General features: G+C 44.5%; 3 protein-coding genes across 4 annotated transcripts; 1 reads left to right on the top strand and 2 right to left on the bottom strand.

Annotated features, from left to right (window-relative positions):
• Positions 1–12,403: 12,403 nt before the first annotated feature.
• CCDC105 (coiled-coil domain containing 105) lies at positions 12,404–19,363 on the bottom strand. The gene is made up of 7 exons (XM_041762935.1): positions 18,794–19,363; positions 17,318–17,422; positions 14,233–14,431; positions 13,682–13,848; positions 13,460–13,555; positions 13,258–13,371; positions 12,404–12,668 (listed from the first exon to the last, which is right to left on the bottom strand). Exons 1-7 carry the CDS (start codon positions 19,361–19,363, stop codon positions 12,420–12,422), a joined length of 1,500 nt encoding a protein of 499 aa, XP_041618869.1. The 3' UTR covers positions 12,404–12,419.
• SLC1A6 (solute carrier family 1 member 6) lies at positions 12,559–60,285 on the top strand. 2 transcript variants are annotated; one of them, XM_041762934.1, is made up of 10 exons: positions 12,559–12,588; positions 47,171–47,382; positions 47,572–47,709; positions 49,221–49,425; positions 50,193–50,235; positions 50,727–51,070; positions 56,384–56,617; positions 57,811–58,005; positions 59,018–59,152; positions 59,932–60,285. In XM_041762934.1, exons 2-10 carry the CDS (start codon positions 47,178–47,180, stop codon positions 60,125–60,127), a joined length of 1,695 nt encoding a protein of 564 aa, XP_041618868.1. In that variant the 5' UTR covers positions 12,559–12,588; positions 47,171–47,177; the 3' UTR covers positions 60,128–60,285. The 2 variants fall into 2 exon arrangements, with proteins under 2 accessions (XP_041618868.1, XP_041618867.1); XM_041762933.1 differs by lacking the exon at positions 12,559–12,588 and adding an exon at positions 41,841–41,909.
• Positions 60,286–62,434: 2,149 nt separating this feature from the next.
• Positions 62,435–63,424, bottom strand: LOC121495092 (olfactory receptor 7C2). The gene has a single exon (XM_041762382.1). It carries the CDS (start codon positions 63,422–63,424, stop codon positions 62,435–62,437), a length of 990 nt encoding a protein of 329 aa, XP_041618316.1.
• Between the last annotated feature and the right edge of the window lie 7,673 nt (positions 63,425–71,097).

The raw sequence follows: 71,097 nt of genomic DNA, 5'->3' as shown, positions 1-71,097 counted from the left end.
CCCCCTTCCTTTATTCTCAACTAGCCTGTGGTTCCATTTGAACCGCACATCCTGACCTCTTTGGGGCCCCCTTTGCCTGTGTCAGGACTGCAGCAATGAGATCTTCTGGTGATGAAAGAAGGTGGTATTGCTCAAAGACCTGGCAACTTCTTGTCGTTCCAGTCTCCCTTGAGGGGTAAACAACCCCCAGGCGCCCAACAAGATGAGACTGGCATCTCGTCATGCAGGATTTTGTTGGCCAGAGTCTGGGAAGACTCCCATGTGCTCCAGGCATTCCTTCCCTCCCGAATGTATCAAAGTTTTATGAGTCACTGAGCTTGCAATACAACGGAGAACCCAGGTGTTCGGCTGCCATTTCTCAGGCACTCACTCGGAGCATTTAAAGACTGGGATTTCTGATTCTGACAACAACTTTGAAACTGCACAGAGAAAACTGAGGTTTAGAAAAGTTAAGTAAGTTAAACACAGAAGGCAGCTCTCTTAGGCTCCCAAGGCCTCTTATTTTCTTCCCTTCATGATTCAAGGTTCAGTCAATGAAAAAGAAATCAAAGAAGGACTTGCCTACTCCCCTGAGTCTGGCCTAAGAAGGTCACGTGAGCTCAGCAAGATAAATGAGCTAGCCCAAACTGCTTAGGGTGACTTGAAGCAGGTCTGGCAACAAAAACAGTTCTTTCTTTGACCTTGATTGAGTGAACCCACTGTGAATGGCCAAGTTCTCTGGTCTAGTCCACCTGTGGATATTTACAAGTCTCAGTTGCTCTCATCCCTGCCAATTTGATGTAGATGTGTGTGCGTGTGTGTGCGCAGGTGCACATGTGTAAGGGGGTGCAGGAGAAAGGATGCAAATAAGTGGGCAATCTTCACTTTATAGCAAGCAGATAATTGAGCAGGAGTCACAATAGCATAATGGCAAAAGACACAGGTTTCAGAATCAGTCTGTCTGGGTTGGAGCCCGGCGTAGTGACTTAAATAGTATAATCTCTTGGAGGCTCAGTTTCCATGTCTGTGAAGAAGAGGCAATAACATTCATCTTGCTTGAATGTTGTAAGGAGTTTATATATTCAAGCACTTAAAAAAGTGTCTGTTATTTAGAAAATACCCGATTTTACTTCCTGGATACCTCTTAGATTCACCTCTTTGTCTCCAACATCAGTTCTAGTTGAGATGGCCAATATCCACAACCTAGACAGTGGCTGCAGATACCTAACAGATTTCCACTAGCTGATGTGAGACCTGGACAAGACCCTGACACACCCTGGGACACCTGCCTCTTCACTGCACATGAGGAGATTGGCTCTGGTCAGCCAGTTGATGTTTTGGAAGCTTCATGGTGTGTGCACCGTATGTGTTTTTCATAATGAGGGTGGAGCATAGAAAAGGGGAAGGAGGTGGCCACAAATTGATACTATCAATGGGCTGAGTCACGTTTGCTGGGAAGAGACCTGGTTCACACTGCTGTGGGATGCAATGACTTAATAGCAATTAATGATGGCTATAAGTTGTGCTATTAATGAGGCACAAGATGCAGATAAAAGAATAATTATAATGTATTACTGCTGTGAACAAGCAAAATTGGCAATGGTGGTTACTCTTGCAGTGGAGAGCACAAACAAGTTTTTGCGTTTAGAAATGAGTGAGGAAAGAGATGGGAATGAATGAGTGAGAGAGCATCCCGGCAAGTGTGTGGAAACTTACTGTTGGAAGAGGGATTATGATAGGATTGGCCACACAAAGCCATTTCTCACGGAGCTGAAGTCCTGATGCGGCCAGCTACATGTCAATTGATAAGACATCTTGAATCTCAAGGGAGAATCTATTGGTGAGCTATCAAGGCCTTCTGAGGGCCTTTCTATTGCAAGTGGAAAATGTCTGTGTGAAATAAGGTCTTCCAAATGCTGGCCTTGTGAAGGTCTCCTGATTGTGGACAAGAGCCACTTCTCCTGGGAAGAGGCTTAATGGTGTTACACAGAAAGTGTTTTTTTTTTTTTTTTCTCCCACACCGGGGGCAGGGCATTTTTAGGTAGGACTTCCTTATTTCCTTTTTTCTCTCCCTCCCTTCCTTCTCTCCTTCCTGCTACATTTATTAACTGCCTACTATGTCTCAGGCATGGTGAATATAATGGAGAAAAGTTAGATATGGTCCATACTGTCCTGGACTTTACATTTACTCAGTGGAGACAGTCATTAACAGGTGTCTCCCACTCTCCCAAAGCAGAGCACTCCTCTGAAAGCTTTCTTTTTTTTTTAATTTTTAAAATTTATTTATGATAGTCACACACAGAGAGGAGAGAGAGAGAGAGAGAGAGAGAGAGAGAGAGAGAGAGGCAGAGACATAGGCAGAGGGAGAAGCAGGCTCCATGCACCGGGAGCCCGACGTGGGATTTGATCCCAGGTCTCCAGGATCACGCCCTGGGCCAAAGGCAGGCGCTAAACTGCTGCGCCACCCAGGGATCCCCTCTGAAAGCTTTCTTGAGCTCAAATGCCATAAAATGAAGATGCAATTACTATTAATTCATATAGAAAAGTTTTTGAGCATTCACAGAACCCCAAAAATAACCTCTCTTAAGCTTTTCTGACACCTTACAACAGGTCTCGCTAACGGATGCACAAAATAAATTGAGATAAAGCCCAGATGTTCACAGACACGGTTCAAAGGTCTGGCGGCTTGATGCAGAGATGCTGAGAGCAGTCACCAGGGAAGGAGCTTAGTGGGGATACTCGCACCACTCGGTGCATGTGGTGCCTCTATAACGGCTCCCTGCAAAACAAATGCTGAATGCTTTCATTTTTTGTCTTTTTCTCGTAAAAGCAGAAATCATCTTCAAATTTCTCTTAATTATCAGAAACAGGTACTGATGTAGATCTTTCCTAAAAGTGAGGTGGTATAACGTGAGCTTCTGAAAAGTGGGGGATACCTGTAAAACAATCATACTAATGAATATATGATTCATTAAGATAAGTGTGTGGAAGGAGAGAAGTGTGATTCGAGGAGAACTTGAGACCAGCCAAGACTACTAAGGAATCTGGGAAGGCTTCCCCGATGAAGGGACATGCTTGAGCGGGTGTCTTCTGGATAGAGGTGTGAGGTCAAGTTGGGGGAGTGAGAAAGAATGGCTCAGGTAGAGAGAATCAATGAGAACAAAAGGCACTGGGCTGGCGGAGAAGCCACAGGAGAGGAATGAAGGAGGAATGGTCCAAGATGGGAATGGATCCAGAGGCAGGGCCTGGCCCTGCAGACTCCTATCCTAAAGCATACATTTTCCTTCAAATTAAATGGAAAAAGATTCCCACTCTGACCTTCAGTTCTTGCAAGTGGCAGGACTCAGAGATATATGCAACTCCAAGATTACTCAAAGCAAACCCAGAGAAGCCTTTCCCCAATTCATAAGGCATTAGATCAGGCACTTTGTAAGTATCCTGGAGGGAGGGAACCTCTTTAGAAATCTGTTGATAAAGATTGGGTACTCAGGGTTGCTGATCCTGACAGTACTTGAGCACTCAAGTATGCTGATAGATTGCAGAATTTTCCATCAGTGTTAATGAGATTACTTTTTTTAATTTAAATTTTAGTTAGTTAACATACATTGCAATATTGGTTTCTGGAGTAGAATTCAGTGAATCATCACTTACATACAACACCCAGTGGTCATCATAATAAGTGCCCTCCTAATACCCATCACCCATCTAGCCTACCCCCTGCCCTCTTCCTCTCAAGTAACCCTCAGTTTGTTCCCTATTGTTAAGAGTCTCTTGTGGTTTGTTTCCATCTCTCCTTTTTTTTCTTTCCCTCTTTCCATATGTTCATCTGTTTTCTTTCCTAAATTCCACATATGAATGAGACCATGTGATATTTGTCTTTCTCTGACTGACTTAATTCACTTAGCATAATACCCTCTAGTTCCATCTAGTTGTTGCAACTGGCAGATTTCATTCATTTTTTAAGGCTTTTATTCATTTATTCATGAGAGACACAGAAGCATAGGCAGAGACATATGCAGAGGGGGAAGCAGGTTCCTTGCAGGAAGGCTGATGCAGGACTTGATCCCAGGACTCTGGGATCACAACCTGAGCTAAAGGCAGATGCTCAACCCTTGAGCCACCTAGGCGTCCCAAGATTTCATTCTTTTTGATGGCTGAGTAATATTCCATTGTATTTATGTATCACATCTTCTTTATCCATTCATCAGTTGATGGACATTTGGGCTCTTTCCATAGTTTGGCTATTGTTGATAAGGATGCCCTATACATCAGGGAGCTTATATCCTCTCTAATCTGTATTTTTGTATCCTTTGGATAAGTACCTAGTGGTATGACTGCTGGATCATAGAGTAGAGATCACTATCTTTAACTTTTTGAGGAGCCTCCACACTGTTTTCCAGATTGGCTGCACCAGTATGCATTCCCACCAGCAACGTAAGAGGGGTCCCCTTTATCCACATCCTCTCTGACACCTTTTGTTTCTTGTGTTGTTAATTTTAGCTGCTAATGAGATTCTTCATGGAAGAAAGGGACTTTCCAACAGAGAACATGTGAGGAGAACAATAAGGCATATGTAGAAGAAGAGGGAGGTCCCAGACTAAATTTGTACAAGGGACGAGGCATCTGGACCACATTCAAATCAGAATCTCGTCTGCCACATTGGGTCCCCGGCCCCCTCTCCAGCCTCATCGACCACCATCCTAAAAATATTTTTCAGCTTCCCAGATGTACCATTTTCTAACTCCCTCCTTCCCTCTCTTCCTCCTTTCTCCTCTCTCTCTCTCTCTCCCTCTCTCATAAAATGCCAGATCTTTGTTGGTAAACTTATCCCCAAATCTATTTTTTTTGATATGTAATATGATGTTAGTTCCAGGTTACCACATAGTGGTTTGATATTTTTATATATTACAAAATGATCACTATGATAGATTAAGTTAACCATCTGTCACTACACAGTTATTATTTTCCTATATTTCCTACACTATCTCCTTGGGACTTATTTTATAACTGGAAGTTTGCACCACTTAATCCTCTTTATATATTTCACCTCTCTCCCTCATCCCTCTCCCTACTGCCAATTACCACTTTGTTCTCTGCATTTAGGAGTCTGTTTCTATTTTGTTTTGTTTTTTAGATTCCACATATAAGTGAAATCATACCGTGTTTGTCTTTCTCTGGGTTCATGCATAATATCACAAATAGCAAGACTTCATTCTTTTTTATGGCGAAGTAATATTCCTTTGTGTGTGTATTTATATATATGTTTTATATATATGTTATATATAACATATATGTTTTATTATATTTTATATATATATGTTTTGTTATATTTATATATATGTAAAACATATTTTCTTTATCTGCTCATCTACTGACGGACACTTAGGTTGCTTCCATATCTTGGCCATTGTAAATACTGTTGCAATGAATGTAGGGGCTCATGTATCTTTTTTAATTAGTGTTTTAATTTTCTTCAGATAAATACCCAGAAGTGGAATTGCTGGGTTGTATGGTAATCCCATTTTTATTTTTTGAGGAACCTCCATACTGTTCTCCATAGTGGGTGCACCAGATTATATTCCCATCAACAGTACATGAGGATTCCCCTTTCTTGACATCTTTGCCAACACTTGCTATTTCATATGTTTTCGTTCTTGCCTCAGGACTGTTCATTTTTTTCTGGAACATTCTTTCCCATTCTTCTTTTTAAAACATGACCGATTCTTGTTCATTTTTCAGGTGACAGCTTTAATGTCAGCTTCTTTAGGGCAATCTTTCCTGACCTGCCTTCTCTCTTACAGATAGGGTCTTCCTAGTTTTATGTACACATCACACCTTGTTTTACTTTTTTTTTTTTTTAAAGATAGCAAGGTTGAGTGGTTGGGGAGGGACAGAGGAAGAGGGAGAGAGAGAGAATCTCAAGCAGGCTTCACACTCAGTGTGACATGGGGCTTGATCTCATGACCCTGAGATCATGACCTGAGCCAAAATCAAGAGTCAGCTATCACCCAGGTGCCCTGTTCCACTCCTTTATGACGCTTAAATTACTCAGGTCAAAATTTGTCTTTTTTATGGAGTGCTCACTGTGTGCCAGGCACTCTCCTGAGCACTTTATATCATTTTATTGAATTCTCATAAGCCTGTGAAGTAAGAACTGTTACTATGAACAGTTTTGTATGTTGGAGAAACTGAGGCATGGAGAGGTTAAATAAGTTGGCCAAGGTTTCTCAGTGAATACTTGGCTTACCCAGGGTTTGAACTGATATCTGACTCCAGTGTCTACGTTCTTTACTACTTTTTGCAGTATAAAAGGAAGTGACTTCTTTTCTTTCTTTTTTTTTTTTTAAAGATTTTATTTATTTAGTCATGAGAGAGAGAGAGGCAGAGACACAGGCAGAGGGAGAAGCAGGCTCCATGCAGGGAGCCCAATGTGGGACTTGATCCCAGGACTCCAGGATCACACCCTGGGCCAAAGGCAGGCACTAAACCACTGAGCCACCCAGGGATCCCCAAGGAAGCGACTTCTCAGGGTAAGATGGGTCTGCCATTTCTAGGCCACCTGACACTCAGAGCTTACCCCAGAAAACAGGGATCATTAAGTCTCATGCTAGTTTTCGCCAAATAAAGATATGATGATTTGCAGGGACATGTAAGAGTCGAGGTGGTAAGCAACTTGGGGAGGTGGGAGGAGATAGCTGCTCAGTGGTAGATAGAAAAAAGAGACATAGGGGGCCCTGGACTTCTCATTCTAGCACAAAGTAGGAACCAAAAGGTATTATATATATATTTTAAAAATATATAGTGTGGCTGTTATAACTGGCTTAAGAAATAAAAGTTCATTTTTTTTTCACATAAAAATAGAAATAGATGGTTCAGAGCTGGAACAGAAACTCAGCAGCCAGGGAGCTACACTCTTTTTGTTGCTAGGTTTCCCTCAATATGCAGCTTTCATTTAGTGGACCCAAATGGCTGTTCCAGCTCCCATCATCACATCCTACATTCCAGTTTGCAGAAAAAAGGAAAGGGGGAAGGGGAGAGAATATTCCTTTTCTTTAAGGGAAGGAGGGATAATACATATATCATTTCTACTTACATCTCATTAGCCAAAATATTGTTTACCTTGCTACTCTGTTATACTGGACTTATTTTATCTTTCTTTAAAGATTTTACTTATTAGAGAGAGAGAGAGAGAGAGAGAGAGAGAGAATGCACAAGTAGGGGGAGTGGGAGAGGGAGAAGCATGTTCCCAGCTGAGCAGAGAGCCTGACATGTGACTTGATCCCAGGACCCTGGGATCATGACAGGAACTGAAGGCAGATGCCTAACTGACTGAGCCACCCAGGTGCTCTGGGTTTATGTGTTTTAAAAATCTTATCTATATCATAACAAAAACAGAATTTAGTACCAGGAGATTGCAAAATTTTGTACCAGAACTGCAAATATATGACATTGGCTAAGTGTAGAGATTTTCAATCAGGGATGATTCAGCAATTCTACTCCTTTCCCCCAGGACATTTGGCAAAGTCTGGAAACATTTTAGGTTGTCTTGAGTTGATGGGAGATATTATTGGCATCTACTAAGCCAAGGATGCTGCTACATATCCTATAATACACAGGAAAGCCCTGTAATGCACAGAAGGATCAGGCCCCAAATGTCAACAGTGCCACAAGTGAGAAAATCTGGCTTAGCAGGAAGTGGTAGGACACATGGACACGTGCTGGAAAGTTGGTAGCTCATGTTTTGCTATGTTAAAACTTGATAAGATTGTTGATTACAACATGGGCAGAGCCTGTAGCTCTAGAGGAAATGGTCTAAAAAATTTTGAATTTTGGAGTGTGTTTACTGCTTCCTGCTGTTGTCAGCATAGTCCTGTTAAAACAAGAGACAGACTCAGAATGGTCAGCCAGTGTGTAAACAGAAAAAGGAAAAAATGTGCTGAGTGAAAGAAGTCAGACACAGGAGGTCTCATATTGTATGATATCTTTTACATGAAATGTCCAGAATAGGCAAAGACAGGAAGTAGATTAGTGGTTGTGGTCAGGGGCTGGGGGAGGTGGATGAAGAGTGACTGTTTAATGGGCATGGAGTTTTATCTTGGGGTGGCAAAGTGTTTTGGAGCTAGATAGTGGTGATTGTTGCCAACATTGGGGATGTAAGATAGAAAGCTCTCCTGAAGGAGAGTTTCAAGAAAGAGAGAAAGAGAGAGATGTCATCTAGAATTTTTAAGCATATTAAGTATATTTGGATGAACTTGTGGCTATGGTTATTTATGACAGATGGAACTGACCAGAAATCAATAGACTGAAAGGCTACTCACTTTTTGGAAAAAAAATCTATTATTGAAAAAATTACAAGCATGGCTTCTATCAAAAAGCCTGTGATTGTTCCAACCCCGAAACATCTCTGGCTCTAAGTTGATACTGGCAGGAAGTAAACTTTGAAATCTGCATGCTCCTTCCTCAAGGTTCCATTTCTTATGTCCACCTAAAATATATTTTTAGAGAAAAATGAACAAGGAAGACCTTTGCTGAGAGAAAGTGAGAAATCATGGAGGATTGGACAAAGAAATTTCTCCAAAAGAAAAGAATGAAGTGGGAAAGTGAAACTTTCAATCTATCCTTAGCTTATCCAAATTTCCATCATGGCTAAATACATGCATCATGTCATAGTCCAAAAAACACCTTGCATCCTGAGAAAACCACTCCAAAATTGCACCTTGTCTTTTCCTAAGTTTTTCAGTAGTTTTGCTTAACAATCCTCAAATGGATTAAATTTTGGGCCCTGTGGTAGGCAGCTTCTGACATTACTGGCAAAAGTTTCCACCTCTTGGTATATACTTCCTTGTGTAACCTACTCACCTTCAGTGTAGGCTGGACCAAGTGACATGTTTTAATGAGTAGAATATGATGAAAGTGATGGGATGTCACTTCTGAGATCAGGTTGCGAAAGGACTGTGACTTTTGCTGTCTTTGACTTGTCTCATTTGTCTTATTTTTCACACTATGATGATATGAGTTGCCATGTTGGAGAGGCCCATGTGGCCAAGAGCCTGTGAAGAACTGAATCTGCCATAACTTGGTGAGTAAGTCTGGAAGCAGAGCCTCTCCCAGTAGAGCTTTCAGATGAAACCAGAACCCCAGGTTACATCTTGCCTTCAGCTTTGTGAGAGACCCTATAACAGAAGACTGAGGAATAATGTTATTTCAAGCCACTGAATTTTGGGATAATTTGTTACATAGCAGTAGATAACTAATACAACCATACGTTGCTGACTCCTTAAAAGAAAACAATGTACTCTTGAAATTTTTGCAATGCTGATCCCTACATACAACCACAATTAAGAACCTATTTCAGGATGCCTCGGTGGCTCAGCAGTTGAGCATCTGCCTTCAGCTCAGGGTGTGATTCCAGAGTCCTGGGATCAAGTCCCACATCGGGCTCCCTGCATGGGGTCTGCTTCTCCCTCTGCCTATGTCTCTGCCTCTCTCTCTGTGTCTCTCATGAAAAAAATAAAAGAAACACTATTTCACCCCATCAATTAGAATATTGAACAAAATAACCTTACTTTTGTGGGGTTAGTTTTTAAATATATATCAAATATTGGTTCTGAGAGTTAGTTCTCTGAAGGTGAGACTCTCTTGTATGTTAAAAAAATTCTCAGCTCTCAAATTTATTCCTGAGTTTTTCTTTTTACCATTAAAAACTGAGATAAAATTGACATATAACTCATGTAAGTTTAAGGAATACAGCATATTGATTTGATACATTTGCATTGCAATGTGATTGGCTAACCAACTCACATTGGCTAACCACTGTCACATTACCAAGTTATCATTTCTTCTAGGGGTGGAACAGTGAAGATCTTTTCCCTTAGCAAGTTTGATTTTATAATATAGCTTTGTTGTCTGTCATTACTGTACTGTGTATTAGATCTCCGAGCCTGATTTATCCAAGAATTGTATGTGCCCTTAAACAAAATTCTTAATTTTCTTGAACAAAAGGAACTTACTCTATTCCCAGAGAAAGAATCTTTAATATTCTGCACAGAAGGATTTGTCCTTTGCTAATGACCATGGGCTGCTCCGTGTCAACTGTTTCCCCTCCATTTACTAATGAGGGTCTTAAATCCTCACTCTCCTATTTGAATCCCATCATTGCTTATTTGATGTGTATGGGGGAGATAATTTACTGTTTGGTTTGCTGACTACAAGGCCATGAATCTCTGCATTTGGACCTAATGGAGAAAACTGTGCATCACCCAGAGGTCCTGGAGTATGATGGGACTTTGGGATGTCACCCTACATGGAAAGAAGGATGGATGAAATAACTACTCTCAACATGTTGTATTTCCTTCCATGATCTGCAAGAATTTTTGACTTCACAAACCCAAAGAAGCAGAGAGTAGAATGGCAGTTGCTAGGGGCTGGGAAGACAGGACATGGAAGAGATGTTGATCAAAGGATACAAGCTTTTACTTATGCAAGATGAATAAGTTCTGGATATTTTGTGCACAGTATGGGGACCGTAAATAACAATACTATATACTGGAAATTTTCAAAGAAGGTATATCTTAAGTGTTCTCACCACATACAAAAAAAAAAGAAGAAGAAAATTGGTAACTAAGTGGGGTGATGGATATATTAGATTGATCATGATGATCATTTCATCACACATATGTATATCAAACATTAAGCGGTACTTGTTGAACATTTGAAATACAATTTTTATTTTTCGATCATACCTCAATAAAGCTGTTAAATTTTTTTGACTTTGAAGATGATTCTGAGAAGCACTTAATTTAGTCCACAGTTTCTCAACCTTAACACAGTTGACTATTTTCAGCCAAGTAATTCTTTGTTATAGTAGGGGTTGTTGCCCTGGACACTGCAGGACACTTAGCATCCCCGACCCCTTGCCCTTAGTTGTGACAACCAAAAATGCCTCCAGACATTGCCAAATGTCCCTGGTTGGGGGCAGAATTACTTCTGATTGAAAAATTGTTTTCATCCAACCTCTTTTGGATAAAAACTACTGTTTCAGTTCCTTTTTGTTTTTTTTTTGTTTTTTTTTTTAGTGATGAAATATTTTTTCCTATTTTATTTTTTGTTTCAAGTTTTAATTCTCATGAATTTAAATTCTAGTGTAATATTGGTTTCAGGAGGAGAAATTAATGATTCATCACTTACATACAACACCCAGTGTTCATCATAACAAGTGTAATCCCTGACACGATAATATGATGACACCCACTTTATGGTGTCACCGAGAGGCTTACTCGGTGCCCATGATGTGACCTGGGGCAGTAACTGAAATCTCAGCTTGGAGGCAACAGAGGGGATTATGCAATCGCTGTTGTGGAATACTGGGTGAGCAGAGTGCCAAGCTGGGGCTGTATCAGCAAAAATGAGGGTGGCAGATTGCAATCCAGAGTGTAAGACATTGTATGCAAAAGAAGTATCTGCATCTCTATGCAAGGTTTTGGGGCTTGATGGATCTTTGTCCAAAGATGCAGGGAAAGGGACGATTCCCAGCCCCAGGAAGGAAATGCAAGAGACTCAAAAGTCAACAGGGTGGTGGCAACTCTGTGCCCTAAAGGATATATGGACTGCACCTAAGGGGTTCTTTTTTTGTCGTTGGCTTCAACCAATAGAGAACACTGGTCAATGGAGAGAGCTGGGTAGGGGCATGAATTCCTCCAGCATCCACAGGACAGCACTGCAAGGCTGGCTGCTTTCGATTACCTTGTCCCTTCAGATTTAGGAGTGGCAAAGGTGGCTCTCCACAATTACCAGCACCTTGGTACTGTGCTTTCCATTGAGGATTTTTTCTATCCTGCCTACACCTTTGCAAATACAGTTGATTCTCATTATATTTGTGGTAGTTATGTTCCATAACTCTTGTGTGTGTGTGTTTGTGTAGTGTTAATAATGGCAACCAGTGGGGGGAACCTGCGTTCATTTAAGAGAACTGAGGGGAGCTTCAAGTTTTGCCCAGAGTGTAGACTTTAGAGCAGGGATTAAAATTTTAGCTCTTCTGCCTACTAGCTGTGTAACATTGGGCGGCCACCATTCTACAGGCCTTACACATTATCCTTATGCCAAGCCTTTGAGCTCTGTAATCCTTTCCATTTTATAGGTGAAAGCACTGAGGCTAGAGAGGAACAACGGCTTGCCCAAGGCTACACAGTTGAAACTGGGGAGCTGGCATTTGAATCTCAGAAATCTGGCGCCCAGATCCAGCCTGTTAACTCCCAGGATACAGTGCCCATAACGTGTTGTAGGGTAAGTGACTGATATACAGTAGGAGCCTAATAATGGCAATCATTGTCATTTTTAATTATACTTCTGCTAGAGGATGCTTAAAGGGAGGGTAGGTCAGGCGAGAGGGAGGGCCACTGAGCTGTAAGTGGGCGGGATGGCCGGGGCAGGGGGAGAGGCTGTCATTTCGCTGCAGCATCCGACTCGACGCGCGGAGGCGTGCGCGGATCCCAGTCGTTGACCAGACGCTGCGCCTGCTCGTAGCACACGTGCGGGTGCCGCTGGCGGAGGCGCAGGCGCACCACATTGTAGTCCACTTCATACCCGGTGTTCTTGCAGTTGAGGCTCCCGGTGAGGTTCTTGTGCGTGTCGAGCAGCTCCTTCAGGTTTTTTTCCACGTGCGAGATGTGGCGCTGCAGCTTGTCAGTACCCTGGGGAGGAAGCGGGACGTGCTGGGGGCCGGGCACTGTCTGGGGTGGACTACCGCGCCGGGGCCAGGTGTGCGTGTGAAAGGAGCACACCTTTAAGAAAGGGCAGGCCTCAGAAGGGGAGGGGCACACCCGGGCCATGTGTGCTGGCGGAAGATTCCCCCCCCCCCCAAATCCCTTCCCCAAATCCACTCCCCCTTCCCGGGAAGGAGCACAGGAGAGGGGGGACTCGCAGAGATTGGGGGCAACGTTCTCCGGCCAGAGGCGCTTTGTAGAGAAGCCCGCGACAGGGCGGGGCCGCGGGGCGGGGCGGGAGGCGGACGCACCTGGAGACCGGCAGGGCTGACCTGGGATGTGGGGTGCATCTGCGCAAGGAGTGCTTGGAGGAGCTAGGCTGGATGAGGGCGGTATCAAGATGGAGTGAGGCGTGCACTTTTTTGATAGAGGTGTGGGTATCAGAGGGCCTCCTCCAGGGCGGCGGTGGGAGGACCGGCGGACCTGGGTCAGGTGTGCTTGAGCAAGCGGTGTTACCACGATGAGGCTGTGCCTAGAGACGGCGGGGAGGCGCGGAAGGGGCCAGGTGGGAACATACCTGAGCGAGGCGCGAGGCTTCGGGGAGCTGGGTGCCCACGTGTCTCTGGTACATCCGAACCAGAGGTCTATCCAGTTTCTCTCGAGTCTCCAGGTGACTTTTTGACAGAGGACCCTGGCGGAGTGTGGTATGCGGAGCAGCGAGGCTCAGGCTAGGCGAGCAAGCCCGGCCCCACCCCCGCACACTCTTGTACAAAGCACACCTTGATGAGGCCGCGAGTGATGTACATTTCCTGGTTGAATTTCGTGCACCGATGGATAGTTCCCCTCATGAGTCCTAAGGTCATATTCATTCTTTCCTGGGTGAGTGAGAGCACAGAGGGACCACACTGGCTTCCTGGCTTCTCTGCCCCGCGTCCCCCTCTCTGTCCTCCTCTGCAGTCCACCCTAGCCTCGCGCCGCCAACTAGCAGTCGCCGCGCCCACCTTCAGCTCCAAGGTCTCACGCATCTTCTGCGCCAGCGAGGCGCACACTCGATCGCTTATCAGTTGTTGTTGCTCCTGGATGGCCTCCTCGTTCTTTGCCATTTCTAGCAAGGTGTCCTTGGACTCCATCAGCAGTCGCTTGGCTTCGTACAGCGCCGCGGCGCACTCTGCGGGCAGGGAGGGGCATGCGTGGTGAGCCAAGACCTCCTTTTCCTGATCCTGGCTTTCTGAGTTCCCCTCTCTATCCTCAGGTTGTGTTGGGCCCTGGGCGAGGGGGTTTATGGAAGGATTTGGAGAAAGTCCAGAGGAGGGGCTGCTCATCTGAGATTGACTGAGGGAGTGCTCGCCTGCAGGACTGAGGGAGTGCTCACTTGCAGGAGTGTGCAAGGGGAAGAGCTGATCAAAAACATGGTCTCAGGGGAGATGGGCTCTCAGGGCTCTCACTTGGTCTAGGGGCGCAATTCCCCAGGGAAGGCAGTGGCTGAGAAATAGAGGAGGATTGGGCACCCAAGGGTACCTATGATAGTGGGCTCCTTTCTGTGGGGGCTTACCTGGGGTATAGGTGCCCACAGGGTCCGGGGGTGGCGTTTTCTGGCCCTGAGTGCGGGGGGAAGGAACGCGGGACAGGTTCACCCAGGAGTGGCGGCCAGCCTGCTCCAGAACCTTATCCAGCGGCTGGTTCATTAGGTCCACAGCTTGGAGCCTGTCCTTACAGCAGAAGGCCAGAGTGTCACGACAGGAGGCCAGGGCCTGGAGGCAAGGTAGCAGAGAGAGGCAGAGAAAAAGGCAGAGTGTGAGTGGGGAGGTTCTCCCTTTTCAATTTCAGACTTTCTTGAAGGATTTTTCAGGACTCACCAGATTTAAAGGAATGTGACAGTGACCTGGGGGTGTGGTGGGGTGAGCTCAAGGAAGGTTCAGCACCACGGACAGTGGTGTGCCAGCTCCTAAATTTCCTCCCCCAACCCCATCCACCACCCCATCTGCCTCTTATTTGAGTGTCTTTATACTATGAACTCTGTGAGGGCAAGGCCATTTCTGTCCTCTTCACTACTTTGTTCCAATGCCAAGCAAGGTGCCCAGACACCAGGGCACTGGATTAGTATTTGTCAAATAGATGAGTCAAAAGCACACACAGGTTACCAGCTAACTTTAACCAGTCCCAGGGCTCTATCAAACTCAGCTGCTCTCTCACCTCCATTAGTGCTCTCATTAAAGGAATCTTCATTGCAAGGGTTAAGGATATAGTGAGACCGTCTTTGGCTGGAGCCGACAAAGACTAGGCACATATTACAGGGTAAAGAACTAGGCTTAAGACACTTGAGCTGAATCTATAAGGTAGTTCTCCCATTTCCTGGTATATATCCAAAGAAGATCAGGATTTCAAAGAGATAGTTGCACTTCATGTTCATTTCAACATTATTCACAACAGCCAAGACATGGAAACAATAAAAATGTCTCTAGGCAGATGAGTGTATAAAGAAAATATGATATATATACTATTGTAATATTAATGTGTTAATAATCAAAACATTGGGCAGCCTGGGTGGCTTAGCGGTTTAGTGCCACCTTCAGCCCAGGGGATGATCCTGGAGACCTGGGATCAGGTCCCTGCATGGAGGCTCCCTGCATGGAGCTTGCTTCTCACTCTGCCTGTGTCTCTGCCTCTCTCTCTGTGTCTCTCATGAATAAATAAATAAAAATATCAAAAAAATAATCAAAACATTGATATAGTAATATATTATAATTATATAATAAATAATATATTATAATATAATATGTAATATTTCATACAATATATTGTTAAACAATATCATATATAGAAATTATACATAATATGATTTAATATATAATTATTATATAACATAATATAATTATATTTTATATCATATAGAAGCTATAAAAATTTATAATAATAAATTATATAATTATAATGTAATATATAAAATATAATTACATAAAATATAATATAATTATAATATACTATTATATAAAATAATGTAATTATCATATTATATTATATAAAATATAATTATAATTAATATGTATTAAAAAGATACTTAATGTAAATGTCCATTTATATTATACATGTTATATATTATGTATTATATTACAGCATATAGTATATTTTAGTATATATAGCATACATAATATAGTATATATGCTATAATATATAGCATATTGTTATAGAATATATTAATATGTAATATAACATAATTGTTTATAATCTAATAATAGTAGAATTTATATTTATATTAATTATTATATAATTATATAGTATATATTAATAATATATAATAGTATGTGACATGTAATACATAATGTAATATGTATATAATAAAATATATACAATGGAATATTTAGCCTTAAAAAGGATACCTTGCCATTTGTGACAACATAGATGAACCTCGAGTTTCATTACATATATGCTAAGTGAAATAAGCCAGATGCAGAAAGATCTCACTTGTATGTGGAATCTAAAATAGTCAAATTCAGGGTGCCTGGTTGGCTCAGTGGTTGAGGGTCTGGCTTTGGCTCAGGTCGTGATCCCAGGGTCCTGGAATCAGCGCTCTGCATCAGGCTTCCCACAGGGAGCCTGCTTCTCCCTCTGTGTCTCTGCCTCTCTTTGTGTTTCTCATGAATAAACAAATAAAACCTTTCAAGAAAAAAATAAAATAGTCAAATTCGTAGGGGCAGAGTGTAGAATGGTGGTTGCCAGTGCCTGAGGGGGAGGGAGAAAAGGGGAGATGTTGGTCAAGGGGCACAAAGTTTTTGTTATGCAAAATGATTAAGTTCTGGAGATCTAATGTAGAACAATGTGACTATGGATATCAATACTGTATTTTATAATTGAAATTTGCTAAGAGTTTGGATCTTAAGTGTTCTCACCACACACATCAAGCTAACTATGCGAGGTGATGGATATGTTAATTACCTTGATTATGGTGATTATTTCACAATTTATACATATGTCAAATCATCAAGTTGTGTTAAATATATATGATTTTAAATTGTCAATTATACCTCAATAAAGATGGAAAGCAAAAAGACGCCTGAGCTGAAACCACAGCCCTGCCCCTGGCTAACTCTGTGCTTTGGGTGAGTCTATATCTCTCTGAGCCTCAGTTTCCCCATTTCTAATAAGGGGATCCTTGTATGTATTTCACAGGAATGTTTTAAGAAATTAATTCAGTGGGGGCACCTTGGTGGCTTAGTCAGTTAAGTGTCTGCCTTTGGCTCAGGCCATGATCCCAGGGTCCTGGAATGGAGACCTACATCACATCCGGCTCCCTGCTCAGTGGGGAGCCTGCTTCTCCCCCTCCCTCTGCTGTTCCCCCTGCTTGTGCTCTCTGGCTCTTGCTCTCTGTTAAATAAATAAATAAAATCCTAAAAAAAAAGAAGTTAACTCAGTGACTGCATAGGGTTCAGCAGGGGTGTTCATTGTTATTTTGGGGTTCACTCCATCTGTTAAAGCCTCAGTTTCTCCACTGCACCAAATGGAAATACAGTGAGTGTCAGGGCAGAGTGGGTAGGGGTATGGGTTGAGGGATTACTGTGGCTACAGTCCCAAATGTCAGAGTGGTCTGCTCATCCAGATTCACCTCCAGCCCTCCTCACTTGGCTCTAGGTGTTCCCAACCTTGAGCAGGGCCTCTGATTTTTCCATATCTTTTTCCATCTTCCTCTTCATGCTCTGTAGCTCCTCCTTCTCCCAGGTGAGCATGCTGTCAGCTTTGTCAGGGACCTAGAAAACAAGGAAAGAATCTCTCACACCTTCCAAAGGGGGCTGGAGGGAGATTTCTCCTTCCAGGGTAGTAGAGGGTTTGCCAATTTCATAGACTCTAGGCTTGGAGAATGGAGTTGGGGGTGCTGTCACCCTTTGGGAATCTCACTCTGAGAAGGCTTTATTCTTTCAGAGGCTTTCACTTGGTGGAGGAGGCCTTATCCTTTAGAGAGTGGGGCTGGGGGCTTCTCCATTTTATAGGTAGGAGGCCAATGAGATGGGATGAAGTGACTTGAGGCTGTTCTCATACTCTGGGCCTCGGGGGAGTTCCCCTTCATTCATGATGGTCTTATCCTCCCTCCTTGGCTATATGGGGATGATGAGGGGGTTGCCTTTTTGGGTTCTTACTATCTGGATTTGGGGGCTGGGAGTAAGAATTCCACCTGGTGTATGTATAGTGTGTGTATTGTAGTGTGTGTGTGTGTGTGTGCATGTGTGTGTGTGTGTGTGTGTGATTTCTTCCTAGGGAGGCTAGAATGTTCCTCACTTTTGCAGTTGTGGTCTGCAGTTTCACTTTAGGGGAAGGATCTCACCAGGGCTGAGACTAGGGGTCTTATTCTTTTCTTTGGCTGGGGACCTAGCTCTCAAGTGCAGTGGCTTGGAGTCTGAGGGTCTCAACTTGTTGGCAGGACCTGTTCCTTTCTCCTGAGAGGAGGTCTGGGGAGGGGTTCACACTGTCTGAGACTATGGGGCAGGATTGGGGTTTAGTAAAACATTTTGAGGAGGGATGCCTGGGTGGCTCAGTTGGTTAAGTCCCACTCTTGATTTCAGCTCAGGTCATGATTTCAGGGTCCTGAGATTGAGCCCCGCATGGGGCTTTTCTGCTTGGTGCAGATTCTGCTTATCCCTCTCAGTTCCCCTGCTTGCTCTCTTTTTCTCAAGTAAATAAAATCTTAAAAAAAAAACCCACAAAAATTTTGAGGAGCGTTTCATGTATTGGGACCAGGACATCACCCACTTTCGGGGGAGGGGAGTTGGGTGTGTTTTCACTGGGGCCATTGAGGGTCTCATGCCCATGGACAGGTCTCACTCTCTGGGCCTGGGGGCTGGGTGGGTGATTTCATACCTGGGCTGGGATCTGTGATTACTCTTTGGGAAGAATTTCATCTAGTCTGATTCAGAGTCCCACCTTCTCTCCTTGGCTGGGGGGACTGGAATAGCTTCTCTGGGGCAAGGGGGCTTGAGGATCCTGTCCCCTGGGCTCAGAAGGAGGGAGCATCATCTTGTGCCCTCGCTCTGTGGGGGCTGGGGCCTGGGGTGGAGGTGGGTGGTCTGTCTACCATCGGGAGCTGAGAGGCCTGGGTCTCCGCGAGGGTGGGGGCATGGTCCCACCTTCTCAGACTTGGGCCTGTAGCCCCGAAGCTTGCAGCTCTGCTGGTTAATGAGCAGGCCTTTGCGCACCTCGCTGAGCCTGCGGTCCGTAGCTTCCCGCTGGCGCAGCAGCAGCCGCAGCTGCCCATTGATCTGGTGCTGCGCGCGGCACAGGCGGGCGGCTGCGAGGCGGGCCCCGCGCGCGTGCGCGTGCACCACCTCTGCGGTCTGCAGGGCCCGAGCATCGCGGTGCATGGGCAGCGGCAGGCGGGCGTGCCAGGCGGGGGGCTTCATCTTGCCCTTCCACAGCGTGACGCCCTCGCCCGGCGGCGGCTTCTCCACGGTGCTGCCGCCCTTGAGCATCTCCACGCGGAAGCGCCAGGGCAGGATGTAGGCAGCGCGGCAGAGGTGGCGCGCCACGTGCGGGTCCCTCACGCTGTCCTTGGGTTGCCACATGGTCACTGCCTCCTGCCCGCAGCGGTCGGTCAGGTGGTGCGCCTTCTGCGTCATGGCTTTGGCCGCCTCGCGCCATGCGGGAGCCCCTACGCGCGTGTCCTGGCTGCGCTCCGCTGGGGGTATCCACACGGGCATGGTCCCTGCCGGCTCTCGCGGGGTGGCCCGGGGCCCCCACGAGGAGGGGCAGGGACTCCCGAAGACGCGCCAACTCCTTCCTGGCTTGAGCAGTGAGTGCAAACGGAGCGCCCATCACCATGACGACGGTGGCATCAGCGCAGAGTTCCATGGGTGGGGGAGGGAAAGGCTACAGAGAGGGTGCACCGTGTCAATGCTTTGGGACCTGGCCACGTTGGCTTGGAATTCTGGCTCCTTAAGAAGGCAACCTCATCTAGCACATCTCTCACTATTGCTTTTTTTTTTTTTTTTTTTTAAAAGATTTTATTTATTTATTATGAGAGACACAGAGAGAGGCAGAGAGAGACACAGGCAGAGGGAGGAGCAGGCTCCCTGCGGGGAGCCCGATGCAGGACTCGATCCCAGGACCCCGGGATCATGACCTGAGCGGAAGGCAGATGCTCAACCACTGAGCCACCCAGGCGCCCCTCACTATTGCTTCTTACCCCCAGCAAGACAGTCCTTCTTCCAGCTCTTGGGACAGGCGAAGCTCTTTCCCGCCTCAGAGGCTCGCAGTCGCTGTTCCTTCTGGGTAGCATACTCCCTTCCAGTCCTTTCCATGGCTGGTTCTTCTCCAGTCTTCAGAACCCAGCTTAAATACCACTATGTCAAAGCTCTTTCCTTAGTACTATATCTAACTCCAACTCTTCTTTCCCATTACTCGGGATTTTTTTGTGCAAGACACAGAGACAGAAAAGATGGCCTCACAGTCAGAATCAAACCCCTTGAATATAAAAAATAGTGAAAGGGAATAAAGGGGAAAGGAGAAAAAATGTGTGGGAAATATCAGAAAAGGAGACAGAACATGAAAGACTCCTAACTCTGGGAAACGAACTAGGGGTGGTGGAAGGGGAGGTGGGCAGGGAGTGGGGGTGACTGGGTGACGGGCCCTGAGGGGGCCACTTGATGGGATGAGCACTGGGTGTTATGCTATATGTTGGCAAACTGAACACCAATAATAATAATAAAAATAATCATACCCCTTCCCCCAAAAAGGCATGCAGTGGCTCTTGAGAACATCATGGCTACTATTGCAGAACTCCTGGCTGTGTTGTCTCTCTTGGAGGCTGACACTTTAGCCACCCATGGTATGTGTTCTCTGTGGCATCTGCTTCTTTGCCTTTCTGGTTCCTGGGGTCTTAACCGAGCTGCATCTAATTGGTTGAGTCTGCGACACATGAGCATGCCCTAGCTTCCAAGGGAAGCTGGGAAAGTGAGTCATTTCTGAACTTCCTGTTTCTTTTTTAATATTTTATTTATTTATTAGTGAGAGACACACAGAGAGAGGCAGAGACATAGGCAGAGGGAGAAGCAGGCTCCCTGTGGGGAGCCCAATGCGGGACTTGATCCCAGGACTCCAGAATCACCACCTGACCCAAAGACTGACTCTCAACCACTGAGCCACCAGATGTCCCAGACCTCCCTGTTTCTTTGGCAGGAATGAGAACTTTGTTTTCTACTGAGACTCATCTGATGTGGATTTCCCTCAACATAGGAAGCAGATTAGAGTCTGGGGAAGACAAAAGAGATCTGCCCACCATCCCTCCTCCATGATTGTCCATCACATCACCTTGTTTGTTTCTTTCTAGCAGTGGCATTTTTATGTGAGCATTTGGTGGGCACCTCTAACTCAACAGGTCCTAATCCAAACCTTTGATTAATCTCCCTGATCTTTTCCTCCACTAGTATTGCTTGACTTGATATCATCCCCGCCCACCCCCCAGCTGCTTTTATTAAAAACTTAGAAGCTTCTTTAATCTTTCATGTCTGCATCCAACCCATCAACAAGTTCTGCCAGCCTTACTTTTAAAATGTATCCCAGGAGATCCCTGGGTGGCTCAGCAGTTTAGCGCCTGCCTTTGGCCCAGGGCATGATCCTGGAGTCTCGGGATCGAGTCCCACATCAGGTTCCTTACACGGAGCCTGCTTCTCCCTCTGCTTCTCTCTCTCTCTCTCTCTCTCTCTCTCTCTCTCTCTCTCTCGGTGTCTCTTATGAATATATAAATAAAATCTTAAAAAAAAAGAAAAAATGTATCCCCCAAATATTCATCCTTTTTTCCATTGTTACCACTATTATTTTTTTTTTAAAGATTTTACTTATTTATTTAGAGAGAGACATTGTGAGTGTGGGGAGGGGCAGAGGGAGAGGGAGAGACAGATTCTCAAGAGACACCATGCTGAGTGCAGAGCCAGATGCAGGGCTAGATCTCACAACCCTGAGATCATGACCTGAACTGAAATCAAGAGTTCTGCTGAGCCACCCACGCGCCCCCATGGCCAACATTCATATTCTTGCTCCCATCACCATGTTGCATTCCTATGATCTCTCTGCCTATTCCTGCCCCTCCCCCACTTGCCTCCTTCAGTCCATTCTCCACACCACAGCCAGCACTATGTTTTAAACTAGAGCACATCTTTTTTTTTTTTTTTAACTTAAAACACTTCAGCAAATCCCATTGTATTTAGAATAAAATCCAAACTCTTTACTCACAAGGCTCTGCATGATCTGACTTTTCTTACTTCCCTGAACTAACTTATCTTCTACCTCCCACCCCCAGGCCCACTCAGTATGCTTCAGCTTCCCTGGCTATCTTTGTATTCCTCTAACACATCATGTTAGTTCCTACCCCAGGGCCCTTGCATTTGCTATTATCTTTTGGTCAGATCTCTTTCCCTGAAGATTTTTGCCTGGGTGGCTGCTTGGTGTCTGTCCCTCAAGGAGGCCTTCCTTGACTACTTACACAAAAGTAGCTCTCTTAGTCTTAAAGTTCTTTCATATAGTGTCTTCACAGCACTAATCACTACCTGGAAGTATTTTATCTATTTGTTTACTTTTTAATTTTTGATCTCCCCCCCCCCCCGGCTCCTGGAAGAAACCGTGCTCTTATTTTTTTTAATAATAAATTTATTTTTTATTGGTGTTCAATTTGCCAACATACGGAACAACACCCGGTGCTCATCCCGTCAAGTGCCTGCCACCCAGTCACCCCCACCTCCCGCCCTCCTCCCCTTCCACCACCCCTAGTTCGTTTCCCAGAGTTAGGAGTCTTCCATGTTCTGTCTCCCTTTCTGATATTTTTTACCCATTTCCCTTCCCCTCTCCCTTTTATCTCCCTTCCCCTCTATTCCCTTTCACTATTATTTATATTCCCCAAATGAATGAGACCATATAATGAGACCATATAATGTTTGTCCTTCTCCGATTGACTTATTTCACTCAGCATAATACCCTCCAGTTCCATCCACATGGAAGCAAATGGTGGGTATTTGTCGTTTCTAATGGCTGAGGAATATTCCATTGCATACATAGACCACATCTTCTTTATCCATTCATCTTTCGATGGACACCGAGGCTCCTTCCACAGTTTGGCTATTGTGGACATTGCTGCTAGAAACATCGGGGTGCAGGTGTCCCGGCGTTTCATTGCATCTGTATCTTTGGGGTAAATCCCCAGCAGTGCAATTGCTGGGTCGTAGGGCAGGTCTATTTTTAACTCTTTGAGGAACCTCCACACAGTTTTCCAGAGTGGCTGTACCAGTTCACATTCCCACCAACAGTGCAAAAAGGTTCCCGTTTCTCCGCATCCTCTCCAACATTTGTGGTTTCCTGCCTTGTTAATTTTCCCCATTCTCACTGGTGTGAGGTGGTATCTCATTGTGGTTTTGATATGTATTTCCCTGATGAAACCTTGCTCTTAAATGCCTAGCACAGCTCATGGCATATAGTAGGTTCTCAGTATGCATGTGATGAAGGAATGGATGGTAATCACATGCTGTGATCATGTTATTTGTTTCCTTTAATTTTTTTAAAGATTTATTTATGAGATGGGGGGGGAGAGAGAGAGAGAGAGAGAGAACATGAGTGGGGGGAAGGACAGAAGAAGAAGGAGAGAGATAATCCTCAAGCAGACTCCCAGCTAAGCATAGAGCCTGACATGGGGCTCAATCCCATGACTCCGAGATCATGACCTGAGCCAAAAGCAAGAGTCAGATGAGATGCTTAACCAACTGAGCCATCTAGGCACCCCTCCTTTTTTATTTTTTGAGGTGAAATTCTCATAATAGGATTAATATTGTTAAAGCACACAATTCCGAGGCATTTAGTATATTTACGATGTGGTGTAACCACCAGCTCTATATAGGCCCAAAACATTTTCATCATCCTCACATAAAACCCCATACCCATCAGCAGTCACTCCCCCTACACCCACTCCCTACCCCACTCCTGACAACCACTAGTCTACTTTCTGTCCCCATGGATTTGCTTGTTCTCATATTTCATGTAAATTAATCATACATTGTGATCCTTTGTTCTCTTCCTCTTAGAATAATGATTTCAAAGTTTGTTCATGCTGTATCATGTAGCAGTTTTTCATTCCTTCTTTCTTTTTATGACCAATTTCTCCTATACTTATATACCACAACTTTGTTTATCCATTAATGGACATTTAACTTTTTTAAAAGATTTTATTTATTTGGGCAGCACCGGTGACTCAGTGGTTTAGCGCCGCCTACAGCTCAGGGCGTGATCCTGGAGACCTGGGATCCAGTCCCACATCAGGCTCCCTGCATGGAGCCTGCTTCTCCCTCTGCCTGTGTCTCTGCCTCTCTCTTTCTCTCCTCTCTGTGTATTCTCATGAATAAATAAAGTTAGCATACAATATTTAAAAAAAGATTTAAAAAAAGATTTTATTTATTTATTCATGAGAGAGAGAGAGACAGAGAGACAGAGACATGTATTTATTACATGATATATGAGTATGTGCTTTCTTGTTGAGTGTTTGAGTGGTGCAAGGATGAAGAGGGAATGAGTGACCCTGGCTTTGGAAACCAAAGGATCATTCAGTAATGGGGAGGGATAAGATGGCCCATGGAAGCTTCCCAGGCCAGCCATGCTGGAAACCTACCAGGGTCACCAAGAAGTGATGGAGGCAAGTAATCTTTGGTGATGGAGACGTATTTCCGGGATTTACAAGAATGTGGATTTAGCATAGTCATGGGGCCCAGTGGTATATGGTGCAACAGACCTTCACTAGAGTCAGGATAGTGCTATGGTCAAGATTCTGGAGCTGGATGAGTTGAGTGTACATTATGACTCTGACATAATGTTTGTGTGATCTTGGGCAAGTCTCTGGCTTCTCTCTCCCTCTGTTTCCTCATCTGTGAACTAGGATAATAGGATCATGGCATGGATTAAATGTCTTAATATGAGGAAAGAGCTTAAAATGGTGGCTCACATAGAATAAGCATGATTCAAATGCTTACTTTTCATTTTTACTGCTTGAATGAATGGATCAACTACTCTAACACCAGGAGAGGCAGAAAGGGTTTCCCAAATAACCAGGGAGACCGCTCACTTGGGACAGCATTCTGTGCTTAGTCCATTTAGTGCTTCTATTTTCCCAGCCAGAGGATTATACTGGGTTGCTGCGGCCTGGCGTACAGAACACTGTGCCTGCCAACCTACCCGAGGGACACCTGAGAAGGCTTTTTTGTGCCAGACCAATATGAAGGATTGCTCATTGCTCTAATAGGCATCTGTGGTGAAATTCATTAGGGTTATGAGTGAAGGTGCAGTCAGTTCTGTTCTGGCTTTTTATTGGCTCAATCCATTCACTTCAAGACACTCTCAATGTCTACCACCATTTTCTTTTCTTTTTTTTTTTTTTAATTAACTTTTATTGGTGTTTAATTTACCAACATACAGAAAAACACCCAGTGCTCATCCCGTCAAGTGTCCGCCTCAGTGCCCGTCACCCATTCCCCTCCAACACCCGCCCTCCTCCCCTTCCACCACCCCTAGTTCGTTTCCCCGAGTTAGGAGTCTTTATGTTCTGTCTCCCTTCCTGATATTTCCCAACATTTCTTTTTTTTTTTTTATTTTTTTTTATTTTTTTTTAATTAACTTTTATTGGTGTTTAATTTACCAACATACAGAAAAACACCCAGTGCTCATCCCGTCAAGTGTCCACCTCAGTGCCCGTCACCCATTCCCCTCCAACACCCGCCCTCCTCCCCTTCCACCACCCCTAGTTCGTTTCCCCGAGTTAGGAGTCTTTATGTTCTGTCTCCCTTCCTGATATTTCCCAACATTTCTTTTCCCTTCCTTTATATTCCCTTTCACTATTATTCATATTCCCCAAATGAATGAGAACATACACTGTTTGTCCTTCTCCGATTGACTTATTTCACTCAGCATAATACCCTCCAGTTCCATCCACGTTGAAGCAAATGGTGGGTATTTGTCGTTTCTAATTGCTGAGTAATATTCCATTGTATACATAAACCACATCTTCTTTATCCATTCATCTTTCGATGGACACCGAGGCTCCTTCCACAGTTTGGCTATTGTGGCCATTGCTGATAGAAACATCGGGGTGCAGGTGTCCCGACGTTTCATTGCATCTGAATCTTTGGGGTAAATCCCCAACAGTGCAATTGCTGGGTCGTAGGGTCTACCACCATTTTCTGAACATTGAAATTGGTGCATACTACTGCCCAGTGCTTAATCCACCAACTTCTAATTTTCATCTTCAGACCCAAATTTGACTGTATCAACTTCTAAAACTCACCTCTGGTTCCTGGCTCTGATGGCCTGTTTTAGATACTTTTCTCTAGCCTGACACATATAAGTGTGTGTTTGGGGAATGAGTGAACTGTCTTCTGCACTGTTTTCAAAGCCTAATGGTCATAGCCTGCATTGACATCTGCTAGAAACTGAATGTTTGTGTCCTCCCAAACATTTTATATATTAAATCCTAATGCCCAGTGTGATGGTATTAAGAAGCGGGGCCTTTGAGAGATGGTTAGGTAATGAGGGTGAAACCCTTGTAAATGAAATTAGTGCCTTACAAAAGAGACCCCAGAGAGCTCCCTTGGCTCTTTTTCCATGTAAAGTCATAGTGAGTAGATGGCTGCTTATAAACCAACAAGTCCTCTTGAGATGATGAATCTATTGGCATCTTGATCTCATATGTCCCAGCCTCCAGAACTGTGAGAAATACATTTCTGTTGTTTTTAAGCCACCCTGCCTATGATACTCTGTTATAGCAGCCCTAACACTCTAAGACAGCAGGTGTCTGGAAAAGAACCATAGAAGCGCTGGAATTAGTTTACAGTCTCCAAGAGATTCAACTACGTGTGGTTGGGCAGCAATTATGAGATTCAGAAAATGCCTCAGAAACATTTATATACATGAGCAGAGGGCTAGGAAAAATTTTTCATTACTCTTCAAATACAAATATTCTCTTAAGCTAACAAATAAGCCCGTTTTTACGCCACAAAAGTAACAGATACGCATTGTGTAAAACGTGTAAAATACAGAAAGTCAGAATGAAGAGAACGGGAATCATCTGTAATTTTATCATCCAGAGACATCTATTATGAACATGTTTGATTTTACTCCAGCTATTTCCCTATATTCCTTCCCCCCTATCTATAGTTACGGTTATACACATCTCCCTCCTCCCATCATACCAATGTTCAAATATTTCTAACTCAGCCCAATAGGGAATAATGTTTGTGAAATTAGCTCTCTGGTTTTTGTTATGAAGAAGGCTTTACAGCCTTCTTCCTTTTTGTAGCCATCTCTGCTGGACCACCTGTTCTGCCTAACAAGTACTGCAAAGTGGGGAGCAGAATTTTGCCCTTGGATTTAATAGTGTGAAATTGCAGGATGTATGAAGAAGGAGAGCCTTCTAAAACTTCTAGCTTTTCTTTCTTTTTTTTCCTTTGGTATTACATGGAGATGCCCTTCACTCTCAAATTTTGGCAGGTAATTATCAGAGACTCCTTTTTAGGTTCCCCAATGTCTTTCCTTCTGGGGCACCAGGTTCTACTTTTAGCAGGTGCCCCCCTTTCTCTTGGAGATAATCACATCAGTTGGTCTCTTGTTCCAGGGGGATATGACCTAGAATCAATTTTGTCTTTGAGAAATGAGGCCACTCTCCTGGGGGAGGTGTCAGGAGACAGTGGGAAGCCCCAGGCTGGGAGAGGAGGTTCTTCCCAGTCACCTCCTGCAAAGGTGGTGACCATGCTTGGTGAGGGATAAGGACTGGTCCCTATAACTCTAGTCCCCACCACTCCCCTGAAATGGTTCAGGCAAAAGGTCATCAATGTTATCTTACAATTGACAAATTCTGTAGTTTCTTTTCTGTCCCATTCAACTTGACCTCTAGGTAGCATTTGAAATTATCAACCACCTGGAACTTGAGTCTCCTCTCCTAAAACTCATTCACACCTTTCTCCTTTTGCCTCTAGTCTTGGTCTTTCATGGGCTCGTTGTCTGCCACCCACCCATCAAGTGCAGTATTCTTCAGGTTCTTCTTAATTAGGCGGCCTTGAAGTTGGCCCCCAGTGGTCTGTACCTTTTGGTCTTCATACCTTGTGTAATCTCCTCTCTTTGAGTGTGGGCTAGAGCTAATGATTCACTTCTAACTGCTAGAATATGGCAAAAGTGATAAGATGCCACTTCTGAATTAATTTATAAAGACATCATGGCTTTTGTCTTGCTCACTCTTTCAGCAATGAGGAAGTCCACATGGCAAAGAATTGAGGAAACCTCTGGCTATCAGCCAGCAATGACCTGAAGCCCTCAGTCCAATATTCCATGAGGAACTGAATCCTGCCAACAACCACATGAGTGAGCCTAGAATCACATTCTTTCCTAGTCTAGCCTTGAGAAGACATAGCCGCCCCAGCTGACATCATGTCTGCAGATTGGCTAGAGCTTGAGCTAGTAGGCCCAGCTAAGCCATGCCCTGACCCACAAGAACCCATTTAATAAATATGTGTTGTTTTAAGCTGTTGAGTTTTGGGATAATTTGTTATAGTTAGCAAGAGCTAACTAATATATGAGGTTTCCATCCCCCATTCATTTCTCATTTCTCACCTTCTCCTTAGAAAAGCTCATCCATGCTAGCGGATTCAGGTATTACTGGTTAGGTGAGGACAACTGTGGCTTCAGTCCAATGGGTAGATTCAGTGAGGTGAGCCTTAAGTTTAGAAGAGCACCCAAATTTCTTACCATGATCTCCAAGTTGCTAGTTCCATGCCACTTTGCTTCTGTCTACGTTTCCTTCTCCATTTCCTGCCACTCTGTCCTCGAATCATGAAGGGTCAGCTATGCTAGTGCTCAGACTCCCCTCTTTGGAATGTTCTTCCCTCTCTGAGATGTTCTCCTGCATCTTTTTTTTTTTTTTAAAGATTTATTTATTTATTTATGATAGACATAGAGAGAGAGAGAGAGAGAGAGAGGCAGAGATACAGGAGGAGGCAGAAGCAGGCTCCATGCCGGGAGCCCGACGTGGGATTCGATCCCGGGACTCCAGGATCACGCCCTGGGCCAAAGGCAGGCGCCAAACCTCTGAGCCACCCAGGGATCCCTCTCCTGCGTCTTTATATGGTTTACTCTCTCTTTCATACCTTATGTCTCTGCTCAAATATTATCTCCTAATGGATACCTCTTTGATTATCTGATCTGAAATCATGCCACTTACCAGTTTGTGATTGTTACCACCCTCTCTAGATGTCAGCTTTTTGATGAGGATCTCCTCTGTCTTAGTCATCACTGAATCCACAGTACCTAGGCCAGTTCTTGGCACAGAGCAGGCCCTTAATACCTATTTGTTGAATGACTGAATGACAGTGGCCTTGCCACACTTGGACATAATCCATGTGTAGAGCAACAGAAAAGACTTTGAACTGCTTCTGCTATGGACATTCCTGTTCTGGCCACTCATCCCATCCTCCAAACACCCTTTTCATTTATGGAGGAGTCCAAATTAGGGGGGAGGCCAGACTGCTGAAGGGTCTTATCTATTGTCATAGTTTGAATTGTCCCCTGCTCCACAAAAGATATGTTGAAGTCCTGACTTCTGGCACCTGTGAATGTGAACTTGGCAATAGGGTTTTGCGGTTGTAATGAGTTAAGTTACCATGAGGCTATGCTGGAACAAGATGGGTCCTTGATCCAATGACTGGCATCTTTATAAAAGGCTGTGTAAAGACACAGAGAGACACTAGGCCATGTAAAGAAGGAGGCAGAGACTGGTGTGATGCATCTACAAGCTGAGGAACACCAAGGATTGTTGGTAACTCCTAGAAAGTGGAAGAGGCAAAGAAGGATCCTCTCCTGGGGCCTTTGGGGGAAACATAGCATTGCCAACACCAACACCTTGTTTTCTGGGCTCTGGGAGAGTAAGAGAATATTGCTGTTGTTTTAAGCCCCCCAGTTTGTGATAATTTGTTAAAGCATTCTAGGAAACTAAGATAATGGTGTCTGCCCCTTTAGTCTGGGGTCTCCTGCATACTCCTGGTCTATCTCTCCTGTTCCCTGTCACTTGGGCATATTGCAGACACCTTTTCAGTGCTCAAAGTGCAGAACCACAGCCATTTCCTCTCCTGGCTATCTGAGCTCACCTTCTAATTGCCAGATTTCCCATCATAATCCTCTCTGGAGCTTTCATCTCTTGCTGGAGCTTTATTTTATTTTATTTATTTTATTTTTAAAAAGATTTTATTTATTTATTCATGAGAGAGGGAGAGAGAGAGAGAGAGGCAGAGACACAGTCAAAGGGAGAAGCAGGCTCCACGCAGGGAGCCTGACGTGGGACCCGATCCCGGGACCCCAGGATCACGCCCTGGGCTAAAGGCAGGTGCCAAACTGCCGAGCCACCCAGGGATCCCTGGAGCCTTCTTTATTTTTATTTTTTTAAGATTTTTTATTTATTCATTCATGATAGACAGAGAGAGAGAGAGAGAGAGAGAGAGAGAGAGAGAGAGATACAGAGACACAGGCAGAGGGAGAAGCAGGCTCCATGCAGGGAGCCTGACGTGGGACTCGATCCCGGGTCTCCGGGGTCACGCCATGGGCCAAGGCAGGTGCCAAACCGCTGAGCCACCTGGGCTGCCCTGGAGCCTTCTTTAAATGGAGCCTTCCAGATTTCCCAAAGCAGGGAGTCCATTGATACGGTCCACAAAGATCTGCCTCCTGCAGTGCAGAGGAGGTTGGAAAATAGATAGTGGACTCAGGGGTCCACTAGAAAATCTCTTTTCTAATGGGCTGATTTTTTAAATAATAAATTTATTTTTTATTGGTGTTCAATTTGCCAACATACAGAATAACACCCAGTGCTCATCCTGTCAAGTGCCCCCCTCAGTGCCCGCCACCCAGTCACCCCCACCCCCTGCCCTCCTCCCCTTCCACCACCCGTAGTTCGTTTCCCAGAGTTCGGAGTCTTCCATGTTCTGTCTCCCTTTCTGATATTTCCTACCCATTTCTTCTCCCTTCCCCTCTATTCCCTTTCACTATTATTTATATTCCCCAAATGAATGAGACCATATAATGTTTGTCCTTCTCTGATTGACTTACTTCACTCAGCATAATACCCTCCAGTTCCATCCACATTGAAGCAAATGGTGGGTATTTGTCGTTTCTAATGGCTGAGTAATATTCCATAGTATACATAAACCACATCTTCTTCACTTAATGGGCTGATTGATTTGACAACTGAGCACCTGCTCTGCGTCAGGCACTGGGCTGAGAAGAGGGAGACAAGACAAAGCCCCTTCTCTTATGGAGCTTCTTGTCCAGTGGTGGAGACAGAACATGAAGAACTAAACTACCAAGATCATGGCAGATAGAGGTGATTGCTTAAGGCATGTGACGAATAATAATAATACTGTGATCATCATGATAAACTGCCAAAATGACGTGATTCTAATTCTTTTTATTGTGGCAAAACATACGTGGCATAAACTTTATTATTGTAACCATTTTTAAAATGTATAGTTTAGGGGCATTAGGTACATTCACATTGTTGTGCAACACTCACCGCCATCCTTCTGCAGAACTTTTCCATCTTGCAAAGCTGGAACTTTGTCCCTGCTAAACGTTAACTCCATTCCTCCCTCCCCTCCACCCCCAGTCTCTGACAACCACCATTCTATTGTCTGTCTCTATGAATTTGATTACTCTAAATACTTCATAGAAGTGGATTCACACAGCACTTGTGCTTTTGTGACTGGTTTATTTCACTTAGCAAAATGTCCTCAAGGTTCACTCATGTCGCAGCATATCAGCAGAATTCTAATTTTGAACTAGGAAAAGTATCCCCGCCTGGAAACGAATCCACCAACATTTTAATGGTAATTAGTAATAGGATTAGGATTCTACATTTTCTGCATTTGAAATTTTTTCTACAAGGGACGCGAATTACCTTGATCATAAAAGAGAGTCTTTAAAATGTCTGCTTTCTGGTCTTTCTCTCTTTCATGTCAATGGTGCTGCTTTTCAATGTTTCCCCAGCTTTTCCATGTTCCACCAAGGATACTTCTGCTACTACTATTTCCATAGCCTGCTTATTTATGTTTTATTTTCTTGAGTTGAGATGGCTGATTTTATTAATTTGTTTTTTATTGAGATAGAATTGACACACACAGTAGTTCCCCCTTGGCCTTGGTTCTGCTTTTGATGGTTTCAGTTACCCTCAGTCAGCTGAGTTCTGGAAGCAGATGACCCTCCTCCTGACGTATTGTCAGAAATGCCTAATGATATATCACAATGCCCCAGTCATTCCCTTCACTTCATCTCGTCATGTAGGCATTTTATCATCTCGCATCATCACAAGAAGAACACTAAGATATTTTGAAAGGGGGAGGAGAAAGAGTAAGCACGTTCACACAAATATTGCAGTATATTGTTATAGTTGTTCTATTTCAGTATTATTGTTAATCTCCTACTGTGCCTAAATTATAAATTAAACTTTATCACAGAGGTGTATGCAAAGGAAAAGAATAACCATACTATATATAAGGTTGTGTGCTATTTGGGATTCAGGCATACGGGGGGGAGTCTTGGAACTTCCCCCACAGATAAGGGGGGGCTACTACAACATTGTGTAAGTTTAAAATGTACAGTATGTTGGTTTGATACATTTATATATTGCAATATGTTTGCTACCATAGCATTAGCTAACACCTCTCTCTTATCACATACTTATCATTTCTTTTTTTGTGGTGGGAACAATTAAGATCTAGGCTCAGCAACTTGGAAGCTTATGATACAGTATTGTCATCCGTAATCCCTATGCCATGCATTACATATCCTGGACTTATTTATCTATGCCTATGTATTTTGCTACTGCTTTTTCTAAATGCCTTTCTAGTAGAGAGTCTCAGCAGGAAGCAGATGCACACTCAAACTGGGTAGTGTGGTGACAGTTTGGTGAAGAGGTGGTGGGGAGGGGGTGAGGAAACCATACGGGATGGTGCAGGAGCCTGGAGCTAGTGGTGCCTGGGCAGAAGCAGAGAGGGAAGAGGGAGTATTTAGTGCCAGGACTGGGAGAGGGTCGCAGTCTACGGTCTAGGGGCACAGTGAATTTGTGAGGAGGAACCTGAGGGAAAAATACCCTGACCTCAAGTTCCTGCATCCCTCTTACTTCCTGCAAAAGTCTCCCTTTGCCTGAACCCAGGGAGTGAGGGAGCCTGTTGGCATGATCCATGACAATCAGAGTCCTAGGACACAGAAGAAGGGGAGGACAGAGAGTCTCAGGAAGCCATATGAAAGTTATGCAGTGCTGTTTCTCAATCAGACAGAGCTCTGAGGGCAGGGCCATGCTTCCCCACTCAGTATAATGCTGGGCACAAAACAGATGTCCTTAAATGCTGAATAAATATTCATGAACTGGAAAGAGACTAATTTTTTTTTAAAGATTTTATTTATTTATTTGAGAGACAGAGTGAGTGAGAGAGAACACAGGGGCAGGGGCAGAGGCAGAAGGAGAAACAGACTCCTCGCTGGGCAAGGAGCCCAACAGGATGCGGGGATGGGGTGGGGGGTTCGATCCCAGGATCCTGGGATCATGACCTAAGCCGAAGGCAGACACTTAACCAATTGAGCCACCCAGACACCCTGAAGCTAGTTTTTAAAATTGTAAACTATACATAATGTAAACTTTTTTTTTAATAATGTAAAATTTTACCATTGCAACCATTTTATCAGCTTGATGGAGATATCATTGACATATAACATTGTGTAAGTTTAAGGTGCATGATGCACTGATTTGATACATTTATATATTGCAAAAGGATTATCACCACAGCCCTTGCAACCGCTTTGAGGTCACAACTTGATGGTTTTAAGTTCATTCACCATGTTGACAACTACTACCATCATCTAGCTCCAGAACATTTCCATCACCCCCAAAAGAAAACTTTACACGTTAGCAGAGGCTCTCCATTCCCCATGCCAGCCAGTACTGCCCGGCCCCATCGCCCCACAATTACCTATTCTGAATATCTCATATAAATATAAATGCAGACTGAATTGGGAGGTAGGAAGGAAACTAATCCCCTCATCTCTTTCTTCTTCTTCCCTACCCTGAAATTCTGCTTATGGTTTCAGGCACTTGCATATCAGGCCACTCTGGTAGTAGGAAGGGTGGGTTTCAGAGAAGGAGGACCTGACCTTCCTCTCCCTTTTCCTAGGCTCCCTATGGGGCCCCAGGAATGATGGGGAAGCTTAGCTGATAATGAGACCCCCTCTCCCTTAATGACTCTGGGGGCTGCGGGGATGCCGCAGGCTAGCTCTGCCCTAATTAATTAATAGGGAGCGCTTCCCACAGAGGAATTAGCCTCAATTCTTACATCTCAGGCTCCTCTTGGCTCATGCCCTGTACAGGCCCCACTCCACAGCAGGGACAGTCTGGGGATGCTCCACCAGCTGGCTTACCCTCCTCATGCTAGATCTGGAACCACTGGTCAGAGGGGTCTACGGAGGGGGCTCAAACCCTGGCCCCACCACTTATTAACCATGTGGACTGCAACTCAACCTCTTTGAGACCCTTTTACATGTTTAAAAGAGAACCAACAGCCTTTCCTTTATTAAGAGATTGAGAGAGAGAGTCCTGGGGCCAGGAATAGGGTGAGGAGAGTGAGGCATTTACTGGAGGCATGAAGCATAAGGGAGGGCCCAAACACTCTGCAATTAAGAGAAATAATACCAGAATATTCTTATTGGAATATTGTTGGTATGGTAACTTTGAGAGGTGATGAATATGTTTATTGCCTTGATGATGGTGATGGTTTCATGGGTGTATATTTATTCCCAAACTCATCAAGTTGTATACATTAAAGACATTTAGCTTTAGAGGTGCCTGGGTGGTGCAGTCAGTTAGGCATCCAACTCTTGGTTTCCACTTGGATTGTGATCTTGGGGTTGTGGGATGAAGCCCCGCATCAGGCTCTGCACTCAGCATGGAGCCTGCTTGGGATTTTCTCCCCATCTTGCTTGTTCTCTCTCTCTCTTTCTTTCTTGGATAATCTTTTAAAAAAATCTTTTAAAAAAAAGACATTCAGCTTTTTACTTGTCAATTATATTTCAATAAAATGGTTTAAAAAGGAAATGAAGGGGATCCCTGGGTGGCGCAGCGGTTTGGTGCCTGCCTTTGGCCCAGGGCGCGATCCTGGAGACCCGGGATCGAATCCCACGTCAGGCTCCCAGTGCATGGAGCCTGCTTCTCCTCTGCCTGTGTCTCTGCCTCTCTCTCTCTCTCTCTGTATGACTATCATAAATAAATAATAATAAAAAAAATTAAAAAAAAAAGGAAATGAAAAAGGCATTGAGATAGTGACTCTAATTACCTACTTTCAAAACAGTGAAATATATCAGTTTTTTTCCCCTTTATTGGTTATTCTTTGGAGATATAATTATATTACATTTTCCCAATTCAGAGATAATAAAGGTATTCTCCTATAAAAAGAATAAATCATATTTTAATGTGAATAATTCAGCCCGTCCCCCTCAAAAAATTAGTGCAAAAATCCATAGTGAGCAACGTATAAAAAAAAGCATCAGTAAGAGTGTTGAGCCAAGCCATATGGGAGCCTGAGCAAGAGAAAAAAATCAGGAATTCTGATCCTGTCTTTATTTGGAAAGTTGATATTTTCTTCATTGTGAATTTTGCATTCACTTTGGTTTTTAAAAAAATTTGGGTTGAAATGTTCCTTATCTGAAATACTGAGTTTTGGGCACCACTTTTCTTTTTATTAAGGTGGAATTCATACCACATAAAATTAACCATCTCAAAGAGTACAATTCAGTGGCCCTTAGCACATTCACAATGTGGTGCAACCATCATCTCTATCCTATCTAGTTCGAGAACGTTTTCATCACCCCAAAAGACATCAGTACCCAGCATCAGTCACCCCCCAGTCCCCCACTCCCTCCAGCATCATTAGCTTATGCTCCACCGGTGCAAGAGCAATGGTGAGTAACAGTTGCTATCACCTCAGCATGAATGAAGTTAGCTGCACCAAACTGTACTGAGTCCTTATACCCTTCACCACCACCAAAAAGAAGAAAAGCCAATTTTATTTTAGTATGTCTTTGATGAAGCAATAGCAACTACATTTATTTTATTAAACCTCAACTCTTGAGTGCATGTCTTTATTTTTTCTGATTTTAATGGAGTGTTTTTTAAAACTTTATTATTTATGTATGTATGTATTTATTTATATTTCTTAGAGATTTATTTATTTTAAAAAGAGAGAGACAGTTGGTGGGGGGTGGGTAGGGGCCAAGGGAGAAAGAGTCTGAAGCAGACTCCATGCTCAGCATGGAGCCCAAGGTGGGGGGCTTGATCTCACGATCCCAAGATCATGACCATGAAATCACGCTGAGCAGAAATCCAGTCTGACGCTCAACCGATTGTGCCACCCAGGTGCCCCACGACTTTTGTTTTAAGGAATAGTTTTAGCTTCATAGTCAAATGGAGCAGAAGGTTCAGAGGTTTCTCATATGCTCCTTGTCCTGGCACATGCACAGCCTCCCCATCATCAACATCCATCCCCCACCAGAGCAGTGCATTCGCCATAACTGATGAACCCACATGAACACATCATTATCACTCGGAGTCCACAGTTTACATTAGGGGTCACCCGTGGTGTTGTACATTTTATGGGTTTGGACAGATGTAGAATGACATGTATCCACCATTATAGTCTCAGACAGAGTAGTTTCACTGCTCTCTCCTTCACTTACTCTTCTCTCTCTTTCCCCTAACCAAACACTGATCTTCTCACTGACTCTGCAGTCTTGCTTTTTCCACAGTGTCATAGCTGGAATTACACAGTATGCAGCTTTTTCAGATTGGCTTCTCTTACTTAGTAATATGCTTTTAAGTTTCCTCTCTGCCTTTTCATGACTTGAGAGCTCATTTCTTTTAAGTGTTGAATAGTATATCATTGTCTAGATGTCCTACAGTTTATCCATTTGCCTACCAAAGGACATTTTGGTTGTTCCCGAGTTTTGGCAATTATGAATAAAGCTGCTATACCCATCTATATGCAAGTTTTTGTGTAGATAGAAGCTTTCAACTGCTTTGGGTAAATATCATGGGTCATTTCTGGATTATACAATAAGAGGATGTTTAGTTTTGTAAGAAACTGCCAAACTGTTTACTAAATGGCTGTATCAGATGATGTCTTTTTAATATTCTGGGGGATAAAATGGAAAGTGTGCATAAAGCATTTTTGCTGCATGCTGAACTACTATGGTAGCTGTCTCCAGGAAAAAAACGCCTGCATTGTTGTTTGATTTGCAAGCTGAACCAGCCACTTTTTAAATGGGATACCATTTTTGGATATGCAAACCTCAGTTCTGAAATGGATATTATTTGACAGACACTCTTCACGCGAGTGAAAGAGAGGGGCCTGTCACTTCAAGAAAAACAACTGACAGTATTTTCTTTTTTACCAGTGATAATATTTGAATTTTTAGGTGAAAACTAGAATTTTGAAAAATCTGTATTTACCACAGTGATCTTAACAGCTTCCCAATGTTTAAAGGCTTTTCTCAGAAGATTGGGGGTCATACTAACAACTGTGACTTTTGGGTAATGAATAATGAAATGTGTTCATATTTGGAAGATCTGTGTAATTCAGTGAACTAATATTTTTCAAATGACTAGTGCATGATGTTTCAAAATCATGCACTGGTAAAAGATGCACTCAATGGATTTTAATGTTAGTAGAATACAAAAGATTCACTGGCAGTCTCAGATCCCACACTGCTACTATTCTTTAAGAAATTAAGACATACCAAGGGGCTCCTGAGTAGCACTGCTGGTTAAGCCTCGGACTCTTGGTTTCTGCTCAGGTCGTGGTCTCAGGGTCATGAGATTGAGCTCTGCATTGGGCTCTGCATTCTTTGCAGACTCTGCTTAAGATTCTCTTTCCCTCTCCCCCTGTCCCTCCCCACCTCCCCCTCTCTCTCAAATACATAAATAAATCGTAAAAAAAAAAAAAAAAGAAACTAAAACATACTGAGTTTTGGTATAATCTCAAAGAATAGCCACAAGTATCTGAAAAGCTGATTAAAATATTCTCCTTTTTCCAATTACCTGTCCATGTGAGGTTGAGTTTTCTTCATACGGGCTTTAACCAAAAACAACACATCATGAGTGATTCAGTGCAGAAGGTACACTTGATTCTTATTATGCAAGGTAGTTTTGTTCTCTCAAGTTGTCTTAAGTACGGAATACTGAGCCACTGCCCTTAGGGAGAAATACAGAGTTAGGTTCCTGCAAGCCTCTGGCCACAACATTTTTTTTTACAAGCAATCATTCACCAACCAATACTTTACTCTGTTTTATGTGTGTTTCTGTTTAAAGATACCTTATTTAATAAATTATTAAATATATTATTATTTATTATATTTAATAGATACTGTTGGCTTGTTAACATTGAATTCACAAACAGCAGCACTGTAATTATTGCCTTAGTGAAGCTCATCTAGCACATGAATTTTCTCAGTGAGGCACATGGCAGCCTTCTTATGCTAACCAACCTTAGCAGTACTCAGTGCTATGCCTGAGGCCATTTTAAACATCAAAAGAGCACAGAGATGTGAAGAGCACACACATGTGAAAAATATGGCACTAAATAGACCAGGAAAATGACATCTTTTACAGCATGGTATATGAAACAGGAAGGCAGAGCACAGCCTTGTTCAGCGTCAGCTGGGAAAGTGCATGCCAGCTAGTTCAGATTTCATATCACTCAGCATGTCTGCTAATGGCCACAAAGTGCCAAAGGTATTGATTTTGGAATCATACATAAGTTTAAGTTGAGTGGGTGAACTTGTAAATATGGAATCCTCACATAATAAGGATTGACTGTATAAGAACCCCGATTTCTTTCTATTAAGTGAGACACGAAAGCAATTTGCAAAAGTGTAAAACGTTGTTTTTCTCATAATTTTTTCTTTTGGAAAATATAGCTATTTTTCATAGAACATGCTATTTATATTAACATATAATGAGCTTATTTTTAGGTTACGATGAGTAAATAAATATATTTTTTATTTTTAAGATTTTATTTATTTATTCATGAGAGACACACACAGAGAGAGAGAGAGAGGCAGAGACACAGGCAGAGGGAGAAGCAGGCTCCATGCAGGGAGCCCGATGTGGGACTTGAACCTGGGTCTCCAGGATCACATCCTGGGTCAAAGGCAGGCGCTAAACCGCTGAGCCACCCAGGGATCCCGAGTAAGTAAATATTTTAAAAGCTTTCCCAGTCTTAACTTCTAACACAGTAAATAAAGATGGATAAGTATAATCCACAGATGAAAACTTTTCAGTGTCCCATGATCTTTTAAATCAACAGACACAATGTCTTTGAACAGTTTTGGATTTACAGAAAAATTGAAAAGATAGTACAGAGACTTCCCATATCCACTGCCCCCCCCCCTGCCATTAATTTCCCTTGTCTTCCATCGTATGATATGTTTGTTTCAGTTAAGGAGCCAATATTGATACATTATTACTAAAGACCACAGTCTATGGATATGCCCTCAGTTTTTTCCCTAATACCCTTTTTCTGTTCTGGGATCCCCTGTGGGATCTCACATTACATGAGGCTGCTCTTTGCTGTGATAGTTTCTCAGACTTGCCTTGTGTTTGATGGCTTGACAGTTTTGAGGAGTCCGGTATATTGTAGGCTACCTCTCTATTGGAATTTGATTTTTTAAAATAATGATTGGGGTACTTGGGTGGCCCAGTGGTTAAGCATTCAGCTCAGCTCGTGATTGCAGGGTCCTGGGATGGAGTCGTGCATCAGGTTCCCTGTGGGGAGCCTGTTTCTCCCTCTGCCTCTCTCTCTATGTCTCTCATGAATGAATGAATGAATGAATAAATAATAAATAAATAAATAAATAAATAAATAAATAAATTATGATTAGGCTGGGGTTTTGGAGGATCTACTCTAATTGTTAAAAGTGTATAAAGGGGGGGGGGCACCTGAAGACAGTTGGTTAAATGAGCAACTCTTGATTTTGGATCAGGTCATGATCTCAGGGTTGTGAGATGTAGCCCCAAGCTGGGCTCCACACTGAGCATGGAGCCTGCTTAAGACTCTCTCTCCCTCACACACTCTGTCTCTCAAAAAAACAAAACAAAACAAAACAAAAAGTAAAGGGATTCTGAGACCCAATCAGAACTACTTCGATTTACTTATTATTTACTAATTTTGTGTAAAAGAGCAAAGGAGTGCTGTGTCTTCTTTCCTGCTCAATCCCCAGCTTCTAGACAGCCCAGCTCACTGTGAACACACAATAAATATTTGTGGAGTGAATAACTAAGAGCCAGGAGCTCTAGGCTCAGGCTCAGAGACAGGTGCAGAATCTTCACGCACAGGCAGTGACAGAAAAAAGGGAATGGGGACGTTTCAGGGAGGAGTTACAGGTGTGGCCCAGGAGACCTGACATCTAGGACAGGGGCTCAACCTTAGCCACACAATGAAATCACTCAGGGAGCATGAAACTTGATGCTGATACTTGAGCCCCACACCCAGGGACACTGATGTGATTGGTTTAGGATGTCACTGGGCATCAGAACTTTTAAAAGTTCCCCTGGTGGATTGATTCTAAGGTTCAGCTAAGTTTGAGAACCACCTATCTGGGGGTGGGTGCTGTCCAGGAGGAGAGTTCAGGCAGTAGGACAAAGATTTGAACTGAGATGGCTGCTGCCTGCTTGTGTGATGTTGGGCAAGTTATTGAACCTCTCGGAGCGCCTGTTGCCTCATCAAATGGGGGTAGTGGTACCTACTTCAAAGGGGCGTGTAGGGGATCCCTGGGTGGCGCAGCGGTTTGGCGCCTGCCTTTGGCCCAGGGCCCTGGAGACCCCGGATCGAATCCCACGTCGGGCTCCCGGTGCATGGAGCCTGCTTCTCCCTCCGCCTGTGTCTCTGCCTGTCTCTCTCTCTCTCTCTGTGACTATCATAAAAAAAAAAAAAAAAAAAAAAAAAAAAAAAAAAAAAAAAAAAGGAGGCTCAGACCTCACCTCCGACGGGGTCTTACTATTTATATATATATATATATAAAAAGGGGCGTGTAGGGCAGCCCCGATGGCCCAGAGGTTTGGCCCTGCCTTCAGCCGGGGGTATGATCCTCGGACCTCGGATCGAGTCCCACGTAGGGCCTGCATGGAGCCTGCTTCTCCCTCTGCCTGTGTCTCTGCCTCTCTCTCTCTCTCTTTCTCTCTCCGCATCTCTATGAATAAATATATAAATAAAATCTTAAAGAACAAAAACAAAGGAGCATGTAGATGAACTCTTAGAGCAAATGAGCCTGCCTAGCCTAGGAAATTGCCATCAACACTTGTTCCATGACAACAATACTAGTAACAAACAGACACTGATTTTTATGACCTGAGGGAAATGACAGCTTTCAGGGGAGGCGGGGGAGGTTGGAAGCCACCAGATAGATCCGTGCCGTCAGAGAAGCAGCGCAGGATCAACGTAGACAGGTGTACCCTAAAGACAGCAAAGAATAATATTAATTACAACAGTAGGGGAATCATTCGTCTCCCATCTGTACGAGGCTTCACGCGGGGCGCACAGTATTTCCTTTGCAGCTTTAATTTTCCGCGGGGTCGGCGAGTCATCTCCGGTTTAAATAAGGCCGGGCTCAGAGAGGGAGAGGGACCGGCCCAAGGGCACGCGGCGGCCAAGCGGCCGGGGGCACCGGGACCCTGGCGCTCGCCGGGCCCAGAGCTCCGCGGGGATGCGGGCCGGGCCCAGCGGCCCCGGGGCGGGTCCCCGCGCTCTCCCGGGGCTTCGGGCCTGGGGGAGGGGGGGCCGGGAGGCGGGGGCTCGGAGGCGCGGCTCCGGGGCGGGGGCGGGGGCGGGACGCGGAGAGGCCACCCAGCGCGCGCTGCCCAGGATCCCCTCCCTCCCCACCCACCTCGCGCGGGGGAGGCGGGGGGCATCCCGGAGGGGATCCCGCCCCCTCCCCCGGCCGGCCCGCGCCCCCGCGCCCACGTGAGCGCAGGGCCAGCCCGGCTCCCGCCCGCAGCACAGCGCGTCCCGGCTCCGCGCCCGTGCTCCGCCGGCCGGTCCCCGCAGCAGCGCGGCGCCATCCCCGGCGGTCCCGGGCTCCGGCACCTGCATCCGGGCGCAGCGCGCAGGCCGAGGCGCGGGCAGGCCGCCCCCGCCGCTCCGGGCGCGGGTGAGTGGGGACTCGGCGGCCCGCTCGGCCGGGGGCTCTGGGTCGGGGCGCGCGGGGTCAGGCGGGTGGGGGCCCCTGCGTGCGAGTCCCCGGCTCCCGGCGCCTTTGTCTCAACTGCCCCTCAGCATGGTCGCCGCCGCTCATCCGGTCGCCTTGGTGAGTTTCCTCCCGCCTTAGTTGTCACCTGGGTCTCCCTGCCCATCTCCCCTCCTCCCCTTCCCACCCAGGGTCCGTGCCTCACCTCGCGCACAGGTTTCCATCTCTGTGCCTGATGCCTCCTCCATTTCCAGGGCTGGGCTCCCTTCCCTATTTCGGGGGTGGGGTGGGGGGTTATCCCTCCAACTCTGGACGGACCAGTGACGGAGACTTTGGCCACCGCTGCCCGGGGGCTGGGTTGCGGGAAGTTGCGTGTGGGGTGTGGTGGTGTGGCGTGCGCGTTGCAGGCTGAATTTTTGAGTGGGCTTGCCTTCCTGAGAGGTGTGTGTGGGCTGGATGTTTAAATGTGGGAAGGAACTTGAATTGTTGAAGTTTTGTGTCTGGAGTCCCAAGTTGCGCGCACCTGTGTGTGTGTGTGTGTGTGTGTGTGTATGTGTGTTTGTGTGCAGCAGCTCCATAGCTCTCATTGTATGGAGTTTCATTTACGAAGGGGAATTGTGCAGGGTCTTGAAGGTGTGTGTGTGGGGTTGTCTGATGGTGTGCATGAATGTGGCAAGTGTGTGTGTGTGCATAGGGATTGTATAACTGACACTGCAGGAGGGGAGTTGCATTTCTGGAGGTGTGCGTGGGCTTGTGTGTCTGAAGAGTTCTCTGGGTGTGGGACTGGGTGTGTGGTTGTATTTGTGTCCATTGCACCCAAAGGCATGTGAGGCTGTGGGTTTGAAGGTGTGTGTGATTCCTCTCCTCTCTTTCCTTCTCTGCTCCCCCCTCTGGCTAGCAGAGTGTTGAGATAAAATGTATGGGAAGCATACATCTGCTCAAGCTTGCTTTGGTTTTAGGCTGTAGGAGGCCCTTCCTCTCTTTCCTTTGTCTCCAAGGGAGGGGTGCCAAAGGGGAGGGGAGCCAGTGCATCTCATCACATCTGAGAGTCTGGAGGTTGGGGGAACCAGGTGGGAGACCCATCCTGAACTCCTGCAGAGACTGGGGACACTAGAAGGGCCATTTCCCAAGCAGCAAGCCTAAGAAACAGGGTCAAGAGAATACCGAGGACCAGGAGAGACTGGAAAAGAGAATCCAGGGGTCAGAGGTTGTCTCTGTCCTCATTTCTGTGTCTATTGGCTTTCTGCTTTTTATCAACCACAGTTGACAACTATGTTGTGCCCACCAGGCGCTGTTCTAAGTGTCATTGGGCCATCTAAGCCACATAGAAAGTGATGTCTATCTCCACCAGCAAGGTGGAGGGAGATTTGAAATAAAGAACTCAGGTATGCTCTTCTACTAAGCTAGGGGCTGGCAAATTTTGTTAGTAAAGAGCCAGAGAGATTGTGTTGCAGCCCATATAATCTCTGTCCCAACACCCCACCCCAGCTCAGCTGTTGTAATATGAAAGTAGCTGTAGAGGGTGCTTGGGTGGCTCAGTGGTTGAGCATCTGTCTTTGGCTCAGGCCATGGTCCCAGGGGGTCCCAGGATCAAGTCCTGCATTGGGCTCTCCATGGGGAGCCTGCTTCTCCCTCTGTTTCTCTACCTCTCTCTTTCTCTCTGTCTCTCATGAATAAATAAAATCTTAAGAAAAGTAGCCGTAGACAACATGTAGGGAATGAGTAGTGGTTCTGTGCCAATAAAGCTATTTATAAAAAGAAGCAGTGGGCTGGGTTTGGCCCTTGGACTACGGTTTGTCCATCCTTGCTTTATGCAGCGCTGCTTCTTGTAGGGAAGAGAAAGGAAGGAGACAAAAAAAAAAAGCTCTGGCTAGTTCGTGACTAGCTTGTATCTCACTGGAACACTCCCTTGGGACCCACCAGCAATTCTGTGCTACTACTTGGTGACTGGGAACATATATTCTATGAGAGGAGAGAGGGAGGAATTAAGAGTTTCCTGTGTAGTCTGTGATCTCATGTCCGGGATTTTTAACAGCGAGATAAGAAAGAGCATTATGGTTTCAAAACGATGGACCCAATTGGAGCAGGACCCAAACTGGGGTTTGGCATTGAGAAGGAGGGCTTGGATCTGGAGGAAGCAGGGCCTGGAAAGGTGAGGCAGGTGTCCCAACCTTTGGATACAGGGGGGTCAGGGTAGGGCAGTTGACCCCAGAAAAGTAGCTGCACTAGCGACAGAAAAAAAAAAAATCCGGGGATCTGGATCTGGTGGAGCCAAGACTTCTCACAGGCTTCCAGACTCCCAGTCCCGACCTGGATGAAGTTCAGCACAGAACAGTATTGACTGTCTTCCTTTGGCTTGGAGAGTTTTTTCTAAGAGCCAGATAAATCTGGTGTGTTTGTCCGGAAATAGCACACTCGAAAAGCAGAATTGGAAAGGGTATAAGTTAAGGGCTATTTACAAAGATATGAGCAAAGTTAAGGAAAACCAGTAAGGTTGGGGTGGTAGCACTCAGCGACCAGCAAGAGCGGGAGTGGGGGGGAGGAGAGAGGGGAGGGGAGGAAGGCGGGAAGGGAGCAGGACAAGGCCAGAGCCTTGTCTGCAACAAAAAATTGTGTTTCTTTTTTAGTTGAAATATATTTGATATATAACATTGTATAAGTTTAAGGTGTATACCATGTTGTTTTAATACATTTATATATTGTAATATGATCCTCATTGTAGTAATAGCATCTCTATTAGGTCAAGGGAGCCAGGAACACCCAAGGAAGAAAGGATAGTCTCTTCAACAGGTGTTGGGAAAACTGGATAAATACATCCAGAAAAATGAAATCGGACCCCTATCTTACACTACTCAGAAAAATTAAGTTGAAATGCATCCAAGTCTTAAATGTAAGACCTGATACCATAAAACTCCTAGAAGACAATGTAGAGAAAAAGCTCCTTGACGTTGGTCTTGGCAGTGATTTTTTAAGGTATAATTCAAAAGCATAAACAAAAGCAAAAAATAAACATGGGACCACATCACATAAAAAACCTTCTGCACAATAAAATAACAAAATGGAAAGGCAACCTACAGAATGGGAGACATTTTTTGTAAACCAGGTATCAGATAAGAAGTTAGTATCCCTTCTAGCCCTTAGTATCCTAAATATATAAAGAACTTACACAACTCAACAACAACAACAATCTGATTAACACATGGACAGAAGAACTAAATAAACATTTTTTTTCAGAGAAGACATTCAAATGGTCAACAGATATAGAGGATTGTTTGACAGGACTGAGGCAAAGGAATAGGGGCTTGGCGGGGAAGAATTAATGCTCCTCCCACTGGCCAGACCCAAGGGGAGTGAGCAGGTGAGGGATCCCAGGCAAAGCCATCCCTGGTGGTCAGCTGTTTGCACCAGAGTGAATCTAGAGGGTCAACAGAATTCCCTGGATGCCTAGAATATGGGCACTGCCTCTTTTCTTTTCTTTTCTTTTCTTTTCTTTTCTTTTCTTTTCTTTTCTTTTCTTTTCTTTTCTTTTCTTTTCTTTTCTTTTCTTTTCTTTTTTCTTTTTTTTTCTTTCTTTTCTTTTCTTTATTTCTTTTCTTTTTTTTTCTTTTCTTCTTATTCTTCTTTCTTCTTTCTTTCTTTCTTTCTTTCTTTCTTTCTTTCTTTCTTTCTTTCTTTCTTTCTTTCTTTCTTTCTGTGAGATCATTGTAGGCCACTCTGCCTATCATTCAAGAATAGGAGGTCCAGGGCCCAGGCCCATGATACTTTTAGGCATCCACAGAAATGCTTTCATTTTTTAAAACATCTAATTTAATTTAATTTTTTGTTTTCACTTCTTTAAAATCAGAAAAAAGAACTACACTCTTAGATAAAAAAAAAAAAAGGGTAACATTTTCACCTAACATTACATTAGGTGAAGTTCACATAACAAACGCTATCATTTTAAAGTGGCATCAGTGGCATTTAGTACATTCTCAATGCTGTGCAACCATCCCCTCTATCTAGTTCCAAAATACTATATTCATTTTTATATCATTTCAATTGTAAAAAATAATTTTATTTATATATATGTGTGTATATATATATATATATATATATATATACACATATTAATAGAGGAAGGAGTCCACAAAAACAAAAGTTCCTCTGGCTCATGAAAGTCACATTTCCAAGCTGCTCTCTACATGTAAGGTGTTTATTTTTTATTTTTCAAAAATTATTTATTTATTTATTCATGAGAGACAGTGAAGAGGCAGAGACATAGGCAGAAGCAGCCTCCTTGCAGGAAGCCCAATGCGGACTCGATACCAGGACTCTGGGATCACGACCTGAGATGAAGGCAGATGCTCAACCACTGAGCCACCCAGGCATCCCTACATCTGTTTAGTTGGTAAAGGATAGGCAGGTTTTTATTTTTATATGCATTTCATTTAATGTATATTAAAATACAATTTGCATTTCAAGCAATAATCTCAAGTTTCCCTTTAAGATAGATTTGTTTAAATAAATAAGGTTACAGGGATGTGGTCAAGTACAGAGGAGACACAAAAGTCTGAAGTTTGGGAAACACCCAGAGAGATTCTGAACATCACATTTCCCTTCAAAGATGGATCCTGAAGAGCCCCTGGGGTCAAGGATTGTCACCATTTCTTTCCCAAGGGACCACACCTCCAGCCCTTTTGCTCACCTGAGCACTCATACAGGGACTTGCATTTATTGAGGGCTCACTGTTGCCAGGCACCTGCTGATTTTGTCGTTGTGATAAGGCCACTTGTCAACACCACCAGGCCAAACACCAAATCATATTAATTTGAGGGGCTAACCCCAGTTGCCTTGTCTAGGGCTCTGCATGCAGTTGGTGCTCAACAAAGGCTCGCTAGTTTGTGAGCTGGGACAGCCCCCAATTCCTTGTGATGGTATAACGTAAGGAGGGCTCTGGAGTCAGGGAATGGTGAAAGCATCCATTATTTACATTGTGGTCTCCTTCCCTACTATGTCGAGGATGGGATTCTGGAGATCTGGACCCTTTTCTGCCACGATATAACCCTTGAACCCCAGGCAGTGTCCTCAGGTGTCCCAGCAGGGGCACACCCCAACAGGTGGAACCTCCTCTCCCCTGGTGTCTGGATTCTATCTGAGTTCCTTGCCAGCTTCCTCCACGCTTTCCCCTGTCCCCACATCCACCCTCTGTCCTGCCCGTCACCAGAAGGCCCTTCTGTCCCCTGCAGATAGACGATGAGCAGCCACGGGAACAGCCTGTTCCTGCGGGAGAGTGGCCAGCGGCTGGGCCGGGTGGGCTGGCTGCAGCGGCTGCAGGAGAGTCTGCAGCAGAGAGCGCTGCGCACGCGCCTGCGCCTGCAGACCATGACTCGGGAGCACGTGCTGCGCTTCCTGCGCCGGAACGCCTTCATCCTGCTGACCGTCAGTGCTGTGGTCATTGGTGAGCCGGCTGGGAGGGGCAGGGACCTCGGAGAAATTCCTCCACACGCACATCTTTGCTCCTCCCCCTCATTCTCACCTGCACATGGATGTGCCACCACCCCCAGCTTTGCCTCTCACCTAAGGACACATTCACCCATATGGGGCGGAGTGACCCAGCCACTCCACAGAGTCTTCCTTTTGGTCCTAGGGGTCAGTCTGGCCTTTGCCCTGCGACCGTACCAGCTTACCTACCGCCAGATCAAGTACTTCTCTTTTCCTGGAGAACTTCTCATGAGGATGCTGCAGATGCTGGTGTTGCCACTCATTGTCTCCAGCCTGGTCACAGGTGAGAGAACCCAGCCCGTCCTGGCATCCAGAGCCCCAGTTCAAACCTGGAGCCAAAGCTATCCCAAGCATGGGATCACCTCCTTATCTTAGGACCCCAAACATGAAGCCTGCACCTAGCCCTGAGTTCTTGGCCAAACCCCAGATCTTCATCAAACTCAGGTTCCAGACCCCATGTGACCTATGCCACTTATGTCAGTAACTTTACTGTGCTTTTCCATGGAGGTAAAATATCAGCCTTCCAGGGGTTTACCATCATCCACAGTTGAAAGAAAGGCTGTGATAGAGCAGCCAGGTAACAGAATGGCATCACTGGTCAAGGAGTGGGAGGTGGGTGAAGGTGTTTGAGATAGAGGTGACAGGATAGTGGGTAGGGGCCGGGGTAGAAATAGGGATGAGTTATACAGAGGTATGCAAATTCTTCTGTAAAGGGCCAGATAGTGAACGTTTTCAGCATTGGGGGCCATACAATCTGTCATAACTACTCAGTTCTGCAATGGTGGTAGCAGACCCATCTGTAAACAAATGGGTGTGGTTGTGTTCCAATAAAACTTTATTTACAAAAACAGGGGGCTGGATTTGGTTCCTAAGTAGTTGATTGCCAATCTCCAGATTTTGGGATGGGGATGAAGATAAAGTCCTGAAAGAGTGGTGTCTTGGGTTGGCTTTCCCAGAAGCAGAGCCTAAGATGGGGATATTTGCACAAGTGATTTATTGGGGGATAACATTCGAGAGAGACCCATGAGGAAGTGAGAGGAGCGAGATGGAGCAGGGAAAGAATCCAAGCAGAGATGCGGGTTCGGAAGAAGGCTAGCCTCTCAACCTTTTATCCCACGGGTAGCTCTGGAGCAGGAGTGATGCTACAGAATTGTTCTTCCCAACTCTGCCTCCAGCTGAATCAAAGAAGCTGGCCTTTTAAATTCCTGTACCAGGCAGCCTTTGGCTTTAGGTTTTCCATGGGGGTATTTCTGGGCAAATCAGTTTTTGTTCTGCTGAGGGCAGTTCTCCAGAGAAGGGGGCCACACACATTGTTGTTAGCAGCCAACAATGCAGCAGGTGGAGGGCAGGCGTGTCAGCCTGGTAAAGGGCTTTTGGATGGAGCAACAAAAGAAGTCTCTTTCACGATAGCGTACAGTGAGGTGAGTTGGAGGGGGTATAATCTTGGGGTTAATAGCAGGATGAAGAGTGGAATGAAGATGATGTCATGGTATAATGCAGGCATAAGTGGAGGATGGGGTGGGAGTTGAAAAGGTTGGCTTGATGTAGAGGGAAGGTTAGTGAAGTGGGGCTTGGGATAAAGGAACGGGTAGAAGGTGTACATAGGAAATAAAATGGGGCTGAAGAATGACGAGAGGAGATGAAGGATGGTGTGGGTGCTAGGGTGGGGCACAGAAGGAGACGCTTGGTAGATGCTTGTTGAGCTGGTGGTGAGGGAAGTCAAGCCAATGGATGGAAGGGTGGGTGGTGGGGGTGCAGATGGAGTTTCTCAGGGCTGTACCACCCATCCTCTAGGTATGGCATCCCTGGATAACAAGGCAACAGGGCGGATGGGGATGCGGGCAGCTGTGTACTACATGGTGACCACAGTCATTGCTGTCTTCATTGGCATCCTCATGGTCACCATCATCCATCCTGGGAAGGGCTCCAAGGAGGGGCTGCACCGCGAGGGCCGTATTGAGACCATACCCACAGCCGATGCCTTCATGGACCTGGTCAGGTGACGTCCTTTCTAATTTTTATGGGAACTCTGGCCCTAGATACAACAAGCCATACTCAAGGAGAGACAAAGGGGACAGGTGACTCAGCCTGGAAGTGCAACACCCAAGTTGAATCTAGGTTATTGGTACCCATTTTCTGCCCTAGAGCCTTGCACAAACCCTCTGAGAGTAGCTGGCTCCTAGGGTGTGATCTTTGGCCCTTAGGCTCAGGAGGCTTCAGCTGTATTCTGAGATGGGCTCAGAACAGGTGGCGTTTGGAGTTCCCAAGCTTCATTGGAGGATGAATGATTCTCTTAAAGAAGCAAGATTTTGCCAGCTTGTTATAGTTCTTCCCTAGTCACTGACTTGGGGAAAACCCAGATCCGAGGTCCACAAGTTGTTGGTGTTTTCTGAGGCATCACTGGTACATGTGTGTGAATTGAAGTCTGTGAAGTAGCATAGGGTTCTACTGAAGGGCTCAGAGAGGCCTGGATTTGAGGTCCATCTGCACCTCTTATGAGCTGTGTGGCTCTTGGTAACTTCCATAGGTTCTCCGCTCCTTGGTTTCTTTGTACATAAAAAGGGGACCTCAATAGTGCTCACTTCTAGAGTTATTTACCCATGAGCACTTACTTACTCATATGGGTAAAGTGCTTGGCCTAGAGTAAGCATTCACTTGTTGGCCGCCATTATTATGGTTGGTACTATTGCTATTATTATGACTATTATCACCCTGGACTCCTTCCCAAGGTCTAACCACCTCCCTTCCTCTGATGTTTTTCTGCAGAAATATGTTTCCGCCCAACCTGGTGGAGGCCTGCTTCAAACAGGTCAGGGGGAAGTACACAGTGTGGTCAAGGAGGCTTGGAGGGTGGGGGGAGCTTGCTGCCCAGTGAGTTGTCCTGGGATGAGGGATGGGAGGAAGGGCTTGCTGGAGCCATGGGCAGGGGCTTTTGGAAGAATCGGGGAGAAAGAATGTACTTCCCATTGGTGGGGTGATCAAGGGAGGATTACAGAAAAGGATTTAGGCGAAGAGCTGCCTGGGGATGGTACTGGAGTCTCACCATGGATGGTTGAGGAGAGAGGCCCCCAAATCTGTTTGAGCAAGGGGCTTTGAAAAATGCAGAATCTGTACTCATTCTACCATGCGTTCATTCCTTCATTCATGTATTCCTTCACTTGTTCTTCTATCCTTTGGTCAAGTCCTCTGAATAAGACTCTCCAGGGGTCCAGGGGTGGCAACCAGGAATTGGTGTTCTAAATATATTTCTGCAGGAGATTTGGATGAATTGATTTTGGCCCTGATCTCTCCATATTTCAGTTCAAGACGCAGTATAGCACGAGGTTGGTAACCAGGACCATAGTGAGAACAGAGAATGGATCCGAGCCGGGCACTTCCATGCCTCCTCCATCCTCAATGGACAATGGAACCAGCCTCCTGGAAAATGTCACCTGGGCCTTGGGCACCCTGCAGGAGGTGCTGAGCTTCGAGGAGACTGTGCCTGTGCCTGGCTCAGCCAATGGCATCAATGCCCTGGGCCTTGTTGTCTTCTCTGTGGCCTTTGGGCTGGTCATTGGTGGCATGAAACACAAGGGCCGGGTCCTGCGGGATTTCTTTGACAGCCTCAATGAGGCTATTATGAGGATGGTGGGCATCATTATCTGGTGAGTGCTGGGCTGTGATGTGGCGGGGGTAGGGTGGTAGGGGGGCTGGTGATGGCACATGGGAAGGGTGGAGCTGGGCCTGGGAAGTCAGGCTGTGGGGCAGCTGTTCAAGGGACCATTGGGGTCATTTGGCCAAAGTCACTCATGTATATATTGGTTAATTGACTCATTCATACATTTACTCATAAACTCATTCACAGACTCATCCATGCATTAATGAAGTCATTGATTGATTGCCTGACTGATTTACTCACTCTGCTAAGTATTCATTCAAGCTCATTCTTTGGGCCACTCATTCTTTTTTTTTTTTTTAATTAATTTTTATTGGTGTTCAATTTACCAACATACAGAACAACACCCCGTGCTCATCCCATCAAGTGTCCACCTCAGTGCCCGTCACCCATTCCCCTCCAACACCCGCCCTCCTCCCCTTCCACCACCCCTAGTTCGTTTCCCCGAGTTAGGAGTCTTTATGTATTGTCTCCCTTCCTGATATTTCCCAACATTTCTTTTCCCTTCCTTTATATTCCCTTTCACTATTATTCATATTCCCCAAATGAATGAGAACATACACTGTTTGTCCTTCTCCGATTGACTTATTTCACTCAGCATAATACCCTCCAGTTCCATCCACGTTGAAGCAAATGGTGGGTATTTGTCGTTTCTAATTGCTGAGTAATATTCCATTGTATACATAGGCCACATCTTCTTTATCCATTCATCTTTCGATGGACACCGAGGCTCCTTCCACAGTTTGGCTATTGTGGCCATTGCTGATAGAAACATCGGGGTGCAGGTGTCCCGACGTTTCATTGCATCTGAATCTTTGGGGTAAATCCCCAACAGTGCAATTGCTGGGTCGTAGGGCAGGTCTATTTTTAACTCTTTGAGGAACCTCCACACAGTTTTCCAGAGTGGCTGCACCAGTTCACATTCCCACCAACAGTGTAAGAGGGACATTTTCTCCGCATCCTCTCCAACATTTGTGGTTTCCTGCCTTGTTAATTTTCCCCATTCTCACTGGTGTGAGGTGGTATCTCATTGTGGTTTTGATTTGTATTTCCCTGATGGCAAGTGATGCAGAGCATTTTCTCATGTGCTTGTTGGCCATGTCTATGTCTTCCTCTGTGAGATTTCTGTTCATGTCTTTTGCCCATTTCATGATTGGATTGTTTGTTTCTTTGGTGTTGAGTTTAATAAGTTCTTTATAGATTTTGGAAACTAGCCCTTTATCTGATACGTCATTTGCAAATATCTTCTCCCATTCTGTAGGTTGTCTTTTAGTTTTGTTGACTGTATCCTTTGCTGTGCAAAAGCTTCTTATCTTGATGAAGTCCCAATAGTTCATTTTTGCTTTTGTTTCTTTTGCCTTCGTGGATGTATCTTGCAAGAAGTTACTGTGGCCAAGTTCAAAAAGGGTGTTGCCTGTGTTCTCCTCTAGGATTTTGATGGAATCTTGTCTCACATTTAGATCTCTCATCCATTTTGAGTTTATCTTTGTGTATGGTGAAAGAGAGTGGTCCAGTTTCATTCTTCTGCATGTGGATGTCCAATTTTCCCAGCACCATTTATTGAAGAGACTGTCTTTCTTCCAATGGATAGTCTTTCCTCCTTTATCAAATATTAGATGACCGTACATTTCAGGGTCCACTTCTGGGTTCTCTATTCTGTTCCATTGATCTATGTGTCTGTTTTTGTGCCAGTACCACACTGTCTTGATGACCACAGCTTTGTAGTACAACCTGAAATCTGGCATTATGATGCCCCCAGCTATGGTTTTCTTTTTTAAAATTCCCCTGGCTATTCGGGGTCTTTTCTGATTCCACACAAATCTTAAAATAATTTGTTCTAATTCTCTGAAGAAAGTCCATGGTATTTTGATAGGGATTGCATTAAACGTATAAATTGCCCTGGGTAACATTGACATTTTTACAATATTAATTCTGCCAATCCATGAGCATGGAATATTTTTCCATCTCTTTGTGTCTTCCTCAATTTCTTTCAGAAGTGTTCTATAGTTTTTAGGATATAGATCTTTTACCTCTTTGGTTAGGTTTATTCCTAGGTATCTTATGCTTTTGGGTGCAATTGTAAATGGGATTGACTCCTTAATTTCTCTTTCTTCAGTCTCATTGTTAGTGTATAGAAATGCCATTGATTTCTGGGCATTGATTTTGTATCCTGCCACGCTACCAAATTGCTGTATGAGTTCTAGCAATCTTGGGGTGGAGGCTTTTGGGTTTTCTATGTAGAGTATCATGTCATTGGCGAAGAGGGAGAGTTTGACTTCTTCTTTGCCAATTTGAATGCCTTTAATGTCTTTTTGTTGTCTGATTGCTGAGGCGAGGACTTCCAGAACTATGTTGAACAGCAGTGGTGAGAGTGGACATCCCTGTTTTGTTCCTGATCTTAGGGGAAAGGCTCCCAGTGCTTCCCCATTGAGAATGATATTTGCTGTGGGCTTTTCGTAGATGGCTTTTAAGATGTCGAGGAAAGTTCCCTCTATCCCAACACTCTGAAGGGTTTTGATCAGGAATGGATGCTGTATTTTGTCAAATGCTTTCTCTGCATCTAATGAGAGTATCATATGGTTCTTGGTTTTTCTCTTGCTGATATGATGAATCACATTGATGGTTTTACGAGTGTTGAACCAGCCTTGTGTCCCGGGGATAAATCCTACTTGGTCATGGTGAATAATTTTCTTAATGTGTTGTTGGATCCTATTGGCTAGTATCTTGTTGAGAATTTTTGCATCCATGTTCATCAGGGATATTGGTCTGTAATTCTTTTTGGTGGGGTCTTTGTCTGGTTTCGGAATTAAGGTGATGCTGACCTCATAGAACGAATTTGGAAGTACTCCATCTCTTTCTATCTTTCCAAACAGCTTTAGTAGAATAGGTATGATTTCTTCTTTAAACGTTTGATAGAATTCCCCTGGGAAGCCATCTGGCCCTGGACTCTTGTGTCTTGGGAGGTTTTTGATGACTGCTTCAATTTCCTCCCTGGTTATTGGCCTGTTCAGGTTTTCTATTTCTTCCTGCTCCAGTTTTTGGGCCACTCATTCTTCTCTGCATTTGTTATTCTCCCATTTTCTCACCACAAATTCTCTGCATTCCTTCACTTAACATGCTCATTCATTCTCTTGCCCGTTCATTTGTGCCTCATTTGCTCAATTTCTTTTTTTTTTTCATTTGCTCATTTTCTTGTTTATCCACTCACTAGTTATTCCTTAGTTGATACACGCATGCATCCATTCTTTACATTTTTCCATTCCTTCACTGATTTCTTCACTCATTCAGCAGACATTTCCTGGGCTAACTTTGTCTGGAACACAGAGATACATTGAATTCAGTCCCTGTTCCCAAGAAGCTCAGAGGAGTCTGAAGTCTTGGAGGAGACAGACACACACTAGATAAATGTAATGCAAGGTGGAATGTTCTAGAGCAAAGGGACATTCAAAAAGTGTTGGGAATGGGGAGAAGTGAGCAGCCAGGGGAGGAATCATGCAGTGAACTCTGCCTGGGAATGTGAAGAGGGAGTCATGGAAAAGGTCGCCTTGTGGTTGGGTCTTGAAAGGCAAGCAGAAACCCAAAAGGACAGGAAGAGGAGAGAGGCCCTCCTAGCAGAGGGAAGAGAACATGCAAAGCCTGCAAGAGCCTGAGTTGGTTGGAGAATGGCGGGGAGTTCAGGGAGGTGGGAGCACAGGGTAAGTTGGGAGTGGTGGTGCAAGATGTTAATAAGACTGCTTAGTGCCAAACTGGCACTAATTAGAAAGTTGTGTATGGGGCTTAGGGTCAAGTGTAAAGCTTGGAAAAGCAGCTGAGGGGAATGTGAGGGGGGAGCTTATCAAGGATAGCCAAGAAGAGTGAAAAGATTGAAACTCAACTGGATTGGGAACCATTAATTTATAGTGGTGTCATTGGCAGGGCTGGACAAAATGTCCAGATGTGCCATCTGGGTGAGTGTAGAAGGAAGGAAGGCCATGCAATTGACTTGGGTTGAGGAATTTTGTGGGGGATGAGGAGGAAGGATGAAGATGAGGGAGCTGGGGAGGGGGTTCACAGAGCAGTCATAGAGGTAGGTCTAGACTGGGAGATAGCTCAGCAACCTCCCATGGGGTCTCACCCTGTGCCCGGCTTAGCCCAGGGGAATACAGATGTGGCCCAAGAAGTGCCCACATCCTTCCCACCACCTCAGGGTGGGTCTCATCATTTCTGACCCAAGCTATTGTACCAATTTCCCAAGAGGTCCTTACCTCCTCCAATGCCTCTACCATGAGAACAACCAAGCGTATACTTCAGTTTCTAAAGAGAGAGGAGTAAGAGCTGAAGCCTGGTGACGGGGGAATGAAGGCACCACTGGCAGGAACTTGCAAGACTAAGATGTGCTGGTTTGTGGGGAGCACAGGTGAGCCCCTGATGTACTCACTTCTGTCTCCTCTCACTCGCCCCTCTAGCCACACTGGTCTGCTCTCTGCCCCTTCAGCACCTCAAGCTCATGCTCATCTCAGGGTCTTTGCATAGTGTCTGCAATGCGTCCCTCTCAGATAGATGTGTCCCTTCTCATTGTTCAGGCCTCTGAGTGAATGTCACATCTCCAGAGAAGCCCTCCCTGACCACCCATGCTGATGCAGCCCCACTCAGGGGCGCTGTTTTGCAGCTCTCACTGCCCGAAGTTTTTAATTAGGCATTTCTGTGTGTACTGCCTCTTATCCCCGTTGAAATGTAGGCACCACAGGGGCAGGGACCATGTGACTGGAGCAGAGTAGACACTCAAGAGAGTGGTTGAATAAATAGATGATTTGATAAGATGCCTGGTTTGGGATGTCTGTGGGGGAAATTCAGGTGACATGGCTCCGGTCTGGTGAGTGAGTGAGGAGATGTGCTTAGGGGGGCATTGAGGTTACACATTTAGAGCAAACAGAGTTGGAGGCAGTGAAAAGGCCAGTGATAGGGAATGTCTGGGCCACATCTAGGGAGAGAGTTCCAAAGTCAGTTGGCTATTTGGGGAGAGACTTGAATGGCAGAGTAGAGGAAAGAGAGACCTTATAAAATTGTATGCCCTGGACTTGTAGGAGCTTTTCCCTGCTGTTCTGGGCATGAGCTGTGGGTAAGCAGGAGGAAGAAATGGGATGTGTTTGTGGGGGTCCATCCCTGTTTGTCAGTGTGTGGGGAAGGTTGGGGTGGAGTAGGGTGCTGTGTGGTGGGCACTGTCTGGCTCCAGGGACTTGTATGGGCAAAGCCTTGGGGATGCCAGCTCTGAGCATTGGGGGAAGTCTCGAGGGAGCTTTGACAGGCGTCTGGCTTGGCCTAGGTATGCACCTGTGGGCATCCTGTTCCTGATCGCTGGGAAGATCCTAGAGATGGAGGATATGGCTGTCCTGGGGGGTCAGCTGGGCATGTACACCCTGACTGTCATTGTGGGCTTGTTCCTCCATGCCGGTGGTGTCCTGCCCCTCATCTACTTCCTCATCACACACCGGAACCCTTTCCCCTTCATCGGGGGTGTACTGCAGGCCCTCATCACTGCCATGGGCACGTCTTCCAGGTATGGCCCCATCCCCCACCCCTGGTCCTTTTCTGAAGTTTGCTGCTCATGGTTCACAGGCTCTCCTAGGAGTCCTGTCCCCCTGTCCCTGTACTGAACCTCGTCTGAGCTGCTCTATTATGTCAGTGGCTCTTGTAGGTCTCCAGATTGATGGATACCAGGGTGGGGAACTCCATCTCGGACTGGCTCTCCTGTTTTCCATATTTTCTATTTTTCTAATTTATATGGAGAAGGACCAGCTGCCATTTTTGAGATTAGGACCAAGGTTCCAACATGCCCCATATTCTCTGTCATTTTTTAGCTCAGAGTCTCATTTCCCCTCAAGATGGTCTCTAGGAGTTCTCTTGGCTTCCTTCTTCTTTTCTTGTGGTTTTATGGGGTTAATAGAGCTTCCCTTTTCCCCATCATTCAAATTCAAAACAGTTTGAGAAGTATCACAAGAGCCAACTGGGTGGAAGAATAATATCATTGCCATTGTTCATAATGCTCCCTGGAGAATGTGCCTTTTGGTCTGTGGCCAATAGGATTGGTGCCATTGTAGCCCAGAGTGAAACTTACCTGATCAACAGAGGGCTGGATCCCCAGAGGCCTTCTCTGTGGGTCCAGGCTTCTCACTGCGTGACATCAGGCTAACCAGACAGAGCACATGCTTTGTGGACAGGTGGACTCCAAGAGAGATGCCCACTCCTTCAACTAAACTCATCAATCAGTTAGGTCACTCATCCCCCTCCCCGCCCCAGGGAGTGGTGGGAGAGAGACCAGGAGGGTTGGTGTAGCTGAGGTTGCTCCCTGAGCTATAGGAGTGGGTACTAGGGGTCCCTGTAATATTTCTCTCCTACTCTGAGGGCTTGTGAGGTCAGCAGACCCACAGTCTTTTCCTTTCTGGGAGTGGACAGTTCACTAGTGACATAGACAAGTGTCTAGTAATTAGCCTTAACCTATTGGCTTTAAGTGGTTCAAGAGACCTTCACCTTTTGAGACCACCATTGCCGTGTGCTTCCTGCATTGTGAGGAGCACCTCTTCCCTGTGCCGTTATCAACCCCTGAAATATTACACACCTACCATCCTCCCCTTGCCCTGGCTTCCCACCTGGTCTTCCAGTGTTCTCAGCAGAATCTCTCCTTTGGCCCATTGCTGCTCCAGCCCCACCTGTCCACCCCCTGTTCTCAGCTGCCAGGACTCTCTTCCCTAGCTCTGCAACACTGCCCATCACCTTCCGCTGCCTGGAGGAGGGCCTGGGTGTGGACCGACGCATCACCAGGTTCGTGCTGCCCGTGGGGGCCACTGTCAATATGGACGGGACTGCCTTGTATGAGGCCCTGGCCGCCATCTTCATTGCCCAAGTCAACAACTATGAACTCAACCTGGGCCAGATCACGACCATCAGGTGAGGCAGTCTTGGGTGGGATCTGCCAGCAGGTGAGACCTAAGAAGCCATTAGCTTGGCTAGGGCTGGAGGGAACCTTAGCTTTAGGTCAAGGGAGGCTTTGAATGTTGGGTGGGGGGATGTGGGAAGAGCCTAGCCACCCCTGCCAAATGAGGCTAAAGGTGAGACTTTGCAACCTGAGCCTGTCAGGAGCTGGCCAGATGTTTCAGTCTCATCTTCTCTCACGTGCTATCATGGGAGGTCCTTCTGCCCAGTATTTTCCAAAGTATGGCTGGTAGAACCTAATAACCAGAGGCTCTTATAATAAGGATGGATCCCTGGGCCTCATCACCCAAAGGTTCCAATGTGGTCATTATCAATATAACAGCACACATTATCACCTCCTTTAGGACTTTGCTGTGTTGTCCCTGCTCAGGGAAGTGGTCCCTGAACATTCTACTTAAAATTGCATGGTCTGGATTTTCATAGGCTGAACCATTTCTCTGTAGCACCATCTGCCTTAGTATATATTTTAACCACTCATCTTGCTTATTGCAAGATAAGTGATAAGTGATAAGTGATAATGAGTGTCTCCCCCACTAGAATGTAAGCTCTCTTTGGGCAGGGATTTTCATCTGTGGGAATTTCTAGTAGGTGTATAGTGTGTAGGAGATGCTCAATAAATATGAGTTGAAAGAATACATTTATTGAAGGCTGCTTTTTTTTAAAAAAAATATTTTATCTATTTACTTGAGAGAGAGCACACAGAGGGAGAGGGAGACAGAGGCTCCCCACCAAGCAGGGGCCCAATGTGGGGCTTGATCCTAGGACCCCAGGATCATGACCTGAGCCAAAGGCAGATACTTAACTGACTGAGTCACCCAGGTGCCCCTGATGGCTACTTTTTATTTTCAGGCACTTACTTTAAGATGTCCCAGGGAACTGCCTTTCCTTCTGTTGTCCCCTTTCTCACTCTCTTCCTTGTCTTCCCCTTCCCACTTCTTGCCCCTCTGTGTTCTCTCTCCGTGTACAGTATCACAGCGACAGCAGCCAGCGTTGGGGCTGCTGGCATCCCCCAGGCAGGTCTGGTCACCATGGTCATTGTGCTCACATCGGTCGGCCTGCCCACTGAAGACATCACACTGATCATAGCTGTGGACTGGTTCCTGTGAGTGTTCTTCAGATCCTTGCACTATGTCACAACTCTCCCTGCTTTCCTTGCGAGACGCCCAACCCGTGGGCCCTCATTCCATCAAAGACACAGAGTTCTAGAATTTTAGAGTAGAGGGGAAGCCTTGAAGAATACTCCTAGCCATAGCCTGTGATCTGAAATTCCATAGAGTGAACCTTGGGAAATAGGATGGAGAGGAGATGAGTATTGGGGGCTTTATCTATCAGCCTGGAAAGTCCCCCTTGTACTTGCTTTATGGAGAAGTCACAAAAAGGTGATCCATAGGATAGAGCTGGCTTGCAAATTTTTGTTGTTATTGGTTTGTTTTTGTTTTTAATTCTCAACTTTGAAAAACAGGAGGTTTACATTAAAAAACAGTCTGGACTTTCCTCACCATGTGGGAGTTGTCAGGTAGACCCGAATCCCATTAAGATTAGTTTCTATTCTGACCTCATTAACTCATGGTGGTTACCTTCTGCATGCTGTTTAGCTCACAACCCCTCATTTTCTCTATCAGATGTTTATATCCTTAAAAAGAAAGAATTGCATAGCTAAGAGCAAATGTGTGCCTATCAGAGTTGATCCAACCTGCATTTGCTAGGAGGGGAAACTAAGGACATCGAAGGGGAGGGACCTGCTTGAGGTTATGTGGTCATGGATGGGACATAAACCTCAACTCCCAGGCACAAGGAACCTCCTACCCTGATGTACCCTCTCCTCCATGAACTCTTCAGACCTTGGCTAACAGTGGCTTCTCTCTCCCTTTCCCTCCCCAGTGACCGACTTCGTACAATGACCAATGTCCTGGGGGACTCTATTGGAGCAGCCGTCATTGAGCATTTGTCTCAGCGAGAGCTGGAGCTGCAGGAGGCCGAGCTCACCCTCCCCAGCCTGGGGAAACCCTACAAGTCACTCATGGCACAAGAGAAGGGGGCGTCCAGGGGACGGGGAGGCAATGAGAGTGCCATGTGAGGGGCCCCCAGCTCTGCTGCCCAGAGAGGAGGGAACGGGGCTGGGGGGAGGGGGAGGTCCTAGGGAAGACTCACTGCCTGAATGACTGTGCACTGAACACACATATTCTGTCTGGCTTTTTTGGTGGAAACTGAGATAAAGGAGCAGGAATGAAAGGATGTCCAAAGCCTCCGTTTCTCTGTGAATGCATGGGGAGAACTTGTGGAGGGCAGTGAGTCAGGTGGGATGGGAAGGAAATGCTTCCCCTGAGACTGGGGGTATGGGCAGCTTTGAGTCCAGCAAGCTGAGCAGTCGGTTCATGTTCTTTATTTTCTCAGAGTGGTGGAATTGAAGGAGGTAAAGGAAAACCATCATTTATTATAATAAAACAATGTTCTGTGTCAGATTTCCCCAAGACCTTCAATGATTTCCTAGAAGGACTCATGGAACTCAGAAAACTGTGATGCTCCCAGTTATGGTTTACTGCAGTAAAAGGATACAGATTAAAATTTGCAAGGAATAAAGTTGCCTGGGGCAGGGTCCAGAAGACACCAGACATGAGCTTCCAATTGTCCCCTCTTAGGGGAGTCCCATGGACGCCCTTAATTCTCTCAGCAATGATGTCTGAAAGCATCTATGAATATTTCCAGTCAAGGAAGCTCACCTGACCCTTGGTGTCCAGTATTTTTATTGGGGGTCTGTCTTGTAGGCATGGAGTGCTCGCTGACCTTCACTACTCATTCTTCAGCCCCCACAGGAGTCAAATGAATACAGCATTGCCCAGGGTCCCAGGTGAACAAAAACATGGTAATTTACATTTTCAGCATAGTCGATCTGGCATGACTCAAAGCCCCAGGTATACAAAGACATTTTTATCAGGGAGGATATTCCAAGGGCTCGGAGGTTATTTCCTAGGAGTCAGTCAAGAGCAAGACTTTTCTCTGGATATGCAGACTTTGAGCACCTCTAGCCCTCTGAGTTAACCCTTTACTTCAAACACTCATGGCTGGGAATAGAGGAAGTAGCTTCCCATGGGGATGAGTAGCTGAGTCTTGTAGTCCCAACTCTTGACTTCTGAAACCCGTTGTCTCAGATACCCCATACTGGCCTCAGGAAGCTCTGTGTTCTCCAGGCAAGCCCACGAACCAGGTGAGACATTAAGCGAGACCTTAATAAAGGCTTGGGGGAAAACACAAATAGTAACATGATTCCAGATGTCATGGGCATAACTCAACTCTATAACCCTTTTGTCTGGGAAACTATCTATCTATCTATCTATCTATCTATCTATCTATCTATCATCTATCATCTATCTATCTATCTATCTATCTATCTATCTATCATCTATCATCTATCTATCTATCATCTATCATCTATCTTTCATTCATGAGAGACACAGAAAGAGAGGCAGAGACACAGGCAGAGGAAGAAGCAGGCTCCATCCAGAGAGCCTGGTGTGGGACTTGATCCTGGGACTCCAGGATCATGCCCTGAGCCGAAGGCAGACACTCAACCACTGAGCCATCCAGGCATCCCTTTTGTTCTAAATCAAATTAAGCTTCACTTGAGCACCTACCTCTCAAAGGGAGATGGGACATTCAAGCGCAGATATATGTGGGGATGCCTCCTGCCCCATTCTTTAGGATCTCAAGAGAACCATTGAGCATACATAATTGAAATAACTTGGAAAAAGGGATCAGAATTCTTTTACCTAATGCAGTCACTGTGGAAACATTTGTGTGAGAGATTGGAAAAGTCCATGCAAAGGCAAGAAGCTTATAAAACATCCTACTCCACATTTGATCCTGGGGAACTTTGCTTGGGATCCCAGTCTCAAACCAGAATTTCTGCCTCTAGCCTATGGCCAAAGTTCTGTGTCTGCAGAAAGCTCCTTGTGAGAGTAGGGTATATTAGTTTGCTAGGGTTGCTATGACAAAGTGCCACAGGCTAGGTGGCTTAAACAATCGGAACTTATTTTCTCTTAGTTTTTGAAGCAAATCTTTGGCTTGATTCCATTCACAGAACTTCAGAAAACATCTCTAAATGAGTTTTCAGGGCAATATTTCCCGATTAGGCACATATCCCATCACCTTGAGGATACACATTCAATATGTGAGATTTGGTTTATTTTAAAAAATCCAAACCGTTACTGAAGATTACTGAGAAAATAGCAGGTTCTATTCATACCAAGTTAAAATGACCAGTTACAGAATGAGAAAAGGAATCCACAATGGAACATGAAAAAAATAGAGGACAGGGAAGAACCAAGGAAAGTCTTGCTCAAAAACACATAAAATTAGGAAAAATAAAAATATTGCATGAAGGAAACTAAGATTTCTCATCTTCATTATTGTGTCCCCAGCTACTCATGAGAGTCCTGATGCTGACAGGTACTACCCTGCTGAGGAGCCTGCCCAGGGCCCCCTTCATGTCCCTGTTCCTCAAGCTGTAGATGAAGGGGTTCAGCATAGGGGTGACAATGGTGTACATCACCGAGGCCATCAGACTCATCTTAGAGAATGAAGTCACTGCAGAACTGAGGTAGACCCCAAGGCCTGTGCCATAGAACAGGGAGACCACCAAGAGGTGAGACCCACACGTGGAAAAGGCTTTATATTTGCCCCTGGCTGATGAAATTCTCAGGATGGAGGAAAAAATCTCAGAATAAGAAAAGAGGGTTCCAGAGAGAGGAAAAACACCTAGGACAATAGTCACAATATACACCACTATGTTATTGATGAGGATGTCAGAACAGGCGAGCTTCAGGACTTCAGGAAGATCACAAAAAAAGTGTGGGATTTCCATGTTTGTGCAGAAGGACAGCCTCAAAAGGGTCAAGGTCTCGAGAAGGGAGCCTGTTACACTGATGCACCAGGACCCCAAGACAAGCAGTTCACAGAGCTGGGGGTTCATGATGACTGTGTAGTGCAGGGGGTGACAGATGGCCACAAAGCGGTCATAGGCCATTACGGTCAGGAGTAAATTGTCCAGGCATCCAAATACAATGAAAAAAAATATCTGGCTGAGGCATCCTTCATATGTTATGGTTTTGCTCTGAGTCTGGATGTTCAGCAGCATCTTAGGGATGGTGGTAGAGGTGAAACAGATGTCAGCAGAGGACAGGTTGGCGAGGAAGAAATACATGGGTGTGTGGAGGCGGGAGTCTGAGCAGATGGCCAGGATGATGAGCAGATTCCCAGTGAATGTGACCAGATACACGGACAGGAACAACCCAAAGAAGAAAGGCTGTAGGTCCAGTTCCTCTGTGAATCCCAGGAGGAGAAAGTTTCCAACTCCTGTTTGGTTTCCTCTTTCCATGGGGCTACTGGGTGTGTCCAGAAGGAGGAAAAAAGTAACACAAGATTCACTCTAAATAAGCATTCCCCAGAAGGATAGACATTTCCTTAATCCAAACCCTGAGGATTCATGAAGTCATTCATTTTGGCTAATGATTGGCTTTCTTTGCTGACAAATTGTGGTAACCATTGCTACCTGGAAAAATGGTCTCTAAGATCAGTGGTTCTCAAATCTTGGTCCCTGACCAGCACCATCAGTGTCACCTGGGAACCTGTTAGAAATGCACATTTTCAGACCCGCCTGACCTAATGAATCAGATGCTCTGGGTGTGGAACCAGCACTCTGTGCCTTGACAAGCCCTCCTGGGGACTATGACGCACACCCAAGTTTGAGGACATTGCTTTCGTGCTTGTCTGCATCCCCAAGCAATCATCCCTGATGCCTGCTTTTGCATTTTCTGCTCAGTGCTTGTGGGAATGGGGAATTCCCTAATGCCAGGCAAAGATCTTCTAATCTTTGAGAAGTTCTTTCATTGTGCTGTCTTTCTGTAATTTCTATATCTTAGATCTTCTGGACCTTGGGTACTCCTTCTGCTAAGAAATTAATAACCAATATTATTATTCTTAGTCATTATTTACATTTCATTTGTATTATCAGTCTCCCTATGTAAATTCAGCAAAAATTGAATTTATAAATATAGTGTCATAGAGCTTCTTATTTACTTATTTATATATAAATTTTAAAAATTATTTTTCTAAATTCCAGTATAGTTAACCTACAGGGTTAGATTAATTTCAGGTGTACAATATGGTGATTCAACAGATCTATCCATGTCTCAGGTCTCATCATAAGTATACTCCATAATCCCCTTCACCTATTTCACCCATCCCTCACCCACTAACCACGTTTGTTCTCTATCATTGAGTCTTTTTTGTCTCTGTTTTTATTTGTTTTTTAGTGTTAAAATGTAAAATCTAGTTAATTTACATACAGTGTAATTTTTAGAATTTAGTGATTCAACACTTTCCTACACTTGGTGCTCTTCCCAAGTGCCCTCCTTAATCCCAATCTCCCCCTGCCCACCTCCCCTCTGGTAACCATTAGTTTGTTCTCTAGAGTTAAGGGTCTATTTCTTGGTTTGTCTCTCTCTTTTCCCCCCTGTGTTCACTTGTATTTTTTCTTAAATTCTGCATCTGAGTGAAATCATGCAACATTTGTCTCTCTCTGACTGATTTCACTCAGTGTGATACCCTCTAGATCCACCCACATTATTGCAATGATGCAATATAATGATTACATTCTTTTCTATGGCTAAGCAGTATTCCATTGTATATGCATACCACATCTTCTTTATCCATTCATCTATTGATTATAGTGTTCAGAATTTGTAAATATTGAGTTTGTCTTCACCTAAGTTCATCTTTTATTTCTAGCCTTTATAGTTAATTACAAAAAATTGCACATATCCAACATATACATGTTGATAAATTTGCACATACGCATTCATCTGTGGTATCATCACTATAATCAAGGTAATAAACATATCTGTCAACTCCCAAAGTTTCCTTGGATTGTTCTGAGTGGTTTTTTTTGTGTGATAAGAATACTCACAATTTATCCTCGTAACATTTTATTTTATTTTATTTTAAGATTTTATTTATTTATTCATGAAAGACACAGAGAGAGAGTCAGTGACATAGGCAGAGGGAGAAGCAGGGACTCTGATGTGGGACTCGATCCCAGGACCCCAGAATCATGACCTGAGCCAAAGGTAGACACTCAACCACTGAGCCACCCATGTGCCCCTCCTCCTAACATATTTTAAAGTGTACTGTCCTGTATTATTAACTATACTTACTAAGTTATACACCAGATCTCTAGAAATTATTCATCCTGCACAACAGAAACTTTATACCCATTGAGCAACAATTCTCTATTTTACTCTCCTCCCAGCCACTGGCAACCAATATTCTATTCTCTGCTTCTATGAATTTGAGGATTTTAGATGCTTTATGTAAGTGGAGTCATGAAGTATTTGTATGTCTGTGTCTGGCTTATTTCACTTAGGATAATGTCCTTCAGCTTCATTTCAGGGTTCATTCACAGAAGGCAAGATTTCTACACAATATTTTAATGTATTTTAGGTTTTATGTCATTAGTAGTGATTTTCTTCCAAATTATATCTTTGATATTACTATTATATATACATATATATTTTTTAAGTATTTTATTTAATATATAATTATTCATGAGGGACACAGAGAGAGAGAGAGACAGGCAGAGACACAGGCAGAGGGAGAAGCAGGCTCCATGCAGGGAGCCCCACGCGGGACTCGATTCTGGGACTCCAGGATCACGCCCTGGGCTGAAGGCAGGTGCTAAACTGCTGAGCCACCCAGGGATCCTCTGATATTACTATTTATATTAAGAAAACTTTTGAAAACTTTTGACTTTGGTATTATGAAGTATGTGCATTTTCTAAGATCAGTGGTTCTCAAATCATGTCAGCAGAGGACAGGATTTTATTAACAATTTTAAGAGTTTCTATAGTATTTACATACTTTCTCTGAATAATATTAATTTATAACACCTATTTATCTTTAGGTCTTTTTGCATTGGTATGAAATTCCACAACACTTCTCAAATTTACAGTAAAAGTTGTTCTTCATTTCATTCAAAAGAATAATACTGGAATTTTGTAATTTAATAAGATGTTCATCATAATTTAGGATATATAAAAATATTTTTGTCAACTTAAGTTGCATTTTTTATTACTACACTTTAGAGGATCTTTTAAAGGCATAAATGTTTTGTGATTGACACTATAGGAAAAAAAATGTTAAATCTGATATCCACATTCCCTAATAAACTTTTTTCAAACTTTTGTTAAGTTCTAATTTAAATTCCAGTTACTTAACATACAGTGTAATATTAGTTTTAGGTGTAGGATTTAGTGATTCTAATATTTACTTTTTAAAAAATATTTATTTATTTATTCATGACAGACAGAAAGAGAGAGGCAGAGACACAGGCAGAGGGAGAGGGAGAGAAGCAGGCTTCATGCAGGGAGCCCAACGTGGGACACAATCCCAGGTCTCCAGGATCACAGCCCGGGCCAAAGGCGGTGCCAAACCGCTGGGCCAATGGAGCTGCCCTACATTTTTTTTTAAAAGTAAGCTTTACACCCAATATGGGGCTTGAACTCATGACCTCAAGATCAAGAGTTGGATGCTCTATTAACTGAGCCAGCCAGGGACTTACATTCCCTAATAAATTTCAATGTTTAATGTTAAGTGTGGCACAAGAGACCATACAAGCTGTCAGAAGATAATAAAAAACATAGGTAATATAAATTTATATATGAAGATATATAATCTTTGAAAGTAGTTATCTCTGAATAAAAAGTCTAGAAATAAGACAATAGAAGAGAAATAAGAGAAGAAAGATCAGTTAGTGGGTCATAAATGGAAAAAAATTCTTAATGATAAAATGTGCCATGCAGAAAATTAGATTATAAAAAATAATCAAAAGGAATGAAAATTTGCCATTTACAACTATGTGGATGAGACTAGAGGGTATTATGCTAAGTGAAATAAGCCAGTCAGAAAAAGACAAATATCATATAATTTCACTCCTATGTGGAATTTAAGGAACAAAACAGATGAACACAGGAGAAGGGAAGGAAAAATAAAATAAGAAAAAAACAGGGGCGCCTGGGTGGCTCAGTCGGTTAAGTGGCTGCCTTAGGCTCAGGTCATGATCTCAGGGTGCTGGGATCAAGCCCTACATCAGGCTCCCTGCTCAGTGGGGTGTCTACTTCTCCCTCTCCTTCTGAATTCTCCACCCTGCTCATGCTCTCTCTCTCTCAAATAAGTAAAGTCTTAAAAAAAAAGACGAAAAGGAGGGTACTTAAAAATTTTTTATTTAGATTCAATTAATTAACATATAATGTGTTACTGGTTTCAGAGTTAGAGTTCAGTGATTCATCAGTCTTATATAATGCCCAGTGCTCATGACATCACATGATCTCCTTAATGCCCATCACCCACCCTCCTCCCTTCCAGCAACCCTCAGTTTGTTTCCTATGATTAAGAGTCTTTTATGGTTTGTCTCCTTCTCTGTTTTTGTCTTGTTTTATTTTTTCCTCTCTTCCCCTATGATGGACACAGATTTAAGGACATGCACAACTTTGCAAGATAATATTAACTATAACTCCATGGTACAAATTGGAAAATCTCTATGAAATAGATGTGTTTCTGGGAAGATGTAACTGTCTGAAGTTGATTCAGGATGGAGGATAACAGACCAAAATTAAGGAAGGAATGAAATACACAACAAAGCTTACCTCCAAATTGCCCTGGTGGGATCCTGTGGCAGGAGCAATAGGAAAATTCCTCTTTAAGTAATAAACAGATGAACACAGGGGAAGGGAAAGAAAAATAAAATAAGAAAAATAGAGGAAGGCAAACTATAAGAGACTCTTAACTACACAGAATAAACAGGGATGCTGGAGGGGAGGTGGGTGAGGGATGGGCTAGATGAGTGATGGGTAGGCATTAAGGAGAGCACTTGATGGAATGAGCACTGGGTGTAGTGTATAAGTGATGAATCACTAAATTCTACACCTGAAATCAATACTACACTATATATTAACTAATTTGAATTTAAATGAAATCTTGGTAGAAAAAATGACAATTTGAGATACCACCACACACACAAAAAAAAAAAAGAAAAGAAAGAAAGTCTACTATTTCAATTGTTGTTTATCAACAATTGAATGGGAAATGATACCTAATGGAATTTAAGGAGAAAAAGGCACAAGGGACATTAAGTATAGAAAGCACAAGTTTTCACTGTTTGAAGATAATGGATTGGCTGCAGGTAATGAATTGGCATCTGAAAACCTCTGAACTGAGTATGATTTTAGTAATGCAGTTGATACAAAATACATATATAAAAACCAGGAGCCATTTTAAAGTGGCATGAAAATACATTTGGCATGTTTAGCAATCATTGCTTCTATCTTGTTCCAAACGTTTTCATTACCATGGGAACTCTGAACTATTTTTGAAACTTTTCTGTAAATGTAACATTATTCAAAAATAAAAATTAGCAAAAAGAAAAAAGTGGGCACAAGAGGAAAACATGCCAGCAGTGTTCATATGTGCAGTTATGACTCTAGAAAACAGATCACAGGGGCACCTGTGTGGCTCAGTGGGTTAAGCGTCCAACTCTTGATCTCAGCTCAGGTCTTGATCTCGGGGTCGTGAATTCAATCCCCTTGTTGGGCTCCACACTGGGCGAGGAGCCTACTTAGAAAAGAAAATAGATCAAAATTGTTTCACACGTTAGCACAAATATAAATCTCCTGAAATAGGGATTGGAAACTTGCAAATACACAGTGAATGAGAATGATTAATTCATTAAATTAGCTAAAATTTTTTGAGGACCTCTATGTGTCAAACACTTGTGCTGTATTTTTTATGTCTTAGCTTATTTTATCATAATTACTATATTTTTATTTCATAAACTAATATGTGTTTGCAGTAATGCAGTGATAATAATAAACAGGTATAGATGCTCAGCAGGTGATAGAGACAATAAAAAAACCCTCTTGAGCATTATCTTCTTTAATTTAATCCTCATGTTAACCTTCTGAAGTGGCTACTATTAGTCTCCTAATTTTTCAAATGTGGAAACTAAGGCACAGAACATTAAGTAGCTTAACAGATCAGAAGATGTATGAATGGATTTGTAAGTGCTAACTGTGGAATCTTAGGGAACGTTTCTTGCTTGAATGAATAAATGAAGATTTTCCAGATGAAGGAATATAGGAGCATCTTTGATAGAGGAGAACAGAGGTGCTTGTAATGGCTCCTAAAAAGCTGAGAGGAAGAGAAATTGAGGGACACAGGGATGGGGTTGTGTAGAAAGTTTCCATTAAGTGGACCCTTACCAGTGTGTTATCCCCATTTGTACCAGCCAAAATTCATCCTCTGAATGAGGACAGACACTCAGTCCCCACAGCAGACACTCTGATGACACTGGGGCACCTCTAGTTCTTTATATTCCCTGGGGGATAGATATTCAACTCAGCTTCAGGAAGGGCAGGTAGGTGGCATTAGGCACCTGTTCTCTGAAATGGTGCAACTGAAGTCCCTCTTTCCAGGACAGTTGAGCTGTAGATGGGGGAGGAGGAGCATATTTACTATTTATAGGTCCTCAGAGTTTGGATTCTGACAATTCTCATTAAATTAATTGTGCTGTTATTACTCTGTTCTCTGAGCAACTTGTTTCCCATGGGTGAGGGAGCCAAAATGGAAAAGAATTTCTCTTCTGCTAGGTTTGTCCTCTTGGGAGCATCTTGGGTGTCAGATATGTGTATGCCATCCCATGGCCCCTAAGTCATGGCATTCTTTTCTCCATGAGCCTGACCTTCACTGTCTTCTTTCATGAACATTTCTTCAACATTTGACATGGAATTTCTTTGTCTATCAAAGGCAGAAGCCTCTCTCTCTCCCAAATAAATAAATAAATAAAGTCTTAAAAAAAAAAAAAACAACTTCAAGTCTTAGCTATAGGAGAGTGCTGAGTGGAGACCCAACTAAGGGCTGTCCTTTGGTTCTTGTGCTAATGACTCAACAGCCTGACAAGCAATTCTCTTACTCAGATACCTGGGAATAGCCCTTCTGGACTACCAAAGCCTAGTGCAAAGAGCACAGACTTCCTGGATTAAATTGTGGCAGCCTTGACCAGGGTGTGGGAGGAGAGAGGAAGGGGTAGGCTGTGTAAGCCTGGTCCCTTCTCCCTAACTGGTAAGAGGAGTCATTCTCTGTTCCGGGGTAAGTGGGAGGCCAGAGGGTCAGGAGTAAGAGAGCTGCATGTGGTAATTTCAGCTCTGGCCTTGACTGGAAGATGCCCAGGTGAGCCAGTAACTACTCAATGTGCAGGTCTGAATCGAGTGAATTTTCCCATGCCTGTGTGTTCAGGAACGGGTACCTCTCGGTCTCCCGGGCAGCCCAGACGAGCACTATTTTCTTGGGTGCCCTCTGTAATTTGCCAGCGGCTCAGCTAGTCTTTCCCCTCTGATGCCTTAGGTTTCCAGAAGCTCAGGTGCAAACCAGTTTCCTCTCTATTTCCCCATGTCTTCCGTTCAGCTCAGGGATGGCCCCATGCAGGGCAGGACCAGGATTAGGAAAGCAGGGTCAGGGATCCCTGTATAGCTCAGTGGTTTGGCACCTGCCTTTGGCCCAGGGCTTGATCTTGGAGTCCTGGGATCGAGTTGCGTCCGGCTCCCTGTGTGGAGCCTGCTTCTCCCTCTGCCTGTGTCTCTGACCCTCTCTCTCTCTGTGTCTCTCGTGAATAAATAAATAAAATCTTAAAAAAAAAAAAAAAAAAGGAAAGCAGGGTCCTGGAGGTACAAAATGTAAGCGGTGCCTGCTTGCGTCCAGGCAACCGGCATCAATTCTCCGCCGGAAGCCTTTCCGTGGTAGCCAGACTTTTCCTTTTTGACTTTCCCTGCAGCTCAGAGTGTCCCTGGAGGTGGAGTCGTCCTTGTGTTTCCTCCTGGTTCAGGCGCAGCATCTCCAGTGGCTGCATCTTCCTGTGGGTGGAGGCGCGCCTTTCCCTAGTCGCTTTCCTTTGCTTTCTTCTTTTCTTCTTTCCTTTCCCCTTCTTCTTCTTCTTCTTCTTCT

This window comes from Vulpes lagopus, chromosome 7, assembly GCF_018345385.1.
Source record: "Vulpes lagopus strain Blue_001 chromosome 7, ASM1834538v1, whole genome shotgun sequence".
Classification (NCBI taxonomy): Eukaryota; Metazoa; Chordata; class Mammalia; order Carnivora; family Canidae; genus Vulpes; species Vulpes lagopus.
This window is presented reverse-complemented; position numbering and strand designations above follow the sequence as displayed.

Coding starts and splice junctions, on each gene's coding strand:
- LOC121495092 (XM_041762382.1), bottom strand. CDS start 63,424: ATGGAAAGAGGAAACCAAACAGGAGTTGGAAACTTTCTCCTCCTGGGA.
- SLC1A6 (XM_041762934.1), top strand. CDS start 47,178: ATGAGCAGCCACGGGAACAGCCTGTTCCTGCGGGAGAGTGGCCAGCGG. Junction 47,710..49,220: donor TGTCTCCAGCCTGGTCACAG/GTGAGAGAACCC, acceptor CCCATCCTCTAG/GTATGGCATCCCTGGATAAC. Junction 49,426..50,192: donor GCCTTCATGGACCTGGTCAG/GTGACGTCCTTT, acceptor GTTTTTCTGCAG/AAATATGTTTCCGCCCAACC.
- CCDC105 (XM_041762935.1), bottom strand. CDS start 19,363: ATGCCCGTGTGGATACCCCCAGCGGAGCGCAGCCAGGACACGCGCGTA. Junction 17,423..18,793: donor ACAGGCCCAAGTCTGAGAAG/GTGGGACCATGC, acceptor CTTGTTTTCTAG/GTCCCTGACAAAGCTGACAG. Junction 13,556..13,681: donor GTGAGACCTTGGAGCTGAAG/GTGGGCGCGGCG, acceptor TCACTCACCCAG/GAAAGAATGAATATGACCTT.